We start from the raw sequence: 72,089 nt of genomic DNA on the forward strand, positions 1-72,089 counted from the left end.
ACTTACTCTGTGACTTCCTGGACTACATTTTACTCTATGACTTCCTGGATTGCATCTTACTCTGTGACTTCATGGACTGCATTTTACTCTATGACTTCCTGGACTGCATTTTACTCTATGACTTCCTGGACTGCATTTTACTCTATGACTTCCTGGACTGCATCTTCCTCTATGACTTCCTGGATTGCATCTTACTCTGTGACTTCCTGGACTGCATCTTCCTCTTTGACTTCCTGGATTGCATCTTACACTATGAATTCCTGGATTGCATCTTACTCTATGACTTCCTGGACTCCATCTTACTCTGTGACTTCCTGGACTGCATCTTACTCTATGACTTTCTGGACTACATTTTACTCTATGACTTCCTGGACTGCATTTTACTCTATGACTTCCTGGATTGCATCTTAGTCTATGACTTCCTGGACTGCATCTTACTCTATGACTTCCTGGACTACATTTTGCTCTATGACTTCCTGGACTGCATTTTACTCTATGACTTCCTGGATTGCATCTTACCCTGTGACTTCCTGGACTCAATCTTACTCTGTGACTTCCTGGACTGCATCTTACTCTATGACTTCCTGGATTGCATCTTACTCTATGACTTCCTGGACTGCATCTTACTCTGTGACTTCCTGGACTACATTTTACTCTGTGACTTCCTGGACTGAATCTTAATCTATGACTTCCTGGATTGCATCTTACTCTATGACTTTCTGGACTGCAACTTACTCTGTGACTTCCTGGATAAATTTTACTCTATGACTTCCTGAACTGCATCTTACTCTATGACTTCCTGGATTGCATCTTACTCTGTGACTTCCTGGACTACATTTTACTCTATGACTTCCTGGACTGCGTCTTACTCTATGACTTCCTGGACTGCATCTTACTCTGTGACTTCCTGGACTGCATCTTAGTCTGTGACTTCCTGGACTGCATCTTACTCTATGACTTTCTTGAATGCATCTTACTCTATGACTTTCTGGATTGCATCTTACTCTGTGACTTCCTGGACAGCATCTTACTTCATGACTTCCAGGACACTATCTCCATTTTGTAATGATTCGTAACATTAAAAACGTTTACTTGTCTCAAACCGCGGAGAAAACACTTCTGCTGAAATTGATAGGTTTATGCAACATAAGATTGTGACTTGGCTCAAGGTGCTAATTATAGCAGTGTCCGCATGGGCACAGTACATCTTCTGTTACTTCCCCTTAGCTACGATTTCCCACCTTTAGAGGACGCCAACCGGAAATAACGTACATTTATCCCCACAAGACGAAGTACATGCTTCTTGTTGTCGTAAAATAAAACACTATAAACTTTAGGTAGGGAACATTTAGATGAATCTATCGAAAACTAATTTACTGTTTAGTCATATATCGATATGAGCGCACGACGCACTCGAGTGTGTCGCTTTCAAAACTGTTCCATTGTTTCAATTTATTCTCAAAATTCCCGTTAATAATGGTAAAAAGGAATCAACGTCGGCCGACTTTGTAGAAAGGAAAATAAAAGTCAAATTAAAAGAATCCAAAGGAACAAAAGTTATTTTCCTTACATCGGCTGATTTTATTTAAAAATAATTCTGCACACTTAAATTAAACCAAAGTTAGTTTCCAGAGTTGGCATGCTCTGTAATAAAATAACCTTTATAGTTGATATCCTGTCGGTACATTTAAACAATGCGTTTATTGCTCGCTGACAGTTGTGTTTATTCATCTTCTTGGCTTCTATTTGTTTGGCATATGTAATCATAATTGATATAAACGATCATTGATGCACGTAGGGTAAATAGTATACACAGTAAATACTTGCTTTAATAATACTTTTGTAACCCATACTAGCGAAAAGATTATCATTTGCAATCACAGTGAATGATTTTTATTTGCGAGATACCGCTGTATAGTTAACCTTGATACAATAAAATCTTGTTCATTATGCACCTTATAACGTATCATGCATTAATGGTAGGTGTCTTCCAGCAATCGGGTGATATTCCCGTCTCATTTGCGATTGTGTTATCTGACATAAGCGATACACACTACAGTAAGGATGACTACGCCAGCCGGCATCTACTACAAATAAATTTCGCATGATGAAAAAAGAATGAATAAATCATAGCAATACAATATATATATATATATATATATATATATATATATATATATATATATATATATATATATATATATATATATATATATATATATATATATATATATATATATATATATATATATATATATATATATATATATATATATATATATATATATATATATATACATACATACACACACACACACACACACATATATATATATATATATATATATATATATATATATATATATATATATATATATATATATATATATATATATATATATATATATATATATATATATATATATATATATATATATATATATGACTGATTATATAGACCTGTACATAAATGATAAACGTCCTAGAGTGATACCTCTTTTTTTTCAAATCCTTTTTGAGTTCATATCGGTTTTAATAATGCTTAATAGTTTGATTAAAGTCTACACTCTGCACGTTCATAAAGTATTATGATTATTTTAAACATTAATAGTTTACATGTGCAGTAGCATTACTGTACTTTAATCCTTCATGTGATACGTTTAATTTATGCTCTTTCTATCTCTCTTCTCATATGAACCATATAGCTTTCTACTGGACTTAGGAGGATTTAGGACTTTCCCATCTCTCCCCCTATTCGAGCCCACAGCTTCAATCCACTTTTTTGTGGTAAAGAAGGTCTATCGGAAAAAGAAAAATAAAAACTTTTTTCCATCATCACTCTTTTGATTACATCCATATGCAACATATTTGCTGTACAAGAGCACGATCGTAAGATATATCACATATACATTTACCTGAGGAGATTAAACACTAGAATGGCTAGGTTGAATTAAAGGGATAAATGTACGTCTTATCCGTTTTTGCCACTCGGAAACTACCGATTATTTGAGGAGATTGCCGAATGCCATTTTTTAAAGTGGATTTTTAAGTCTAGTTTAACATTTTTATGGTGTGCATGCATAGCAAATGCGTTTTTTTTTAAATGACTATAATAATATCACACGTTCGTACAATATAGGTGGCCAATGACATTTAAGGACTAGACAGTTTGTTCTAAAATTACAATGCACTGGATAGTAAAAGAAACTTCTACGACCTAATGTTTTACACCAAAGAACACAAAATACCTGCACATTTAATCGACTTTGAAAATGCATTTGACTCAGTTGTATGCTCATTTGACTCAGTTGTATGCTCATTTGACTCAGTTGTATGCTGATACAGTTATGAACATTTACAATTTTGGAAGATTACAAAAGAAAATGGATCAAGCTTTTCTAAAGGAACACCAGAGCTTGTGTAGATATTAATGGTGTGTTATTAGCAGCCATACAAATAAAAGGATTTTAAGTGGTTGGTTAAATGTGTTCTAGTTGCATATAAGGGCATGTTTAATAACACACGCGACTATTCATTTATTCAAACGACTGTTATATATATATAAGTGTGTGTGTGTGTGTGTGTGTGTGTGTGTGTGATAGTGTTGAAGTCTGACAGCATATTACTGCGCAGTAAGAATAAATATAGCAGTACTAATCTGGAACATTCCAAAACAGACAAAAAGCTTTGTCTTTTCTACCTCATTAGTAGTACTAATCATTAAACAAAAGATATTGCGTGTACTTGCAATCATTGTAGCATTACCAGCGTCACATGTTTACAGAACGCAACTGACATCCGAAGATAAACGAGATCAGTTCTGATATCTCTATAGATATACTTATAAGGTCGCACTTAGTTTGATCTACCATTATGTAAATGCCTCGGATGGCGCTGCATATTTTTATAAAAAATCTAATTTTACTTTTTCTAGTGTTTCAAGATTATGTCTTATCCTGAATTTGACGAACTTAATGTAATCTTTTTTAAGGGCAAATGAAGACAGTCAGTCAGCCGTACCTAGTTTCATAGATATTTGTTTCTTCTATTCAAAGTAAGGTAGTAGCAGTTATACTTGTGTGACGATTATGGGAGAGGCAGATAGAAATGTACTACACGGAAGAATGACCTTCTTGGTCTTCTTCGACTGCCCTGTTGTTGCCAGAGTATGGGTCATGAATTGTTTACCCTGTTTACTTCGTTTGATATTTAGGACAATGTTCAGCGATAAAAAAAAATAGTTTAAGACGATTCATACGTCTATATACGAGTATGGTGTGTTAGCTTGGGACAAAACATCACTGTATAGAAAAGATAAAGGTTTCTGTCTTAACAGAGCTAGAGATGTCTGGATCGTATCATTACGTAAGTGGAATCAAAAGAACATTCCACGCAGCGGACTATGCCGTGACTGGAGTTACCTTGGGAATTTCGGCTCTGATTGGGGTTTACTATGCTATCAAGGATAGAAAAAAGAATACACCGGAAGGCTATTTGCTGGTGGGGGGGGGGAGGAAAATACATTTTATTCCCGTCTGCAGCATGTCCCTGCTTTCACGTTTCATATCTGCCATCACCATCATGGGGTTTCCCGGCAGAGGTTTACACATACAACACGGTGTACTGGTGGCTCTCTGTTGCTATGATAATAACGGCTGTCGGTGCTGCTCATATCTTCATACCGGTTTTCTATAAACTCGGAATCACTAGCAATTTTGAGGTAAGTCAAATTTGAATTTTGTTCTTTAATATGTGCAAACAAATTTTTAACATGTTCTGCAATTTGTAGCAACGTATGGTCTCAATATTTAGCAAGAAGTAAATAAAATTGATAACGGAGCTATTTTAATAAGACTTTACAAGACTTCAAAATTGGTGGACTTTAATTTGATTTCCATTTTGATGTGTGTCAGATGTGATTGTATGTTAAAACTCAATTTAAACTTTCTATTACAAAGTTCTAATTTTGCTGCATGCAAATTATTTTTGTTTTAAAATCAGACATATTTTATGTTAGGTTAGTCTTTTTTCTCGCCACTCTTGTTTAAGTCATCACACCTGAATAATATGCGTAAATGGGTGGAATACACGAAAAGTTATGATATTCTTATAATCAAATTGTTTTAAGCGATTTTAATCGTATAGTCCATAGTCCACGTTGTATAAAACGAGCACTACACGAACCTTGTAAAGTATACAACTTTAGATAAGCTACCAACTTTGTGAATCTGAGTGAAATTGCATGAATATGTACAAGAATTCATAGTTTGTCACACAAAGAATACTAAAGATTATCTAGATGATTATAACAGAGTCCTGACGTGACTGTAGTTATAATATATCCATGCAGTGGATTAATTAATTAATGTATGATTATGGTGCTTTTTCTCTCACTGGAATAAGAATGGCTTTGGTTTCATTCACGGATCTGTAAACCTCATATGACTTGTATAATATTAAAAAGATATACAAGAAACTAGCAAACACACACACACACACACACACACACACACACACACACACATATATATATATATATATATATATATATATATATATATATATATATATATATATATATATATATATATATATATATATATATATATATATATATATATATATATATATATATGAGAGAGAGAGACTCGCCTGAGAACCTCACGATGTTGAGACCACCCCGACATCACAATAAAAAAATTTTAAGACGAGCGGGGACGAGGAGGTTTCTTCAAAATGCCTGTCTTGCAACACAGGACTAAAGGTCACCACGTTAGTACTGTTTGTACGGTCACAATTCTAGATCCATTTGAATGGGGTTTCTACACATCAAAAACGGTTATCAAGATCACTTATCAAGGATGTAGAATTTCTACAGTGCTACGCAAAACGAGGAATATCCTACCGGCAGCCACGAGTGTCAATGGAGCGTAGCATATTGTCACCTGTGGTGTGAAGATACTGTAACATCGATGACCATTATGTTTTGAATACATAACCACTGTAGTGTGAAGATACTTGTGCATGTTCAATCCTGGGGAATATTTTCGACCATACTCTAACTTTTCTTCCACATACTTTGATACCTCAGAGACAAGTGTTAAAATGTTATACTCGTGATATTATTTACAGAATATTTATTTATAAATCAATACCTCAATAACTAAAATGAGATTCTTCCAAGATTACCGTATACACCGACGTCACAAGTATACTGTATAGACCGACGTCACAAGTAGATGGTTTTACGTTAGCACATATTTTAACAACTTTCGTTATACAAGTTCAACGGTGCCAACATTGTGAAACCACATAACGCCTGCATACTTAAAAACTGGGTTAACATTTATATCAGGATGTTTCTACTATTTAAGTAACCTTATTTGAAAGTACAAATTAGTATATCTATTGCATGCAGAGTTGTATCAACCAACATATGTTGAACTTTGAAGAATTTTCCATTACAAGAGAAAACAAGAACTAGATATAAAAATTTCAACCATAATAATATTTGTGCGGCTATATTTCATATTTCATTTTGTTTTAATGACCACCTTTTCTTAATGCGCGCCTAGACACAGTTCAACAAGGATAAAAGAAAAATTGTAATCTATCCGTTATTTGTGATCTCGGTTAGTTTATGATTCACAATATTCATTTCAAAAGCAATCGATGCGCACTCCTGACCGTAGTACGTACCTGTTTATTTTCTAAACTAATCTCTATTTAACCCGTATTGAACTTTGCTGTAAATCTTAGGTAGCAGTCTAATGTGTGGAGGACACTCGCGATCAGAGAATATGGGCGAAACATATTGTACAAAAAGTGAAGTTTACAAATTAAGATTCTTATGTACATTGTTCTAGGCCAGTAGCATCGGGCAGTGGCCGTTTCTTCTTGGCTCAATTAACAAGAGATAAGAAGAATTTTTATGGACAATCTCCTTTTAAGAAAGGTCATACTGCGATTACATTTTGATAAGAAAGAATGTTTATTAAAAATATATATCCTACAGGTGTGGTATTGCTCAATTGAGTGTAAATTTTCTCAAAAGGCTAAAACACTTTCAACTTTGAAAAAGATGATAGCTTAACATTTAGGGTGACTTCTTTGACAAAAGATGATAGCTTAACATTTAGGGTGACTTCATTGACAAAAGATGATAGCTTAACATTTTCGGTGACTTCTTTGACAAAAGAAGATAGCTTAACATTTAGGGTGACTTTTTTGACAAATGATGATAGCTTAACATTTAGGGTGACTTTTTTTGACAAATGATGATAGCTTAACATTTAGGGTGACTTCTTTGACAAAAGATGATTGCTTAACATTTAGGGTGACTTCATTGACAAAAAATGATAGCTTAACATTTTCGGTGACTTCTTTGACAAATGATGATAGCTTAACATTTAGGGTGACTTCTTTGACAAAAGATGATAGCTTAACATTTTCGGTGACTTCTTTGACAAATGATGATAGCTTAAAATTTAGGGTGACTTCTTTGACAAAAGATTAGGGTTGTTTAATTTAAAATTTAGGCGGACTTCTTTAATAGAAGATTAGTGTCTAGGAGCTTTAGATTAAGATGGACTGATGATTAGGGAATATGGCTTATGATTTAGGATTCGGGTTTAATATCTTAACCTTTTTGGCGGATTTCTTGACCCAAACATTTAGGATATACAGCCAAATATTTAAGGATGTTTTTTATTTACAGATTTTTAGGGTAGTTTAGCTTATCCTTTAGGCGGACTTCTTTAATATTCAGAGCGAATTCTTTGACAGCAGACAAGATTATGGAGTCTAAACATAAGGCGGTCTTGTCTGACAAAATATTAGATTATAAAGCTTAATATTTAGGAAGACTTCGTAGACACAAGGTCATGGTATATGGCTTAAAATTTAGAAGGACTCCTTAAATAAAAGTTATGGTATATGGCTTAACATTTAGAAAGACTCCTTAAATAAAACGTTGGGGTATGTAATTTAACATTTAGGTGGTCTTCTTTGACAGAAGAGTAGGATATATCACTTAACATTTAGGTGGGCGTCTTTGGTAAAAGATTTAAAATATAGTGGCATGACATCTGGGCAGACTTCTTTGACAGAAGATTAGGGTATATCACTTAACATTTAGGTGTGCTTCTTTGGTAAAGGATTTAGAATATAGTGGCATGACATTTGGGCAGACTTCTTTGACAGAAGATTCGGGTATATCACTTAAAATTTAGGTGGGCGTCTTTGATAAAGGATTTAGAATATAGTGGCATGACATTTGGACATACATCTTTGACAGAAGATTAGGATATACGGGTTTAATATTTAAGAATATTATCGTGTAGTGACTTTAACATTCAGGCACTTTTCTTTATCAAAGAATAGTATTCCATGATTCAAAATGTATACAGTCAGTGATGGATTTGGGTGTGGTGAAATTAGTTGTGCGAGAAAAAGGTCTTTGACATAGTATTTAAATTCAAAACTCAAACGCTACAAAACATTTTATTGTCCGACCGTTAAAAAATTTGTTTTTCAAGTGCTGATAAGTATTTATTTCAGTCTTCATCTAAGGGTAAGTTATAGACTGGTTTTAATGCCTTTATTCCTTTGATAACATATCTTTTGATTTTTATCTCCAGCAAGACGTTTATCTTTCCTAAAAATTTGGTCAGGAAATAATATCATATCAATAGAACGAAAAGATGTCTAGTATGGAAATTTCCTATGGATTAGGTGTTTTTTATGTGAAAAAAGAAATTTGCATGCGCATTTCGTTTAAACCAAATATGAATTTAGCAAATATTCGGATTCATGCGACTTAATAAAATCCAATAAATAAAGCCGGGAATTTTAAGAGTTTAGGCTCAATTGTGTTTTTACTGAATAGTTCATTCTCTTGTGATGCAATTAAGCCTGGCCTTTCGTTATTGATTGATTGGTTAATTGATTGATTTATTGATGGTTCCAAGCGTGAGTACATTGTTACGATCCCTTCAAGTTATTTAATAAGTTGCTTACCATGATATAAATCTTGAGAACAACTGATAATGATATTACTTCCTCTTTATTTCATTCAGTTTCAGTTACTAGGCATGTCACAAATTCACGAAACCTAGCAACACAATACAAATGTAATGCAAAGGCGCACAATAAATGGTAAGAAAATCTCCAACTCGGCCAGATTTCTGGTGAACATCGATTCACAAACTATCAATGTTGCATAAGGGAACGTTGTCTTTACAAAGTACTTGAATTTAGAAAACACGTTAAAACATACCCAGTTGACCTTTCGATAACAAACAGAATATTCGTGTTAATAAATTTAGCTTCATGCTTCCAAGATGCACCGTAAGATTAGTTTGCTAAGATTCATTGGTGTCCGGAATAAAATCACATTAATAAATGTAAAGAATGTTAAAGCATTGTCACTTGTAGTAATGACATACGCTACATTTGTCTTTTAAAACGTTAATAAAAAAATCATTTCATACATATAACAAAATAATATTGATTGAAACAGTATATGCATTTGCTTACGTACAAATGAAAAATATGACGAAGTTTACCTTTACATCATGACAGATGCAATATATTGACTGTATTTTATATATATATAACATGGCTGTATATTAGTAGCACGATCTTTATCAATCAAATGTCCTCAACAATTGCATAACATGGAATAATGATTTGATTGTTGCATTTTTAAATCCTAATCCACGACTAAATTAGCCTTTGTTTGTTTTAACTTCGTTTCTCCTACTTGATGTTATTTTTCCTATGTTACAGTACATAGAAATGCGGTTTGGGAGAGACAACAGAATGGTTGCATGCGGCATATATGTGTTGTGGATTGTAAGTAAAACTAAGTAAATATAATATAACAAAGTATAGGTCCAAAGTGTCATGATGTATATTGACAGAAGCCTAGAATGTTTACAAATTATGAACATAACCCTTTTCAAATCCCGTTTTCGGTATATCAGATACAAAGTCGTTGCTGATAGTATTTGTATTTCAGGATTATACATTTGTCGAGTTAGTTTGATTTGTTTCTTCATTTGGAAGTATAAACTCTCGCCACTCAGCTTTTTTTCACAATCGTCTTACGGTCAATAATATTAGTCTGTATAGATGTCACAGGATATGCTGTTCCAAAATGAAGGTTTCTGCATGTTTAGTATTCGACTAATAGTTCCCGATCCTAATTAAGATGGTAAAAGGTCAGACACAGTATTGTCTCCTTGTGGTATGGAATCAGTGGATGGGTAGCTTTGTTTTATTTATTCAGGTATAACTTTTCTACAGCAGACATATTTAACAAAAACAATACTTATAAATTCTGTCTAGATAAGCAGAAGTTTCTTGGTTCATTCTTAATGCAATATCATTGTATTTGCTTTGGAAATGAGCAATATTCATGATATTAGAGACAAGAGCCATGGCGGGAATGTCTCTACATATTTTACTCATAAGAAGCATTGTAGGAATGCTTGTGCATATTACCCCATAGGGGCAATGGTAGTTACAACAAAATCAAGTTGACACTGAGGTGTTGTAAATGTTGTGCAAACACTTATAGACAGGAAACAAACAATAATTTCATAATTTATTTTCTAAAGCGTTGACATGCTCGTACTTTACATACCATACATTGCGTGGTTATCAAATGAAATAAAACGAAAGATTGGTCTTTGAATATATATGCTCAATTATTTCTACGAAAATGATTTACATTTCAATTGTAAATCTGTATATATCTGATCATTCAACTACATATCAGCTCATGAATACCTATCAAAACATCTACAAGCAGTCGACGCAAGAGAACTTAACTGTATCATATTCCTTGACATATACATATCCCTTGATATAGCGTGGCATTTATAGACTTATTGGCATGTATATATGATAATTTAGCTAACAGGACTCCAAATAGTCATGGTTGCATATCAATTATCAAACCTTGGACAACTCACTGAATGAGCACTGCAAGAAGCAGTAGACTCCTTTCCTTTTCTTCTATATATTAATGGTGTAGTTGAAAGGTTAAAAGTACTGTTGAGATTATTTTCAGACGATTCCTCTTTACAATGCATATCATCCGAACCACCTTTCATTCAAGGCACATTAAGCGATGATTTTCAAACATTATTTATTCCATCCAATCTAGACTGCGTCCATTTCTTGATCAGGAAGCTGGAATACATGCCTTGGATTTTCTGGTGAAAAGATTTCAATTAGTTACATCACATCAATATCTTAGAATAATTTTATCACCCAATGGCTCTTGGGGCAACCATATTATATCTATAAATCGTTCTGCATATATGTGAATTGGACGACTGAGGAAGTTTGAGTATATGTATCAAAAGATAACCTGAGTAAAATTTATTTATTCCACATTCATCCACTCTCGGAGCAAAGCGAAACACACATTATGCAGTTTTTATTGATTAAAAATATTATCAAACTGACATTCTCTTACTTTGTAAGTGTGTTTGTGATTTGGATCTTTAACGTAGCTTTAAAAAAATTTCAGCCATATCGCTACGAGGTCTGCAGTGTGGCAGTTTATAGTGATGTCTAGCACTGGGCATGCCGCAGACACGATGTCCCACCCAGTCACATTATCCAAGCGAGGCAGCTGTTAGTACCATGTTTGGAAGTCTTTGGTATGACTCGGCCGGGAATCGAACCCACGGCCTCCCGCATCCGAGGCGGACGCTGTAACCACTAGGCCACCGGAGCGGTTCCCACTTTGTGAAACACGGTGCCCTGTAATTTGAGAAACTAGAACAATGTCATTCAGTATCAATGTAGAACCTATTTGTCCAAAACAATCGTGCATGCCCGAATCATGGAACGATCTGCCACAATGCACAATAACCGTTCGTCTACACTAACCTTCAAACAAGAAATACCAAGCGCAACACACTGCTTCAAGTTCTTTAACTTTAGTAATAGGGAAGCTTCTGTGCTATGAAGCCGTTAAAAGAAAAATGCAGTTATAGGAATTATGATATATTTAGATATAATCTTATCGGTAGTCCTTTCTACTCTTGTGGATTTCTAACAGAAAACAACGACCATCATTTTCGTTCTGAATGAAGAATGTTCAATAACGGAAGAACTGTGCCTTTTACAGATTATCATTAATGAGTGTTAATATTAACTGAGATGCACTTCAATATGGAAATGAACTTTACATGTGATAAACATCTTGCAACAAAATATAATTATTATTACAAAAATATGATTACGTCTTGTTCCATTATGACTACATTTAAACTCGTACATACTGGAGACATCACCAAACACTATCCCTCCAATCTTAACTTTCCTTCATCCCTTACATTTCATTCTTTGCAGGTATGTCACCCGTTTTGGTTTTGAACTCTTGCTCCCATGCTCGATAATTAATTGTTAAATTTTAAAACAGAGATGATTTTAAAAGTAGAAAAATTTATTTCGATATTTATTGCCCGGGATTTACTTATAATATTCTTAGCAATAACATATGTGGAAAAGAAGAAAAACGTTATAATGAACAAACCTCGGAAGGAGAGAATGGATAAATATAAATAATCTTTATAACAAATTATTGTCCTTCTCAAAGTCTTATTTCAAACATGTCATATACAAAATTAGCTATAATGTATATATATATATATATATATATATATATATATATATATATATATATATATATATATATATATATATATATATTTGTTTTACTAGAAGTTGGCAATCGAACGGAGTGATATCTTGATGACTGGATGCATAATTAAGCTTTCATGTGTATTAGTATTTAAGGGACACACTAATAGAACCTTAAGTACATCTTCAATATCGTTGCTGTCACGTGGCACGTACTATTCTATATTTTCATCATTTTTAACTCTAAATCAAATCTTAAATTCCTTAACTTTTCTTAAATGTTTTAATGAGATTCTTTAACAGATTTTGAATGATGTCTAGTTGGTCCTAAATGAAAATGTTGCCGTCTTCTCGTCCAAATTGGCCACCATATCAGTCATCTTGAAATCTTTTTATCCCTAAAGCTCGTGAATTCACATTCATATTACTGTGGGTTATTTCTTCGAACTTTTCTTTTTTGATGTCTAATTAATGAAAATGGTGCCTTTTAACGACAAATATAGTCACCATGGCAGCCATGCTGACAATCGTGTTAGACACATAAACAATAAGTCATAATTACAAGAGGTTTTTACACCAGGAGACATCCGATAATGTCTGGTAGGTCTAAATTAAAATAATGCCAACCTGGCTTCCAATATGACCTCCCAGATACCGATCTTGAAATATTGTTGTCGGTGCTCCGAAAGCCATATAGGCATGGCGTTTTCAACAGAAGACTTCTTAGTGTCTGGTTCAATGAGACACAATATCTTAAATCGTCATATTAATTGCAAATACAAACATAGGTTAAGTCAATGTCAAATTTAATATTTTTCAGACAATTGTTGCATTCATCAGTATGCAACAGGGACATATCGACTCATTTCGTATCAAAAGTCAGACTTGAAAGTTAGTTTATTAGGAATACAGAAAAGACCCCACCTGGTTCTAAGTAATTGTTAGGGGGATAGAAATGACTACTCCTGTCTCCAAAATAGTCATCCATTCCCGTGCGTTAGATTTCGATCACTGTTTATTTCATGGTCTAACTTTACAAATGTAGTTTGTAAAATATTTACTTTCAGATATTTTACATTTCATTAGTGATGTATGCTCCATCCCTGGCTATAAATGCAGGTACTCTCTCTCTCCCTCTCTCTCTCTCTCTCATGACGCACATACGTTCACGCAACATATACAACAGCAATATTTAGTAGTATTTAATATGCCAACTGAATATTTAAATGTTTCAGTGCCTTGCATCAAGAAATACAAATATTTGATGGCAGGCAAGTAGTCGACGATTACATTGCTATCATCTCTTGAAGCGATCTTAGAAAAGTTATTGTCATTATTGCATTTGAAACAGATAATTCTCTTTCATACAGTGTTGTAGAATATCTAAAACCATTATGTGACGTCGACCTCGAATTTACATATCAGACACTTATTCAACAGGTTTTTTATGTAACAAGGAATACTCTAGAGCAGAGACTTGCCGTTTATTTTTTGAAAATATTTCCCAAAGTGGTGAAGGATTTCCACACTTAAAATGATTTGATCTTTTGACATGAATATTTTTAGGGTGACCAAGTGAAATATTTTTATACAAGCTAAGTTTCCAATGCTTTTCGTATTTCTTCTTTATTATCAGAGTTCCATCTTGTTTACATTTCCAGTCACCGGATTATCGTTCTGGGGTTCGATGTTGGTTGTAAGCCTAGTATGCATATTTTTTACAGCCATAGTTAGTATCACATACAACAAAACAGTATCGTGATCGTTTCTTCTGTATAATGCTGAATATTTACAACCGTTTCCAACGTTAGGTAGCAACTCTATACCTTGCCTGATCTTAAACTTTGATCTTGACAGAATCAGTGAAGACATAAGGATCAAGACAGTGTTGCCTATTATCATGTCAAGAACATCACTTACTTTTGCCTGTTACCTTAATTAATCAGATAGCTGATGATATAGGTCAGTTTCGTTATTTTAAAATTTGACATTGTGGGTGTAATTTATCATACGTAGGAGTAAGCTTAATTTTGTTTGGATGTCGAACAATCGTCATTAACGTTTCAAGAAATCTGTCTCAGATTTCATAAACATACTTGTATGTGTACTTTTCGATTAAAGGTTTTCAGCACTTCCGGTACAATTTCACATTCCTCACACCTACTACTCTTTGAGAACATATCGCTGCTATAAGACTTTCTAAATGTAATGAATTGAAGGGCAGAATTTTGCGGAAATATTAGCATGTGGGTCAGACGTTTTGCTTAAAGAGTAACGTGATTCTGTATTTCCGAATTGCCTTCAGAGGTATAAATCCTTTGTATAGCAGGGCTATTGATGAAGGGCATAGTCAGGTCGGATACCCCGTGGCGCGCCAACAAGGTGTGAAGAAATCTGGAACCAGGCGGATAGAAAATCAAACGATAGGCGTGTCGACCAATTTGGGATAAGTTAAATCTTGCGGGGGGGGGGGGATCTCTTAGGCGGGAAAACGCTTAAACTAAGAATTACGCATTTACCCGCTTAAAGGATAAGCATGAAAAACATAAACAGGTTTCTATACAAGAACTGCGATATCTCAGCATTCGTATATTGATTATATTTATAGCGGTATTTGTACAAGAGACGCAGTGTCAATGTCGCAGCATCCGTATATTAATTATGTTTATAGCGGTGTGTTAAACTAAACTAAACGCTTAAACTAAGAATTACGCATTTACCCGCTTCAAGGATAAGCATGAAAAACATAAAGAGGTTTCTATACAAGAACTGCAATATCTCAGCATCCGTATATTGATTATATTTATTGCGGTATTTGTACAAGAGACGCAGTGTCAATGTCGCAGCATCCGTATATTAATTATGTTTATAGCGGTGTCTGTATAAGAGACGCAAAATCTCAACATCCGTATATTAATTATTTTTATAGCGTTATTTGTACAAGAGACGCAATATCTCAGCATTCTTATATTGATTATGGCGACGGTCGTACAACTAGCCTGATAACATTCCTCGTCTACATGTTCAGGGTGATGCCGATGTATTGTTTACTATATAAGTGTTATTACGCTGACCTACATTAAATTTCGCTATTAAGTCTGGACTATTATGCCATTAATGCAGGCTTTGATTTATATGAAAAAAGTAGAGTATGTCGAATTCTAAAATGCTGTGGTGAAATATTACTTATCGAAGACAATATGGGTGGACGAAATTGAGACAGCCAAAATGAAATGTCCTTATATTTGCATTTTATGTCTTCAGAGTGGTAAATATATTTCTTTAAATGATTTTCTTTCCTCGTATAAATTTTCTGGCAGATTGTACAGCTATAAATTTTGTTTTATCTTATAGGATCAAGCAGAATGTTATTTTATGACGTGTTGTGTTTAATTTGTATATATTTTATTATGTTATACAATTATTACTCTTGTTTGATGGTTCCTTGACTAATAAACCGAAGTATATGTCATTTGTCCGAGGCCTCCTATCCGAGTTTAATAAATAAACCATTGATGGGCAAGTTGTTTTTCAAACTCAAAACAACAACTTTTATATTGTGATGTGTCACGTTATGCTGTTATGTTTTATGCATTGTCATTAGATTATTTCTAGCGATATTATTTTGCGTTAGAGCGTCCATCTCGGATGTATGTGTGTGGTCATTCTACTAACATATGTAATGTAAATGACTTATATTTCCCGTAAGATCTATCGTCACAAACTTCAAACCTGTCAAACACAGATGCGTCCAGAGACATTAGATGGTGAAAATAATTAACTTCTTGAGAAATACGCGATTTGCGGAAGGTTAGAGGAGTTATCATTATTCTCAAATAAAATTGTTCTTATGTCTTTTTTGTGCCCAGGGAGGAATGAAAGCGGTGCTGTGAGCGGACACAGTACAGACGTGTATTGTCTTTACCGGCGTGATCTGCATCCTGGTACGGACATCTTTATTTGTCGGAGGATTTGACAAGGCCTGGGAAATAGCAAGAAAAAACAACAGGATTGTCTTCTTCGAGCAAGTCATTAGAGGGAGAGAGAGAAAAACACAGAGACACGTGGTATAACATTCCATTAGAAATTAGTATTGTATTTATTTGAAACTAATAATACTCTTTCAGCGTTACATCAAATGGGTCATTACATTTTACTCTGTGTGTGTGTGTGTGTGTGTGTGTGTGTGTGTGTGTGTTCCATTCCTGGTTCCCATTCCAAGTCGTTTACAGTGGAAAACCTATATTTATTGACTCTGTTCTGAGGCCTATAAGGAAATGTTCTCTCTCCTTTTAAAAACTAGATATGTAATAGAACAGAACGCTTTGTCCATCTTGCACAAAAACAAATATAAGCAACAGTTATATTTTGAACAACAGCAATATATTGGTTTTCAACAGACATTTTATCTGACTTCCAACTTCTGGACCGTGACATTTTAAAATAGTCTGATTTTGGGCTATGGATAATAAAATAAATGAACGAATACACTTAGAAACTCAGATTAAGTTTTAATCAATCTTTTCACTTCTCAAGCACATCCTATATTATCGTGATATTTACAATCTTGCTACTATATTCAAATGGAGGTGGTGGTTGTAAAAGTACGCAAACGAAGTGTAGAAATAAAATATAGTACGAAGGTTATATAGATTGCTTATTTAGGAAGTTGCTTCACTAAGAATATTGGCAGCGCATTCTTACGTGCTAGGAGAGGCTTCAGATTATTCATTTAAGTGTATTTGTGATGAACAAATATATACATATATCTTGAAGATTTTAAAACATCAGTACAAGCAACGTGCGAGCAGCAAAACGTAGAGTACATCCAAAATGTGATAGAAATAAAGTTAGAGAGAAATGCTATGCGGGTAAGACTAAATTTACATAAATAAAGGAGCTGAGGACATAGAGCAAATGTGGCATGGTCTACATTATTGATTGATTTGAACTAATGACCAATAGACCAGTTAAACTACAGGGTATTTTTTCACAAATTAAAACATATTCGTGAACCATTCATGTTAAGACTAAGGTGTATTATTTCACAAATTTACAAAAGAAGCACTAGATCATATAAGACGTGCACGGACAATATCTAGCGCCCCCATTGTCGGGAATCTTTTTAATACTATTTTTTATACAGTTTAAACGTGTGTTTTTATATGTGTGAATTTTCAGATTGGACTTTTTTAGGGGGTTATCAACCAAACAACTTTGACATGTGTGTTTTAGCACATAACGTTTTCATTGTTTGTTATTTCCCAAAATAAAGAATCGTGAAAACTTACAAATGCATATTCGAATTTACCGAATAAGGTAAGAATATGACACATGACTACTACTTAATATTAACAAAGGACTTGAAAATGAAGAGCAGAAACATGTTTAGATACAACGAGGGGTATAATATGTTAAGAAGGGGTGATTTTAAAATCTAATTTAACCTTGCTTCGGGAATCAGCAAATTTGAACATAAGCTTTAAATAAGAATAGAATTCCAATAACGTCGATGAGTATTTCAGACGAATCAGCAATGCAAACATACACTTTTAAAATTTAGAGAATACCCCATGCAAGCTAAATGATTGTTAAAGTATATTTAATTTTCATATGATGTTTGATACTATTTTAAGCTACAATACCACCGTGTTGTGTGCAGAATGTGAATATCTTACTAACGTTATCTTTAACAATGAATTATTCATTTATCATCCGTGAATAACATGTTGAGTATCAACACACACACACACACACACACACACACATATATATATATATATATATATATATATATATATATATATATACATATGTGTATGTGTGTGTGTGTGTGTGTGTGTATGTGTGTGTTACCTACATTTATAACCTTTTACAAATGTTCTCATTATTGTGTTCTGAGCATCATGATGGGAGGCGTCGTTTAACATTTTTCCTTTCTCAGGTTTGATACTGACCCGCGTCACCATCACACTGTCTGGAACATCATTGTCGACATAGGAATTCACAGCTGCTCAGTGTTCGGAACAAATCAGGCACAAATACAGAGAGTTCTTTCTGTGTCCTCTCTCAGTAAGGCCAAATTGTGAGTACTAGAAAGAGTTATGCCAGTGTCGCCTCTTAATAAGGGCAAACTGAGAGTATTACAGTCAGCGATGCCTGACTGCTTTCAATAAGATCAGAATGTGAATAGTTCAGAGATTTGCCACTGTCCCCATTAATAGGGCCATTTTCTGAGTAGTACACATATCTATATCAATGTGATCTATCAATAAGGCCAGCTTGTGAGTAGTACACAGAACTCTGTCAATAAGACCATATTGTTCGTAGTACAGATTTTTTATATTAGAGTCTGCTATCAGTAATGCCATGTTATAATTAGTAAAGCGTGTCATGCTAGTGTCAGTAGTGAAGGGGGTCGATATACGGGCAAAGAGAATTAGCTATACAAGACCACCGGGGCCTGTATACGGACAATAGGAATGGAACAGGTCGGGTTACGTAACGGTACTGAACATTGGCAACAATGTTGCAAGTGGCTGACCTCAGTCGGCCGGAATAGTGTGGCAAGGGGTTGACCTGATTACAGGTTATTCAAGGGACAAATAGAGACAGACATACATACATACATACATACATACATACATACATACATACATACACAATGAAACGTAGGAGTGCACACACACACACAAATATGGCAAAGAGAATATATATCATTTCGAAGCAATGCACTGATCTTCTCTTCCTCAAACTTCGTCTAACCTCTGGTCCGTAGATTAAAACTCGCTTCATGCAGACCTGTCTCTCCACGTAGATCCTTTGTTTCCAACGGTCTCCCTCAGTGATCTGGGTAATTACCCATGATGATTAGACATCCATGGGTCAGTCCGACGAAAGGAGGATAGATGATTTTCGTTAGGCCAAATCTTTTGACGAGAACAATTACGAAAAAGAACTGGATTTTGTAGAAGCTGACGAATTTGGACATGTCATCATTGCGACCTACGTGACAGCCCATGCTCGCTTAAAATTGTACGAAGCTTAGAACTGTTAGGAGATTGTGTGCTGTATTTTGACACGGGCAGTGACATCTACATCGATCGCCTGGGTCAAGGTCACCCTGACATAAAAGGAGACCGTTTAGGAGCCTGGACGAGTACCCAAAAGACAAGATTCTAAGTGTTGCTAGTGACGGTCCCAAAAGTTACGACCAAAGAAGAGAATTGCACAGTGAAAGAACTGACTCTTAATTATCGCACCAGTCAAATAGTGCATTTTGTGGTCTTGAAAGAAGCCTTGCAGTCTGAAAAGGAGCAAGATTTTAGAGTGACCACCTACCTGCCTCACAAGATTGTACGTTTAGTCACACAGCAAATCGTCAATCACCTTTGGAAAATGTACATCAAATCATGTACCAGAAATGAGTGCGACTTCCCAATCACTTCACTTTACCGTACGGGCACACCGATATATAAAAAGGTTCCAAGACCATAGTCACGAATAAAAAGGATGACTTAGACACAGCAAGAATCGATGGAGGGACCCACTGAGAACTCCAGGTTCAATCCGTATCATTTTCCTGTCTTCTCGTCTGACTATTGTGATTGCGCAAGTCGATTGGAAACGTTTCAGAAATGACCCACGGATAGGGAAGGATTACCTACTGCGAATGTTTTAGCTTGAACAGGATTTGTCTACATGGGGCCCGAGACTGGATTAGGATAAGAAGTACAGTGTTTCAGTTGTGGTCTGAAGTTGCGTATGGATCGATATATCTATAAAGATTCGGTTATTTTACAACATGATCTCTGCGCTGTCCTTACCTTTATATGGCCTTGCCACCCATCAAACTGCAGTACTTTGATGACGATACCTTAGAGAAGGTGGTGTCGTTGTCCAGGAAGAAAAAGGAAGACTTCCAAAACTAGACATAAAAAGGAAAGATGTGCAAGCTTGAGACTTCATTACGACTAGATTAAAAATGGGAAAAGTCCAATAACGATAGTTCATTCTGGATACAAAGATAAATCTTTCTAACAATCAAACACAATTCAAGTTCGGTGATTCTCAAGTGGAGTGAGATGCTGTGACTTGCGAATGCAGGGATGCCGTACTCAGTTACCTCATTGATTCAGTATTACATCATAGGAAGTTTGCTATGACTACTGCTAATATCATACCTACCGTGGAAAGTGATGTTGTGCGTGTAAAACCTGATGCATACGAAAGTGGTGCCACTCGCTATCGTACACCTTTTCACTTTACTGGTTTTCATTGTCAATGTCATCCTCTACGCGAAACCATGCGTCTACCATCCTACGGATGTCATCCAAAAATGAGCAAACTCCTGCGGACTTCACAGTACCCTTATTGGAATGAACCTGTGAAAGAAGAATATTCCTTCCCTGTGCGTTTGCCTGAATACTGCGACTATGAAAGTCGATTCCAAACCTTCCATTGAAAATTTCCTAAATACCTGGCAGGACCTACCCCCGAAGAATTAGCTAGAGCCGGATTTATCTACTTCGGCGAAGGGGATAATGTAATGTGCTTCAGTTGCAGTGTGTCACTTCACCAGTGGGAGCAGAAAGATTCCCCTTACAAAGAACATGCTTGATGATCTCCGCACTGTCACTACCTACCTTTAGTGGGACCCTAGTAACCTCTGGATGGAAATTTTACAAGAGAACATTTGTGGTTTGCCTGTGGAGTTGAGAGAACGCATTTACCGAGGGTTTGTCAAATATAAGTGAAACGCAAACTCAAATCATTTCTCCATTATTAAAACTATGCAATTTTCCAGCGTAAACGAAGACTGATTATGGGAGGACACTACTTCAGTCACAAATACAAACGAGGCTATTGACCACGACCCAGCGATTTCTGATTCTTGGATGACACTGGATGGATAGTTTACTAGAGAAGATTTACTGCGAGGTTGTCAAAATACAAGTGAAACGCAAATTACAATTGCATCCGTTACGTCACCGGGGTTTACACCACTGGTACCTGAAGGCCATAAAAGGACTGATTCTGGTGAAAGTATTCCAGTGGTCAGATATTGAACAGATACCCGTGTGTAAGAAGGATTGTTTTGTTACTTTATTTTACTACAAGGTACACCTCCTGCAACGAATTCCAGAAAAAGAGTAAGAGGGTTAGCAAAATCTTTTACACAACGTAAGCTTCGTTCAAGAGGATACTTCTGAATGTTGTGTGACGTGCAAGTTAGTGACTAAACGATTTAAATTCGCCACTGGAGTACGGTCATCTCTGTGCAGAAATTACACTTATTGCTCCGACGAAAAGAGGTATAAAAACTGGCTACCATGCCACAACCTTTATCATTAGTGAGACAATGATTGCCGTGGGAGGAAATCAATGACAGTATTCAGTCGGTGGTGAAATACCAACGATTTTTACGAGAACTGTATCCCATGAATTTGGGTCGTCGTGTGGTGTGTGTCTTAGTAACTTTCTTTCTGGGATTTCGTTTACCAGCCGATTCCTTATGGGCTCTTTACGATCTGTACTGTGAGTTACATCCAAAACCGTGAAGGTGGTACCTTTAAATGTACACGAGATACTCATTATGTTACAAGCCTTGCGCTTTCATCTCGATGCTTCTCGACCTGTAGGGGGAAACAAAAATTCCTCAACTTTTAGGCACTGAAGATGTTTATGACGATGTGTGTGTAGCTTGTGACTTACGCCATCACTTGAAAGATCTACATGACTGTAAATGTTTGGGTTTCAAAGCTTGGACAAAAGAAGTGGCATACTATGCACAAGATTGCTGATAAGAAAGTCAAACATCAAGTAAAAAAGTAACTTTTAAACCTCTGTTAGCCACAGTGCCTGAAGAAGCCGATACCAAGGAAAACTACTACCACTCCCTTCAGGACAGAACTGTCATCGACGCAGGACACTTGTGTGACTGTCAAAAGATGCAGAGACTGTAAGAATATTACACAGTGTCCCTTGGACACCACCATTTTGTCACTACAAATGTTGTACAGTGACTTGATTATATTCCACTTTGATCATTTTGATGAATATTGTATCCATGTATTAACCCTTTGGATTTTATGCATTTTTGTCTTTCGTGTTCAATTGTAAAATTTTGGAAATAAACGTGTCCTGAAAAAAGTATAAAAACTCTAGTCTTTTCTGCCTTCGTGTCAAAAGTGACATTCTCTACACTATGGATACCTCTGCTGTCTCTGTTCCCTCTTCCTCCACTTTCAAAGTCATCGACGAAAACTTAGATCGTACTAGTTGGGAGACCTTCTATCTTCGTCATCACTTTAACATGTTAATTGCTAAACTCAGCGGTTCAAGCAAAGCCGAATTTGTCAAACGTTTGATCGAACATAAACATCATTTAATCGATCGTCCACCTCAACGTCTAGTGTGGTGTTACAAAGAGTAGCAATCGGTGTACAGTCTCCTATGAGAACGTCAAGGCGATTCCATCGTGTTTATGGAAGGCATTCCTAGCGAAGACGACGGATCGTGTCTGACCCCAGTCAAACCCATCTGGTCATCTTCGACGACATGTTAGGAGGAGAAGAAGAAGAACTTAAACCGTGATTTAGGCGCAAAGGGCATCATCATAATGCCAGTGTCATTTACATTATCCAAACGTTGTTTCAACAAAGTGAAGTCCATCGCACCATCACTCTCAAGGATCATTACGTGGTCTTGTTTAAAGGTGCTAGAGATTAATTGCAAATGCAAATGTTAGCCAAACTGTTAGGAACGCCATGGCTGACTCTAGCGTACGACGATGACACTCAAACCCGACACGCCTATTTACTCGTTGATTTAAGACCCACCCCACCCCGATTATTTGCGATTTCGAACCCATTTGTTTCATCACCACATGTACCTAGAAGGAGGGCATGTAGTGTACATGTCACCGTCGACTTAACGAAATAAATCTATAGAACCCTCGGTCACTTTGTGTCTATCTCACACCTCATCAGCATGACGTCCCTTCAGTCTCATGTTCCCGTGAATTGATTCGTGCACGTGTCTAAGAAACCAGTCTCAGAGAAGTGTTACGATGGTTTATGGTGACTACACGTCAATTACTGCAAGGCATCATTCATATGCCACATCAAACCAAACGTTTTTTTTTTTTTTTACAGAAACAAGGTAACATTGCCGAAACTGGCTGATCCCCGCATCGATAGTAAGAAAAGAATCTTTTTTGAAACCTGGAGCAAGTGATTCTGTATGAGGTGTCATCATTCGCTCTCTCTTAAAATGGGATTCCAATGCCCAAAAAGTCATCCCTAAGAAAAAAGCCACACCCCGACCCAAAGGTACCCAGAAGAAAAAGAGCAGTAGTGTCAAGATCAGGTCACAGCCCCCGAAAAAGAAGTCCCAAGAAAAGGTTAAATAAAATCCCCCATAAAACATCATAGAAAGCAGCTTCTACCCGTTATAGAGGTACTTCGGCAACTTTACATCACCAAAATATGACCTGCAGCAACGGTGACCGCGTCTCCAGTAGACTCAGGTTTTTCCACTTCTCCGTTGCTGGTGATGCCAGCCAAACCCGATCTGACACGTGTATTTCCTAATTTGATGAATAAATGGAAACATGTGTCTCCAATAAATTCTCCTCGAGTGTGACACCCTCCTCTTTAGTTCCAGTGGCAGATGCGCACAAAATACCTGCGCCCAAAATCAAAGTCCAAGGGATATATGGAATGTTACAGAATTGTCTGGATTTATCCAAGCAAGATCTTCTTTTTATGGCGATAATGAGAGTTAGTCAAAAAAACTGGTTACATACCAAGCCAACTAATCCATAAATACTACTTTAAATAAGTACGCGTGCCAAGTCATCGACTTCAGTGTATTTTTGGTGTATGCTCCGTAACAAGCAAAGAACAAAGACGTCCCAGCCTGAAAGAAGTGCACATCATTACCATATCCGTTCTCTTGTCCAAAAAGGAAAAGGATAGTCTTGTCATTGGACCCGACATCCGATAAAACGCTTAGCCATGCGTCGACGTCTACCCCAGAAAAGACCCATTCGTCTAAAGGGGAAAAAAGAGCAACCAAAGGGTTAGATTGTTTGGCGATATCGAAAAAAGGTTGTCACATTTTTGACGAGGCGATAGCCAGAAAAGAAGTTAAGTCTGCCAAGTCATCGACCTCAATGTATTTTGTGTGTGCCGCAGAACAAACAATGATATCACCCCTAGAAGCCATCTCTTTTCACCCTCACAAAGGAAAGAAAATGAAAGGACTACCTCCTCGTTTAGCCAAACATTGGGTCGTGTTGTCCGGCCTGTCCAGAGCCCCTCCACCCATGCGAAAATAAATCATTCAAACCGTCTAAAACGACGTATTCGAGACCGTGTGCGAACTTTGTCTGAATGTCTTGAAAATAACGATACCTTTGTCTCCACATCAGTAAAAAAATCCTTAACTACTCATCGACATGTTCTTCGCCAAATGGTCCAGAAGAAAATACCCATCCGTGAAAAGAAAAAAGATGTTAATGCACCCATTCTAAAAGCTACATTGATATCTATGATTACAGGACTCATGACGGGAGCTGCTTTACAAGGGATGGGTTAAAATAAAATGTGGGATCCAGAAGATATATGTGTATCTGTGGTCAAAAGATCTCAGAGGTGACTTTTGGAATCTGATGGAAGGACGAACATTTACTTTAGTGCCTTACAAACGATGGATGGATTTCCATCGTTGGCAAGAACAACGGACACCGCATTTGCCTCCGAATCCTCATTTGACCGAGATGGCCTAGTTACAACACAAATTACAATTGCGGCGATTTATCAGAAACAGAAACAATGAAACGGTATGGTCAAGTGTTGCAACGACTGCAACTCTTTGTTGACCCCTTCCCCCTCAACTTAATTAGAAGAACGTAAAGCCGTTTCCAAGCCACCCACTCACCTCATTCAAAGTAGCATCCGTGAAGAGTAGGTAACCCATTAAAAATGGAGAATGTGTAAGCTAGCATTTACTACGATCCGTCCCATTCCGCGGTGTACGGAGTAGTTCATAAATTGTATCGTGCCGCCAAAACCAGACTGAAAAATGTCCGTTTATCTCAAGTGCAACGATGGTTACAAGAACAGGCCACTTTTACCTTACACAAACCCATTCGACGAAATTTTTCAGAAATCCCCAAGAGGTGACTCTCGACAACGAAGTAACCGTTTTTGAGCATATGTTTGGTACGACCCCAACTGAGGTTGTCCCCAGCATGAGATTGGGTGCGCACTGGCAAAACCAAACGCACTTTCGCCAAAGGTTATGTACCCAACTGGACCACATAATTATTTCGTGTATCTGGACGAGTGCATGGCCGTCATACAAATTGGTAGATATGAACGATGTGTTAAAAGTAACGTTTACTTGTCCCGAGTTACAACGCCTGACCAAATTAGACGACGAAGTGTACGTCATCGAAATCATTCTTGAACGAAGAACCCGGAAAGTGCGAAAACGTTGTGTCAATGAAATCAAAGTACGTTGGAAAGTATATCCTACCAGTTTTGATTCTTCATCGACTATACAAAGAAGTAACCATCATGCCCTTCAACACAGCCCCAACTACCACAGTGACCACTCCTTCACATAGTTCTTCTCTGCAAGATCTACAAAAACAACCCTTGTGTGTGTGGTGTGGAGAACTTGTGCCTTAATGGCAAATTGTCTTTTTCTGCTAAATCTTTGTGATATATTGTCTCTTCGGTTCTCCCATTGCCAATCTGAGTTTGGAACAAGGAGACAAACAATCATGGACCTTTGTTGCAGAACAGTTTCAACGGTTACCTTCTCCCATATCCTTTCCTACAATGCTCCTCTATCGGTAACAACGGGAACCTTGCGTTCAACGCCACTCACCCTGCCAACAGTCACAACTCAAACAACAACCACAGAAATCCTATTTTTGACCATCATCTGACTTCCAGTTACCCCTCGGACAGCAGAAATCTGGAATTATGAATAACCTACTTTACTTAGCATTGCCCAGTGACACTAGCAGCAGGGGGGGCGAATCCGACATTTTGTCCAATCGTTATTTGGCTTAATTAATACTTTCTGCACTCAGCGGATCCGGTGTCGTCAGCGCCTGGTAAAAAAAAAACGACGTCGTCGTCGAGGGGATCGTCCGGACGTCATTTGGTTTAATTAACACCTTCTGCGCGCCGATCCCTAGCGTCGTCAGCGTCCGGTAAGCACATCGACGACCGCGTCGATGTCATCGCCCCCTCTGCTGCTATGATCTTACAAACAGAGTGATCACTAACTCCTCCTCTTGTAGGTCAATTAGGTTATTTGACTGATCGGTAATTCTAAAATTAATTCTCGTTAAAAACCGATCATGGCATCGCATATAGACCGGATTAATCGGACTCTCAATGATCAAAAATCCCGGAGGGGCTGTTGGTGAAAATGAATAAAGGATATATCCCTGTTGAGCTTGATTTGATTGCTTGGTATCCACCTGGTAACTCCCTTCGATAACATCACACACTAGATTGATCGCTATCACCGATGCGATATTTACGTTGTACGGGGCAATATGCCTACCACCATCTCCGTTATCGTGTTTGAGGATATAAGTTGATGAATCGAGAAAATCATTAAGAGACTTTCTTAGTTCTGGCGCGTTGTATCCTGGAAACTTGAAATCGGGTAAATCGGCTTCTGTGATATTATACTCGGTTAGGAATTTTTGTTTACTACCATCGCTGTTATCGGATATCATTTTAACGACTCGTTCATTGATATATTCCATGTCTGATATAAGTTGATTTAACACCTCAACGTGTTTTCGTTCTTTTGTTTCCCGTAGCTGTTCTAGTTGTAATTGGTAATAATAATCAATCTCGGCAAACATATCAGTGATATCACTTAAAATAAATGTTAATATGGCGACCGATTCAGTAGTTTCCTTATGCTGAAAATACCACTGCATGATATTCCTGTCTTGAAATAAAAACCAACTGGGTGATAACGTGCTTTTTATAGTAGATAAATTACCTAGATACCGGGGGGTAATCTCATGATACGATTTCTCATTCGTGCGTAAGTCCTCGGGTGGATTCTTAGGCCATCCTAGTATGGTTCTTATTGAACTGTTATAGATATCAACCATATACCCCGGTGTGCTTATTTCAATCGTCGACGATAACGTCGGTTCATGAACCGTAATAGCGATTTTTGATTCCTTTCCTGTGATCGATTTTATCCTGCGTTGAAATTCTTTATTGATTTGTTCTATTTGGTATGACCCAGTTGGTATTGTAACCTCATTCCAGTCTGGGGTCCCATCGGGCTTATTTGTCCACGCAAAAACCAGCGAGTTATTAGGTTGTTGTCCGTTAAATGCGTCCGCTCGAATATTAGGCCAACTGTGATATACTCGCAATTTTGCCAGCGCTATTTCCTTCACTGGAACCGGCGACGGGAAGTTCACATTGAATTCTGGCTTCGTTGACGTTATCGATATCATATTTGTTTGTACCGGAGTGGTATTCTCCGCGATCCGCTGAAGTAATTGAGACCCTTCGGGGTTCAGCGACATTATTATTATTCGTTGTCTTTAGTGTCTAATTTCAACAACCAGGTGGTTCCGGCTTCCAGTTGAAAATCCTCGATTTTTGACATCGCGGAGCTATACAACTGAACCATCGTGGAGAATTCAACATCGGATATGAACAAATTATCAATCGATAACGAGATCAACCCGGATAATTTCGAGTACGCGTCGGATACTATTTGATGTTTTACTGTATACTCGTCGAGTTTTTTCTGAAAACACGATGATATCTTTTTAGTGATTGCGTTGGCGACTCCAGCAATTGTTGTCATCGCGGAGATAGCGATTGGAACAGCGATCCGGGCTATCGTGGTCACCGTGGATAAAATAACACCGGTACCGGCTACTATACCCGACACCGAGTACACGACCGCGTCGATGGTGGTTATTTTTCTGCGGTATTTTTTTATTTTTACGCGGTATTGTTCGGAAAGCGTTTTCAAGTTCGCGGAGAACTCTTTTGCGGTATCGAATCGATATTGATGTGACGTCGGTGATACCTCTGATTCAATTACCCTGGTGGTCATTTTTATTTTAAAAGAGCTAGTGTTTTTAATTACTTAGATCCGCTACAAATTCCACATACCATGTGATGTTTGTCCTAAATAGACTGCTATCAACGGCCTTAATTACAAACCGTTCAATTGTATCCTTGTCAATGATTGTTGACACTGTATTGTTAAACCCGGATGAACTCGACGATGATATACTAAACTGCATCGCTGAAATCAATGTCAATCGATAAATGCCCTTAACAGTTGCGGTGATATCTACTGTATTCTGTGTAGGAGTAAAATCGAATGATCCATGCCGAATTGTGTATACTGTGTTGATGATGTTCTCATGAGGGATTTTTATTTTTTCGAATTGCTCTGCTACTCTCGGTAGTCCGTCTTTAATCGCTTCAACATCAGTTCTGATTGTTCCTATTTCCTGTGTATGCCCGTCTATACTTTTTTTGTTCGCTGTAACCTTAGTAATGAGTGTATTTATTTCCTGTGTATGCGCGTCCACACCCTTTTTGTTCGCTTCAATATTAGTTTTGATTGTCATTATGTCTATTGTGTTCCTGTTCGTATTACCCGCGATCATTGCAATCTCATTTCTGATTGATTCTGTTTTCCGTCCATGTGAGTCTACATTATTTGTGATCGTTGCAATATTAGCGCTGTTTATTCCTATTTCCCGTTCATGCGCGCCTACATACCATTTGTTCGCTTCAACCTCGGTTTTGATTGTTTTTATTTCCTGTCCATACGCAGTGATATCATTTATAGTTGTTGTAATCTCATCCAGCTTGGTATTTTTTTTACCAAAGAATTTATCAAAGTTGTTATCGACCCTGTTAAAATTTTTTCGCAACGTGTAAAATTGACCCGACAGCGTTGTAAACTCCAAAATAGTAGTTTTTATCCCCGCAAGATTCGGTTCGGTTACCGTCGGGGTCCCGAAAAAACTAGCGGTAGTGAGCTGTATATCGGTAATAGATTTTTTCACCTGCGCGTCAAGTTCGGTCACCGATTTATCCAACCTTGTACAACCGTCTCGGATTAATGTTATCGTCGATAGATGTTCACCCGGTTTGAGTCGTCCGTCGCCGGTATACAACGCGATAGCGTCCTCGGCGGCATCACGCTGTCGTATTAAAACGTCATCCAGCGACACATTACTGGATTTCAATTTACCCTGGCGGTCTTGAAATACGACTATTTCACCTGGGTCAATACTGGTTAAATTCAACGTATCAGCGATTTCATCCTCGATTAGTTTTTTTATGTCATCGGTGGCGAGCGTTTCCGTGGATTTTTTTCAGCGCCGAAACCGGTCGTCCCCAGATATCAATCATCGTTATTGTAAAAAAAAACAGTGTTTCTAATTACCCCGCCGGGCCTCTACGACCCCACTAGTGTATTCGTTTACAACCACATGAGGTGGTTTTCGCGATGATGAAATCGCCGCGAGTACGTTCAATACCTCACGGCCGCATATCGGTGGGTCACTTAACTGCTGTGTTGGCAGCGTGGAATAAAAAACCCGGGCTGAACACGCCGGGGCTGAACACGCCCGGATATACCGCATAAACTCGTTCGGCGGAGCTAACCCGTATGAATCAAAATAGACGATCGCACGCGGATCAATCGCGTATGCAACCCAATGAGTTCCCGCTCCGGAGGACCCATCGAGGTTAATTATGCCGGTTTCAATATTCCTTGGTGCCGCCGGTAATTGATCCCTCATGAAAACACCTCTGAAGTTTTTTATCGCTAGCGCGTTTGCGGCGTCTATTAAATCAAAATTAGACATTGGAGTTATAGACTCTTGAGTTAATAAACGGTTCCCGGTAGTCTCAGACCCTTTCCCGAGTACCATGAATACGGGGTTCCCGGTAGTCTTAGACCCTTTCCGGCTACGGGTCGTTTTTTTTTATAGCCTTTCCCGGTTGCCTTTTTTAATGCCATCCCTGCCGCGGTTCCAACGGCCCCCAACGCCGCCGCCTTAGCCACTGCTGGTGCGGCAGCGGCAATCAACGCTGGAATCGCAGCTAACAGCGGAAATATCCCACCGGTCTTTTCCATGTTTTTAATTGCTGCGGCGGAAAAATCTATTTGAACACCCTTTTTATTCTCCATCGCATCATTGAAATGTTTTATTTGACGCGCCGTCAACGATATCTTATGATTACCACCCGCCATCTGCGACGGCTTCAGCGTTATTGTGGTCCCGCATTGTTTAGCCGACTTTGATCGTAATTTCTTGACTTGACCATCAGTCAACTCTACACTGACGACACTATACGACATTTATTGTAAACGCGTTTGTGCTTTCAATTACATGTTTTCCACTGGCGCATCAACGATTCTCATTCGTCCACCAACACCTTCCAACAGCATTGATTTATCGCTGAGAATGACAGCAACCGCTCTATAATTGGCACCAGCCGGGGCTATACGAGCTCGGAAGTGTATATCAACGACGGATTGTCTCGTTAAATCAAGATGTTCCAACGAAAAATAATAAATCGGATACAGCTTTTTAAAATCAAGTTGTGATATTTGCAAACCAGTGTCGACGTTTTGATCACGACCCATATATGACAGCAATCGATGGTACACACGTGCGATATGGTTGTCGCCGTAATTAAGCTGTATATCCTCGGATGGTTCCTGTTGTCCGTTTATTCTCAGCGAAACATCCCTGACTCCTAATTGATCAAATATCATATGGCTGTGTTCTTGACTGCCCAATCGTTCCCTATTCTGTAGCGCTATAAAAATATGACGCGGGGCTGAAACACCCTGTTTTGATGCCAAGTGCCATGTAAACGTATCGGCGACGTTATCCTCTTTAGCATCAGTTGTTACCGCTAGCCAACTCAACAACGATTTTCCTCCCTGTTCCATAAATGCTAACAATCGTGCTTCCGTGGTAACTGATGGAGTCAGCACCGGCATCCACAATGCCATTTTAGTTAAAACGACTTTACCGGCAGCGACGCCAGCAGCATGCCATATTGCATTGTTATCATCGCCCCTTCGCGTCAGCGCGATTGTGTGCTTGGCCCCATAGATAACCCTCCTGACATTTCTGCAGAATCCAAATATGTGATGGAGTGGAATCGCGCATGAAAACTGCCGGTGTGGTCTTTTTAGCATCGACATTCGTGCTGCGAATCCTATATTGTAATTATTGTTAAGACTTTTTATAACAGTGAAATTAATGTCTGGTTTTGCTCTGCGATCTGGATTGGTTGCTTCAACCTGGTCAACTGCGGTATCTTTTTCCACTAGCACGTTAACGTACTGAAAATGATCAGCGTTATCGGTGGTGTCCTTTGCAAACATCATAGATGGGCCCGCCGATCTCGTATAATCGTCCGAATATCTCGCTAACCCAATTATCGTTGTTGCAACATCAACCTCGCGTTCTATTGATTCAATTTCTCGCCCGTCAATAAGATATCTGGCGCTCTCAAATAACGCCATGATACCGTTGTTGACGAAACCAACTCGAACACGATCGTCATCTGCGTATGGTGCATTATCGGCAGCATTTGTCACGAGTTTTCCCTCAATTTCGATAAACGCTTCACATGGCAGAAAGTATCTACTGGTATCTTGGACTTGAAGTTCAATTCGCGATCGTAGGTCAGGTTGCGCTGCATAATAAGAATAATATTGATAATCGCGGACAGAATCATCCCTGCGCACTGGGGCATCCATATCAAACGCGGGATCAGCGGTTCGCGCAAACATTTTATTATTTATCATGTTGATGTTTTCAATTGCGATTTTCTTTGAATTCTGTTTAAGACCACTCTCCCGCTATTGTGTTCATGGGCGCGTTGGTGGATGACTGAGCCGCCAACGACTCTAGTTTTTCTTCCACGGCGTTATTTATTACTTTACTGACATTTGCAGGCATCACTGTCGTTGATGGCATCACCGGTGGTTGTTGCTTTTTTCTTCTCACCAACGACATTAGTTTGTCCCGCGCGGCTGAAAGCGCCTTTCCGGCAACATCTCCAATAGCACTAATACCCTTATCACGAATAACATCAATAGCCTTCATTCCTAATTGTTTGGCTAACGGCGCTACTTTTGGAGCCATTCTTGTAAATAACCCCGCAATGGTGCTACCGAGACCATCTCCATAGTACGCGCGGTAAACAGGCAATCGCGAGTTTACCACGTAGACGAGTACTGGTTTATCGTGGTTGTAGTGTATAATCATCTTTATTATAAAAACACCGGTTTTCCACACGGCGGTGGGAAGGGGGTGGTGATCACAATCACTAATTGAAAAACCGGTGTTTTTATAATAAAGATGATTATACACTACAACCACGATAAACCAGTACTCGTCTACGTGGTAAACTCGCGATTGCCTGTTTACCGCGCGTACTATGGAGATGGTCTCGGTAGCACCATTGCGGGGTTATTTACAAGAATGGCTCCAAAAGTAGCGCCGTTAGCCAAACAATTAGGAATGAAGGCTATTGATGTTATTCGTGATAAGGGTATTAGTGCTATTGGAGATGTTGCCGGAAAGGCGCTTTCAGCCGCGCGGGACAAACTAATGTCGTTGGTGAGAAGAAAAAAGCAAAAACCACCGGTGATGCCATCAACGACAGTGATGCCTGCAAATGTCAGTAAAGTAATAAATAACGCCGTGGAAGAAAAACTAGAGTCGTTGGCGGCTCAGTCATCCACCAACGCGCCCATGAACACAATAGCGGGAGAGTGGTCTTAAACAGAATTCAAAGAAAATCGCAATTGAAAACATCAACATGATAAATAATAAAATGTTTGCGCGAACCGCTGATCCCGCGTTTGATATGGATGCCCCAGTGCGCAGGGATGATTCTGTCCGCGATTATCAATATTATTCTTATTATGCAGCGCAACCTGTCCTACGATCGCGAATTGAACTTCAAGTCCAAGATACCAGTAGATACTTTCTGCCATGTGAAGCGTTTATCGAAATTGAGGGAAAACTCGTGACAAATGCTGCCGATAATGCACCATACGCAGATGACGATCGTGTTCGAGTTGGTTTCGTCAACAACGGTATCATGGCGTTATTTGAGAGCGCCAGATATCTTATTGACGGGCGAGAAATTGAATCAATAGAACGCGAGGTTGATGTTGCAACAACGATAATTGGGTTAGCGAGATATTCGGACGATTATACGAGATCGGCGGGCCCATCTATGATGTTTGCAAAGGACACCACCGATAACGCTGATCATTTTCAGTACGTTAACGTGCTAGTGGAAAAAGATACCGCAGTTGACCAGGTTGAAGCAACCAATCCAGATCGCAGAGCAAAACCAGACATTAATTTCACTGTTATAAAAAGTCTTAACAATAATTACAATATAGGATTCGCAGCACGAATGTCGATGCTAAAAAGACCACACCGGCAGTTTTCATGCGCGATTCCACTCCATCACATATTTGGATTCTGCAGAAATGTCAGGAGGGTTATCTATGGGGCCAAGCATACAATCGCGCTGACGCGAAGGGGCGATGATAACAATGCAATATGGCATGCTGCTGGCGTCGCTGCCGGTAAAGTCGTTTTAACTAAAATGGCATTGTGGATGCCGGTGCTGACTCCATCAGTTACCACGGAAGCACGATTGTTAGCATTTATGGAACAGGGAGGAAAATCGTTGTTGAGTTGGCTAGCGGTAACAACTGATGCTAAAGAGGATAACGTCGCCGATACGTTTACATGGCACTTGGCATCAAAACAGGGTGTTTCAGCCCCGCGTCATATTTTTATAGCGCTACAGAATAGGGAACGATTGGGCAGTCAAGAACACAGCCATATGATATTTGATCAATTAGGAGTCAGGGATGTTTCGCTGAGAATAAACGGACAACAGGAACCATCCGAGGATATACAGCTTAATTACGGCGACAACCATATCGCACGTGTGTACCATCGATTGCTGTCATATATGGGTCGTGATCAAAACGTCGACACTGGTTTGCAAATATCACAACTTGATTTTAAAAAGCTGTATCCGATTTATTATTTTTCGTTGGAACATCTTGATTTAACGAGACAATCCGTCGTTGATATACACTTCCGAGCTCGTATAGCCCCGGCTGGTGCCAATTATAGAGCGGTTGCTGTCATTCTCAGCGATAAATCAATGCTGTTGGAAGGTGTTGGTGGACGAATGAGAATCGTTGATGCGCCAGTGGAAAACATGTAATTGAAAGCACAAACGCGTTTACAATAAATGTCGTATAGTGTCGTCAGTGTAGAGTTGACTGATGGTCAAGTCAAGAAATTACGATCAAAGTCGGCTAAACAATGCGGGACCACAATAACGCTGAAGCCGTCGCAGATGGCGGGTGGTAATCATAAGATATCGTTGACGGCGCGTCAAATAAAACATTTCAATGATGCGATGGAGAATAAAAAGGGTGTTCAAATAGATTTTTCCGCCGCAGCAATTAAAAACATGGAAAAGACCGGTGGGATATTTCCGCTGTTAGCTGCGATTCCAGCGTTGATTGCCGCTGCCGCACCAGCAGTGGCTAAGGCGGCGGCGTTGGGGGCCGTTGGAACCGCGGCAGGGATGGCATTAAAAAAGGCAACCGGGAAAGGCTATAAAAAAAAACGACCCGTAGCCGGAAAGGGTCTAAGACTACCGGGAACCCCGTATTCATGGTACTCGGGAAAGGGTCTGAGACTACCGGGAACCGTTTATTAACTCAAGAGTCTATAACTCCGATGTCTAATTTTGATTTAATAGACGCCGCAAACGCGCTAGCGATAAAAAACTTCAGAGGTGTTTTCATGAGGGATCAATTACCGGCGGCACCAAGGAATATTGAAACCGGCATAATTAACCTCGATGGGTCCTCCGGAGCGGGAACTCATTGGGTTGCATACGCGATTGATCCGCGTGCGATCGTCTATTTTGATTCATACGGGTTAGCTCCGCCGAACGAGTTTATGCGGTATATCCGGGCGTGTTCAGCCCCGGCGTGTTCAGCCCGGGTTTTTTATTCCACGCTGCCAACACAGCAGTTAAGTGACCCACCGATATGCGGCCGTGAGGTATTGAACGTACTCGCGGCGATTTCATCATCGCGAAAACCACCTCATGTGGTTGTAAACGAATACACTAGTGGGGTCGTAGAGGCCCGGCGGGGTAATTAGAAACACTGTTTTTTTTTACAATAACGATGATTGATATCTGGGGACGACCGGTTTCGGCGCTGAAAAAAATCCACGGAAACGCTCGCCACCGATGACATAAAAAAACTAATCGAGGATGAAATCGCTGATACGTTGAATTTAACCAGTATTGACCCAGGTGAAATAGTCGTATTTCAAGACCGCCAGGGTAAATTGAAATCCAGTAATGTGTCGCTGGATGACGTTTTAATACGACAGCGTGATGCCGCCGAGGACGCTATCGCGTTGTATACCGGCGACGGACGACTCAAACCGGGTGAACATCTATCGACGATAACATTAATCCGAGACGGTTGTACAAGGTTGGATAAATCGGTGACCGAACTTGACGCGCAGGTGAAAAAATCTATTACCGATATACAGCTCACTACCGCTAGTTTTTTCGGGACCCCGACGGTAACCGAACCGAATCTTGCGGGGATAAAAACTACTATTTTGGAGTTTACAACGCTGTCGGGTCAATTTTACACGTTGCGAAAAAATTTTAACAGGGTCGATAACAACTTTGATAAATTCTTTGGTAAAAAAAATACCAAGCTGGATGAGATTACAACAACTATAAATGATATCACTGCGTATGGACAGGAAATAAAAACAATCAAAACCGAGGTTGAAGCGAACAAATGGTATGTAGGCGCGCATGAACGGGAAATAGGAATAAACAGCGCTAATATTGCAACGATCACAAATAATGTAGACTCACATGGACGGAAAACAGAATCAATCAGAAATGAGATTGCAATGATCGCGGGTAATACGAACAGGAACACAATAGACATAATGACAATCAAAACTAATATTGAAGCGAACAAAAAGGGTGTGGACGCGCATACACAGGAAATAAATACACTCATTACTAAGGTTACAGCGAACAAAAAATGTATAGACGGGCATACACAGGAAATAGGAACAATCAGAACTGATGTTGAAGCGATTAAAGACGGACTACCGAGAGTAGCAGAGCAATTCGAAAAAATAAAAATCCCTCATGAGAACATCATCAACACAGTATACACAATTCGGCATGGATCATTCGATTTTACTCCTACACAGAATACAGTAGATATCACCGCAACTGTTAAGGGCATTTATCGATTGACATTGATTTCAGCGATGCAGTTTAGTATATCATCGTCGAGTTCATCCGGGTTTAACAATACAGTGTCAACAATCATTGACAAGGATACAATTGAACGGTTTGTAATTAAGGCCGTTGATAGCAGTCTATTTAGGACAAACATCACATGGTATGTGGAATTTGTAGCGGATCTAAGTAATTAAAAACACTAGCTCTTTTAAAATAAAAATGACCACCAGGGTAATTGAATCAGAGGTATCACCGACGTCACATCAATATCGATTCGATACCGCAAAAGAGTTCTCCGCGAACTTGAAAACGCTTTCCGAACAATACCGCGTAAAAATAAAAAAATACCGCAGAAAAATAACCACCATCGACGCGGTCGTGTACTCGGTGTCGGGTATAGTAGCCGGTACCGGTGTTATTTTATCCACGGTGACCACGATAGCCCGGATCGCTGTTCCAATCGCTATCTCCGCGATGACAACAATTGCTGGAGTCGCCAACGCAATCACTAAAAAGATATCATCGTGTTTTCAGAAAAAACTCGACGAGTATACAGTAAAACATCAAATAGTATCCGACGCGTACTCGAAATTATCCGGGTTGATCTCGTTATCGATTGATAATTTGTTCATATCCGATGTTGAATTCTCCACGATGGTTCAGTTGTATAGCTCCGCGATGTCAAAAATCGAGGATTTTCAACTGGAAGCCGGAACCACCTGGTTGTTGAAATTAGACACTAAAGACAACGAATAATAATAATGTCGCTGAACCCCGAAGGGTCTCAATTACTTCAGCGGATCGCGGAGAATACCACTCCGGTACAAACAAATATGATATCGATAACGTCAACGAAGCCAGAATTCAATGTGAACTTCCCGTCGCCGGTTCCAGTGAAGGAAATAGCGCTGGCAAAATTGCGAGTATATCACAGTTGGCCTAATATTCGAGCGGACGCATTTAACGGACAACAACCTAATAACTCGCTGGTTTTTGCGTGGACAAATAAGCCCGATGGGACCCCAGACTGGAATGAGGTTACAATACCAACTGGGTCATACCAAATAGAACAAATCAATAAAGAATTTCAACGCAGGATAAAATCGATCACAGGAAAGGAATCAAAAATCGCTATTACGGTTCATGAACCGACGTTATCGTCGACGATTGAAATAAGCACACCGGGGTATATGGTTGATATCTATAACAGTTCAATAAGAACCATACTAGGATGGCCTAAGAATCCACCCGAGGACTTACGCACGAATGAGAAATCGTATCATGAGATTACCCCCCGGTATCTAGGTAATTTATCTACTATAAAAAGCACGTTATCACCCAGTTGGTTTTTATTTCAAGACAGGAATATCATGCAGTGGTATTTTCAGCATAAGGAAACTACTGAATCGGTCGCCATATTAACATTTATTTTAAGTGATATCACTGATATGTTTGCCGAGATTGATTATTATTACCAATTACAACTAGAACAGCTACGGGAAACAAAAGAACGAAAACACGTTGAGGTGTTAAATCAACTTATATCAGACATGGAATATATCAATGAACGAGTCGTTAAAATGATATCCGATAACAGCGATGGTAGTAAACAAAAATTCCTAACCGAGTATAATATCACAGAAGCCGATTTACCCGATTTCAAGTTTCCAGGATACAACGCGCCAGAACTAAGAAAGTCTCTTAATGATTTTCTCGATTCATCAACTTATATCCTCAAACACGATAACGGAGATGGTGGTAGGCATATTGCCCCGTACAACGTAAATATCGCATCGGTGATAGCGATCAATCTAGTGTGTGATGTTATCGAAGGGAGTTACCAGGTGGATACCAAGCAATCAAATCAAGCTCAACAGGGATATATCCTTTATTCATTTTCACCAACAGCCCCTCCGGGATTTTTGATCATTGAGAGTCCGATTAATCCGGTCTATATGCGATGCCATGATCGGTTTTTAACGAGAATTAATTTTAGAATTACCGATCAGTCAAATAACCTAATTGACCTACAAGAGGAGGAGTTAGTGATCACTCTGTTTGTAAGATCATAGCAGCAGAGGGGGCGATGACATCGACGCGGTCGTCGATGTGCTTACCGGACGCTGACGACGCTAGGGATCGGCGCGCAGAAGGTGTTAATTAAACCAAATGACGTCCGGACGATCCCCTCGACGACGACGTCGTTTTTTTTTTACCAGGCGCTGACGACACCGGATCCGCTGAGTGCAGAAAGTACTAATTAAGCCAAATGACGATTGGACAAAATGTCGGATTCGTCTCCCTGCTGCTACAGTTCACCTGAAGTGTCTTGTGCTGTTTCAAGGCCAAATTACTTCAGGACATCCAGTTGGATCACAAAGCCCATTGTGAAGTGGCTTGGTGGAAATTATCCTCCCTACACAAATCAAAAACATCGTTGAAAATTGAAACACTTGTACGGTCGAAGTTGTGGGCTACTAAATGCAACAAAACTTGGATGAACGCGCAACTGCGGGTGACTCTATGACAACTGAGGACCCCATCACTAAAAGTTTCACCTATCTGTTGACGATTCCCCCATGCTATTATTTTAGCGGTCAACATCTGGTGAACACGATTGCCGTCAGGTTCGATGCACTGTTTGGCAAAGCGTTGGACAAAGTGTCACGATCGAGTACCATAGAGTGGCTAGTCGCCTGCTGATTAAATTTTAGAAGACAAAGTGTTGCCATTACATTTTGTCCTGAATTGTATGACATTATGGGTGGACAGACCGAAAGATGATCAGGATTAAAAAACGAAATACCACCAACTTGGATTTTGCGAAATATTTTAGATTACCTGTAGAAATGGACCAAAGACTCAATTAGATCTTTGTATACTCCGATGTAGTGGAGTATAGCGTGGTGGGACATACGTCCGTACTGTTACTTGCGTGATCATTCTTCTCCTCCATTGTTGCTCCAAAGATCCATCAAATCGAACCTCTTTTGGCTCAGAGTGCGGATACGAAGCGAAGAAACGGTTACTTGTCAGAGATTTTCAAGCAAACAGTTAGGATTAAATTGATGACATCATTACCTGTGAAAGAAGAAAGAAATAAAAATAGATACCTGAGAACCTTATTACATTTTGAACAACAGTTCGTGCACTGCTTCTTGGAATCCTGTCGTGTGCTAAAGATAAACTACCTCATCGCCAACCACAAGACCATCATGTGTATGTCATCAACACGGACGACAATCATCTCCCAGGAATACACTGGGTAGCAGTTTACTTTCCTAGAAAGGGTTGTGTGGAGTATTTTGATTCGTATGCTCTACCACCTTTGGTACACGACATTATCGACTTTATGGGAAGAAATGCGCAGACCACACGATTCAATGATGGGAAATTACAAGGCACAATTTCATGATGTGTGGACAATATTGTGTGTATTTTCTTCATCAATGCAGTCTTGCATATCCTTAGAACATTTAGTGACTTATTTTCATCGTAACTGTTCTGGAAGCGATGACAAAGCAGATCGATTGTTTTGTGATCATTATTGATTTATCTTGGCTTTACCTAGGAAACTTAGTGTACATCAATGGCTCAATGACTTCCATCCTTAGAAGTCTAACTTAGAGTCACAACGTTGTCAACCTTGTCAAAAATAGTTTGTTTGTTTGTTTCAAATTATGTGAAGGTTAATTATTGTTTCAATATAGATGTTCTGTTTTGAAAAAAAATATTGGTGGTTTGGTTTCAACAAAACTGTGAAAATATGCTCTTTGACCTCTCTCTCTCTCTCTCTCTCTCTCTCTCTCTCTCTCTCGCCATAAAGATAACTTCTACAGCGTTTCGATTCGAAACATTGTATGGATATCTCCAGTCTGACCATCAGTTGTTGACTCGTCCTCCTACGAAGATGTCTTCAAGACTAACCAAGTTGAACGAAGCTTACGTGAATTTACATCGTGTCAGGCTAAGCCTGATAAACAAGCCTGCAGAGATAGAGAATGTCAGGATGTTAAAGTTGCTTGAAGACCTGATTTAAAGATGAAATCCAGAAGGAGCAAGAAAAGTGGACCGAGAAGTACGGACTTCAGAAGCGGCAGAGAGAACATCAGCAGCACAGCAGGAGCCATACAGACGTTTTGTGGAATGTCGTGTGGACACGAATAAGTTATCCTTCTCTTTCCGCAGACGGCTGCTGAGCTGTGTTAGGATGATGACAGCGGGAACATCGTCACTCCTGCTGTATAAAAGCCCTCCTTAGGGCTACTTCCAAATTGCCTCTTATCTAAGGGTACATTTTTGGGATTGGTATCCCGATTCAATAAAACCACATTACTGACTTGATCCTTTCGCTACCACCGCTTCAAAAATTCAACCTTTTTTACCTAATAGTGACCAAACTTTTTGTTATGTCGCTTAGACATATTATTTAATAGAAATTGGTTAGACATCTACAATGTACACTCTGTACTAGATTTTCTTTTAACGGATAGGACATAGGAAAATTTTAAGACTTGTATGATTTGACTCAATTGCACAAGTGGCTGACACAGTATTTATACTCTTTATTGTCCATTTAAATAACTGTATTAAATTTGTTTAAGTAAAGTACGGGCTGGAGTTTTGGGGAGTACACGACATATATGGCCGGCATGCCGAGTTCCTTGCCTCCTTGCCTGTCTCGGACAACGTACACAGACGGAAATGTGTAACCATTTCCACCCGTCTAAAGCTAGGTGGCCTGATGTGACGTCGTCGCTGAGACCAATTCCATCTTCTTGATAATGTGAGTGTGTGTTGGGGCCATTCCCACTCATGCAAGCCATTCATTCGGGTAGTTAGGGACACCTAGTTCCACGACCTGATGGATAAATTGGCAGTGCTCTGTGAGCACATAAACACCGGGGTGATGTGGCTTCAATTACTTCCCTCAGGAACAATTATCAGTCCGCCGTGCGGACATAAACCAGAGGCACATGCACTCCGTGCAAACGCCTCTTAAATCCAAATAATCAATCAATCAAAATTCGCGCCATTCATCATTGAATAATCAGCCATGGCAACCAATATAATGGACAAAATTAGGAAGGATTTCGTGGACAATTTGGGGATGATTGAAGAGATGCTGGTCAAACTCGATGGGGATTACTATAGTCCCCATCGAGTCAAAATGGAAATAAACAATTTGAGAAAGTCTAATGAAATATTAAGGGAGCTGATCAAAAAAGAAAAGAAGGAGAAGGAGTATGAAGAGAATAAACAGAGAATGGGAGCCTGGAAAGAAAAAGAGAAAATGAAGAAGAGAATGAGAAGAGGAAAAAAGAGGAGGAGAAGAAGAAGGAGAAAGAGGAGAAGAAAAAGAAGAAGAAGAATGTAGGAGAGAAAATAAAAGGAGGTGCAGGAAAAGAAGACATTAGAAAAGAAGGAAGAAAAAACAAATGGCCCTTTTCACGGCCATTTAATTGCCTCGAAAAGATTTACTCTTGCCTAAATTTGTTTAGTCGATTATATATTTTATTTGTGATAGATTTATGTTCATAAATCTATGTATGTGTCCTATATCTATGTCTATGTATGTGTCCCCGCTGTCACTGTTTCACACAATCGAGGTCAGCCAAATGCAACATTGCTGTCAATGTCCCGTACCGTGAAGTCACCCCACCTGTTATATTCCTATTGTCTGTATACAGATAAATCCATTCCTTTGTCTGTGTAGAGGCCCAACCTTTTGTCATTATAAATAGTGTCTATATACAAGCACAGTGTGTCTTGTAATGCTGATTTCCATCGTCCGTATATCGTCCCCCTTCACTTCTAATTTCCATGGTCAATAACGCCCTATTGTAAGTAGTACAGAGTGACATATTAGAGTCCGCTATCAATAGGGTCATATTCTACGTAGTACAGAGAGACATATTAGAGCCCGCTAGCAATAGGGCCATATTCTACGTAGTACAGACGGACATATTAGAGTCCTCCATCAATAAGGCCATATTGTAGGTAGTACAGAGAGCAATATCAGTGCCCTCTATCAATAAGACCATATTGTAAGTAGTACAGAGAACAATATTTTAGTGTCCTCGAGCAATAAGGATAAGGCGATATTGTAAGTAGTACCGAGAGTCAAATTAGAGTCCGCTATCACTAAGGCCATGTTGTAAATAGTGTATGTATGATGGTCTATACATTTTCTATTGGTTTCATTTGTTTATATTAATAATATTGTTGGTTATGGAAATTATATTTGAACTGGAGTTTAAAACTAGAGAAAATGGATCCGTTTTGTTTGTATCCTGCTAGAATTTATAGAGTTAATACCTTCTATCTTGCAGCAGTTCTTGGTTACATTATTTAAGTACTTACATGAACATGTCAACAGCGCTATTTAAGGAATGTGCGTTCATCATCTTATATGCACTGAAAGAGGATATTCAGTCCTTAATCAATGCATAAGATATCGCAAAACAGTTAAATAATATTTATTTTTACAATTTTCAAGCGACAACAATGAATTTATATTTAACCGTCAAAATACTGTATCGGGTCTTCTTGTTTTTCAGAGCGGTCTGGTTAAACGTTCCGGGCATTGCGGCCATCACAACACTATCTGTCATAGTGGGTGTGGCCATGCACACTTTTTACTCTACGTGTGACCCAGTGTCATTCGGTCTGGTCCAGAAGAATGACCAGGTAGTGTATGATCGACATTATATCTTTTTAGGTTACTTGTCTTGGAAGTCTTTTATTCTAAAACCTTACCTAGCTTTCGGAACGTATCTTCGTCAGCATGGCGTGCAGCGATTTACAGTAAATGGATAAAATATTTAGTAAATCCATTCTAATTATAAGTGCACAATGAGCTCACGTGTTATTTTGGAAGGCGCAATGACCAAATCCTAGTGACCAAAGTTTAAATTCTGGTTCAAAGATCAGAGTTCTTCATTCTACATAATGGCATGCTTCACTTTAAAGATGACAACCAAATGCTTCAAGGCTATTTAAATACAAACTGTAAAATATTGTTACAACGTAATGATGCATGTATCCCTAGATAAAACATACATAACAGAATAGAGGTTCATAAAATATTTCATTAAAAATGGTATTTGCAATTTTGAACGCATTCGACCGAAAGCATCACGAGAAAATAAATTACCCTTCACATTCCTGTTTTCAATATATCAACTTACATATCGAACATGCATGATCCTCGCATATTGTTTAATTTTCATTTAGTATGCTTCTTTTTAACTCCAACAGTTATTTCCCCTGCTGGTTATGGACACATTGGGAGATTTACCCGGTATTTTTAGTGGCAGCTTAAGGTCTTATTTTAGTATCAGATAAGTTTAAATAAATGTCGAATGGAAAGAACGAGAAGTGTACCAAAGCACTCAGTGCATCCAGACTCTCTCAGGCGACTAGAATTCTTATCCTCCAGTATCGTCCGTATCAAAGAGTAATTATTGTCAATTACGGCATTCAATAAGACATAATGTAATTTATAATACTGATTTTAACTGATACAAAGTGAATCTCTTTGTAATGTGATTATTACTTCAACTTTACGATGAATTCTACGAAATTAATACTTGAGCTTATCTATGCAGAAATCTTCTACACACAGTAATAATTACATACATAACATAATCTTATTTTAAAACACATTAATAATTACATACAGACCATAATATTCTTTTACACAGTAATAATTACATTCAGGCCACAGTAATAGTTACATACAAACCATAAGCTTCGTTTTCAACGTAATAATTATATACATACCATAATCATCTGTTCACACAGTAATAATTATATTCAGACCATAATCTTCTTTTACACACGGTAGTAATTATATAAACAACATAATCTTCTTTTACACACAGTAATAATTACATCCAGACCATAATCTTTTAGACACAGTAATGATAATTACATTCAGACCACAGTAATAATTACATACACACCATAATCTTCTTTAGCACAGTAATAATTATATACATACATAATCTTCCTTTACACACAGTACTAATTATATACAGACCATAATCTTCCTTTACACACAGTAATAATTATATACAGACCATAATCTACATACAGACCATAATCTTAATTTAGACACAGTACTAATTATATACATACATAATCTTCCTTTACACACAGTAATAATTATATACAGACCATAATCTACATACAGACCATAATCTTATTTTAGACACAGTAATAATTGTATACAGACCATCATCTTCTTTAACACACAGTAATAATTACATCCAGACCATAATCTTTTTACACACAGTAATAATTACATACAGACCATAATCTACATACAGACCATAATCTTTTTTTACACACAGTAATAATTATATACAGATTTTAATCTTCTTGTACACACATTACTAATTATATACAGAAAATAATCTTCTTGTACACACATTACTAATTACATACAGACCATACTCGTTCTTACACACAGGAATAATTATATACAGACCATAATCTTCTTGTACACACAGTAATAACACCATGTAACATCGACTATAACTAGACTGGGATCTAAAGTGCGTGCTGAAGCAATTTTTGATGTAGCAAAGTATCACTGGAAGCAGAATAAGCGCTTAGTGTTTCTTTGAATCACAAGGGTCGTGCGTGTTTCCAAAAAGAAATAACACCGTGTAACAAAGTATTTTTGTTCCTGCATAGTAATTGCTTATGCCTCATAAGTATAGAACATTGCTATTATTCCCCACAAACTTTGCTTTTGTGACCAGGACAGTGATCTTTTGAAATTTACCTATTTACCAGAATATTCCAGATAGATTCCAGATATATTCATTGTGGAGTAAACTTGGAGTAACTTCTAGCACTTTCTAGAACTTTCCAGTAAAATAAATAGTAGAATAAATACAGGGGCCTTAAGCCCACCAGGTCAGGTTAGTTCCAGCTGCCGAAGTGGATACATATCTGCATTTGTTTTCTGAGATGGCATCAAGAGGATGCAAACGTTCGACAGACGCATTTTGCTATGTCTGCGGCCAATTTATCAAGGCAAGAGCGAAAAAGTACTCCGTGGAAGCATCTGTTAAGGTGTGTGAGGCCTACAATGCATATTTTGGCATGCCTGTCGGGGATCAAGACAAACCCTGGGCGCCTCATTTCACCTGCGAATACTGCATAACAAACTATGCAAGGTAAGATGGACAATTGTGGCTCGGAATTTTATGTTATAAAATTTGTTAAAATTTTTAAAATTGAAAAGGTTTTAAGTTTAAAATGTTTTACAATTTTCAATGTTATTGAAAAAAGATATCATATTAAAAATGTTGCGAGAATTTATTACACATTAGTCATGGGTGGAATAAATGTATTTTTGTAGGATGGTACAAAGGCGAAAAGAGAGCCATGAAGTTCGCTATCCCAAGAATTTGGCGGGAACCCACTAACCACTCAAGCAACTGCTTCTTCTTTGCAGCATCACCGCAGCATGTTATGGTTTGAACGCCATTGCTACGGTGATGCTGCAAAGAAATGAGCGTTAGATTCCAGACCATACTATCAAAGGGATCTGGTAAGCTATCTTATCTGTAAATGTTGCAGTAGTTTGAAACTAGCACGTCTCGCAAAGTGTTATTGCTCATGTGATGTCATTAGGTATTGTCGAGTATTACCCCAATGGTTGTGTTAAGTTTAGGACAGAAATATGCATCAACTGGGAGATAGAAAAACTATTGAATGAGAAAATGCACATGTGATTAGGTTTTCAACACACCTTCCCTTTATCATCCTAGTCATCGGAAGTCTTTATCCGTTCATTTAATTCAGAAAAGGTTTTATTGACTTCATTTAACTGACGTATTAATTTATTCTACTGTGCTGCCTGTTGCATTTGGATTAATGTTTGTTTTAGAGAGCGAGTCAACATTTTCCCCTAGCTACATTTTCAGGATGCATAAATTCCAAAGCCTGAAGAAAAAAAACCCACTACAATAACTTTGAAGTATATGTACCATTAAATAACGCTCTACAATTAAATAAATCATGACCTCTTACTCATAGCTGCTGGGAGAAAACCGGTAAGTTATAACATTAAATAAACGAGATATGCATATAAAATGCTCTAACACACATATGACACTGTCATTTGCCTACTGGTTATGACAATGAAACATATGAGATATACATTTAATAATATCCTAATATGAGAATGACACAGTAATTTGCAGACTGGTAATACCGGCTTTATGGGAAGAAGAAAACAACGTCTAGATTATTTTCCTCTCAGTTATAGTCTATCAGTATCATATTTCCCTGTCGACAACAGTAATTTATTTTAGAAAACAAATCTTTGTGATCTATCAGTCAAAATAGGCAGATGACTTCCTTCCAAAAGTGAAGATTGTAAAAGGGTTTTTATATTTCCTGACAACACCAGGTCAAAGGGTCGAAATACATCGAGTGCCATTTGATGTTGGTACAGTTTTCTTAAATTGTTCATGATATATACTATACATGGAGCATACTGTTCATGGATGGCCCAGACGTATGAGGTCGATAACACAAAACCTTATATTTTATTGCTAAACTTGGTCGAGAAGCATTTGGTCTGAAACAGTTTTCATGTTCATTCTCTGGTTTAAATTTATATTTATCTGAAAAGCAAACTCAGCAGAAAGTATTTTCATTCCGAAAGCAATCATTTCCGACTGATTTTTTTAATAAATACAAGACAAAAAAATCATCAGTTGTCAGTATATTTCTGTAAGCTTCTAAATTTAGTTCAACAAATTAAAAAATAAAGGCTTGATGTATATTCCCGACAAGTTTTACTTTGAGGACAAATGATAACATATATCAACCAGACTTAACAATTAGTCTTACAGGCTTACACCAGACTTATTTCGAGATCGAACTAACCTGATCTCTTTAGCGGCTATTTGGTGTCTTTGACAATCAATGTGAGACATATTTGTAGGATTTTATGCCGATAAATCAGCCCCTCAACCGTGATGATATTGGCTATACACATTGGTGTACATTTTACACACTTACCAGTATTTATCGCGGCTGTGGAGCTGCCGTCGGCTGAAGGGTTTTTTAGTGGTATGTACATTATATTTCTGGAGCAAATCCTGTGTTTGGTGACTTGTAAATCTACGTGGAATAGCACAACCATTTGCCCTGGGGCCATTTTGAATTTCGCGCTCGATACGGCTATTACCAATTACCGGTATGTGTCTAAAGTATACGCAGGTTTGTTCCGAAAAGATTTGCATGCAACAAAATTTTACATTTTAATGAACAGATGACATCAAAACTGCATATCGTCCATGAGTATCAACACAGATTTGGTGGGTTGATTTTTAGGACTTATGTAACACATATCGAATTGAAGACCAGAACGAACCATCACTTTATTTGAAACGAAGGGAACTGGCATTTCAATTTCCTGTAAACCTGTTTTCTAATCGATATAGTATAATGTCGTCTATAGTTTTCAATGCCAAACTGAAACATTCAGAAACCATATTTTATTCGACCTTTGGAATACGAATTCATTCCGATTTAAAGACAGCAAAACTAAAATTTGGTAAAGTTATTTATTCCTAACATCTCATCCGTGGTTATGCAATCATACGAAACTAAAATTGTATCCTTACCAATTCAAAGTGTCCCTTAGATTCTCTCTGTTTTGAGTGAGTCAATAAAATTAGAGCCTCCTATGGTGGACATAGTCCTTGTATGCAGACGATTCTACCGATGGCGACAAGTCTGGAGCTGCTGGAACAACACCTTTCGGATTCCTTTCTGAATCGAAAGCCTTCCATAATCTGAAAGGTGCGAACCGGTTAGTTTCAAAACCTTTTATTTTCTCATGCAATAATCTAAAAGATATTCTATACTGTTGTATGTCTTGTCACATTTGGATTAAGAATAATGAAAGAGCAGATAAAGCAGCCAAAGCTGCAATGCAGTCATCGAATTTCAAATGGAAGTTCTACACACTGACTTGTACCATTACATACATCAGCATGGTCTTCACCCTTGGCGAAGTATGTGGAATGAAAGCATCTCAGACTAGCTATGTAACATCTAAGCCACCACTGGGTAGAGGTGACTCCCAAATAAAGCAAATCGCATAGATGAGGAAACACATACCTGACACGTGCATAATTACTGAATGTTGACCAGAGTGACACCCTGCTTACGTCCACAAACTGTGGAACATTTTCTTATCTAGTGTGTCGAGTTCCAACCCGTGAAACAAAAGTTCTTTGTTGTGAACTCCATACAGAAACAAACGCATGAGGTTGAAAATAAATGAGAGAATGATGTTGATATCATAACTTTTGACCAAGTGTTTTAAGGATTTTACATTTTTCTCCATTGTTATGGTATTTAAAAGTTGGAAAAATGTAATTCTTTTACAAAATCTTTTACTTTTAACCTTTATTGTTTAGTATTTTGATACTAGTTTAGAAAGATTTATCTTCCTACAGATTTTGTTTTTCTTAAAATAATTTCAAGAATTTGACATGGCTCAATATAGACCATTCCTGTAAACGGTGTTTACATAGTTTTCTCCTCTTAGCCGATATGTGTCAGCAATTGCGTCGGCCATTAAGGTGCTGACTAAGCCTGGTTATCGAGCATGCAAACTTTGTAATTTTGACTATTTCTGATAAGAGATCTGAAATTTATGCACATGATACGATCTGGTCCACTAAATTGGGAATAAATGGGAAGATGACTCGATCGGCATTGCCCAGGGATTATATTTGATTAACCTTCTGATCATGCTAATCGTTTGTAATTTGGAATTACTTTTATCCGTTTTACTATAAAACATCACTTTATCTGCACACGTACGCTTTCTGTTGACATGACCGCTTGAGATAATCGCTTGTATTCAGAGTTAACATGTAGGAAATAATCGTCTCTCTGGCAAAATAGAGAAGTTAATCAGTGTTTTAATGGCGTGACACGAATATGGCCGCGACTATGAAATTCTTTTTAGAAAAGGTCTATAGCTAATATTGCGCTGATGTGCCATTGAACCCTACATACATACATACATACATACATACATACATACATACTCAGGCTTGGGTTCAGGTACAGTGTAATTGGTGTAATTGAGTAATTAATTACAATTACACTGCATTTTTAATTGAACATCACCGATATGTTGTAATTGAACAATTATAACTTGGAGTACTTGAATTTGTAATTGTAATTCACATCTGCAAACATATTGTAATTATAACTGTAACTGACGAAAGTAATTGAACTCAAGTCTGAGCCATAGATACATACATGCAAGCATGCATCCATTCATCCATCCATCCATAATACATACATACATACATACATACATTTGCATTTATTTTGTTTTCATACACAATGTATGATAAATAATTTGAAAGAGAACCATTTGATGAGAAGAGGAGAAATCAAAATATGATTGGAAGATTCCTGAAAACACTTACAAATGCAGGATCTTCCGGGTTTTTGCCTAATCCACTGATCGGGGAAGGGGGCTCCATCCAAAGGCGCCTCGCCTACTTGCTTATTTCCGCCTCCCCCCCCCCCCATGGATGATCTTTATCGTCATTTTATATGTCTATTGCAATTTAATAATAATCTGGATTTTTGCTGATATAGAAATTTTAGTAATCAAATAAATGAAATTAAAAACTGTTTTTTCGACTGATGACTCTATGAACATTTCCAGTTATAGTATACTATCTTGATTATATAAGTTCCCAGAGGAGTCTACAGGATATATACTGTGCCCTACGTCTGGTATACGGGTCTTGCAGTATTAACAACTGTCGTCGTGGGAGTTATTGTCAGTTTCGCTACAGGTAAAATTATACAAAATGTAGGAAATTATAATTCATTTAACAATGTTGATGCTTTTAAAAATTTGCTTACTATCCCCTCATTACTAACATTACCTCATTGTCTAAGACTTTCTTTGTGTTTACCAGTTATTGGGAGACATTCAAAGCATTTGTTTTCTTCTCAGACTCCAGGAAACTATTGAAAAAAAAATTCTTGCTAGCATCACATTTATATGCATAAACTTTGCAATATTTGTTCCACATATGTGCCACTGATTTTTAAAAAATATTTTAATATCAAACAACATCAATATGAAATTTACCTAATATTTCGAGTCACAAATACGTTGTCCCATTATTTTTCATTTCATCTCTCAACGTTGGCATATTTTTTTATGATATATTTACATTGAGGAAAATAGATGTCATTAAACAAGCAAGAAAAGAGTAAGTACATGAAATAAATATGGATAATTGTACCTGCCTGTCTTAATGTGCCTTCATCAAAATAACTGTAGTATTTTATGTTTTGCATTTCTAGGTCCAACAAAGCCAAGTACTCTAAATCCAAAGCTGTTTTGCCCGTTTTTGATATTTTCTTCCCCTGGTTGCCAGAAAAATGCCTGCAGTTCCTAAGAGTTGGTGTCAGACACAAAGGGGTAAGGTTTTGCCATTAAACTGAAATGGAATGTGATATACCAAAATGTATATTTTACAAATTTCTTGACTTTAAAAAAAGAAGATACTGTTCCTATACTATCCGAGTATGAACGTAATATGTTTTTGCTTTGTTCATTTTAACGGCACTTTAAGACAATAAATGGTAACATCGTACCAAAGAAGTGGGAACTAAGTGCCTTTAGACCAGAACAAACCGAGTCATCGGACCCGGGCTGGTTTACGACTGTATCGAACCCGCAATCCTTGAATTACGAGCCTGACAACCTACAACTGAGCTAACGTGAAAGTAAATGTAACCGTATATTATAAATTAAAGTGTGTTAAAACGTTTAAATTCTCCTAGTCCCTAGTTGTATTACATGATGACGTCATTACGTGTTTCTTTTCTGTGATCCATGCATTTTAACCCCTAAAGATGTTATCAACATTACAAATACAAAGAAAAGAACATAATATTGAGTTGAGTTATTATTTAATATACAATTATTTGTCCTAAATATTATTAGAATGATTATGTTTTTATTTCCTCTAATTCAGCAACCTACATATATATATATATATATATATATATATATATATATATATATATATATATATATATATATATATATATATATATAGTGATATCGTCGAGCATAGATGCATCATTCTAAAACCTATAATTACGCATGATTTTTCAAGGTATTTAAAAGACAATAGTGACAGCTGCACTTGGCTTAGTTGGCGATCTTATAATCATTCTTGTACAAATGTGAAATACAATACTAAACTTAATAAAGTCTAATGTCGTGTTCTCTGTACTTAAATATTTCGTTCTAAACCGGTTCTACCCATCCAGGTATTTTACTTACAACTTTATCTTTAAAAAAATAAGAACAAAAAAGAGAACTTTCAAACTTTAAAGATTTACTAGCTTTCAATCTGCCTCAGGTGTTTGAGCAGGAAACGCTTCAGAGGATGAAAGACCGGAAATCCTTGTCTTTGGAGCCAAATGCTGAGATGGGATACGACAACAACGGAGCAGACATTAACTCACACCCAGTGAAGCCCAATTTATCGCAAGCCATAGTCAGTGACGACAATAAGCCGTCACTGATGCAACACAAATATGAAAAAAATTGGGGAATAGGTAATTTGGGTTATGACTACTCTGATACTCAGCTTGTAACAAGATTTTAAATCTTTTTAATGTGGAACTGCAAAAGCGTTAAAACGTGAGGACGAAAGAGAATAAATTGACCGAATTCCCTCAGTTTGATTACACATTCGATTGTAGAAGTTAGCAGAACCGTAAATTGACATTGTACAGTTTGAAAATGACTTTGACGATATCATTATTATACCAATTTTTGGGGGAGTATTTTCAGCATCTTGCTGAAAATACTTGCTGAAAGTATTTGCGATAAAATTTTGTTTTAAATGAAAATGTGAAAATTAATATTTGCATGCATACCACAATGTATCATTGAAATAAAATAAATTTATTAACATTCTATTATTTGGAATTTTCGTTGATGTCTTCAGAAGTGTCGGGGTGGAGAGAGATGATTTGAATTTCTAATGAGGTATCCAGTTGATATGGGGTGAAGAGAGAGATGATTTAAATTTCTAATGAGGTTTCCAGTTGGTATGGGGTGGAGAGTGAGAAGATTTGAATTTCTAATGAGGTTTCCAGTTGGTATGGGGTGGAGAGAGATGATTTGAATTTCTTTTTGAGATTTCCAGTTGGTATGGGGTGGAAAGAGATGGTGTGAATTTTTAATGAGGTTTCCAGTTGGTATGGGGTGGAGAGAGATATGATTTGAATTTCTAATGAGGTTTCCAGTTGGTATGGTTGGAGAGAATGATTTGAATTTCTAATGAGGTTTCCAGTTGGTATGGGGTGGAGAGAGAGATGATTTGAATTTCTAATGAGGTTTCCAGTTAGTATGGGGTGGAGAGAGATGATTTGAATTTCTAATGAGGTTTCCAGTTAGTATGGGGTGGAGTGAGATTATTTGAATTTCTAATGAGGTTTCCAATTGGTACGGGGTGGAGAGAAAGAGGGATCAGAGTGAGATCATGGATTTTGTTTCCTTAGAGACTTTAAGAGAGACTAAAGTGTCACAGATTCTGCGCATGGGCACATAACTGGCATGGAATCTATATTTTCACTTCTGATACAACAAGCTCATGTTAACAGGACCTGACCACACCACGATGGCCTTCATTATAGATCCGGCTACGATACCATTTAATGTTGACACTGCAAGTGACTGACGAATAAAGCTATAAAGACTCGGCAAACAAAAAAAACTCAAAAAGCGTTGAAATTGCAAAAGTTTAAAGAGTTATATCTAATGAAATTAAATGTTAAAAATGTTTGATGTTCCATCTAGTTGGCTTGAACTGAATTGATGATGCTATAAACTCGATGGTACTAACCTACAAAATTAGGAGCTATAGCGCCATCTGTGGTTTCTTGTAAAGTTGGGTAACTGCAAATTATTTTCCAGATATTTCATTGTATCTGCAATGCGAGTAAAGACCATAACAATAACTCTTTGAAGAGCACCAAAACAATGGTGATTAAAGTTGAGTAAGTGAGGATTTGTGTTTCTAAGATTAACAGTTTGATTTAAAGCGATGTTTTGACTAAATGATTTCTCTTGTAATCCATATTGCAAATTCACATAGATTTTTCACAATGTTGTTGATGGTAAACACTGGTAAATATGACTTAGTTCAAAATCCTGTCTCTTTGAAGATTACTAAAATAAGTAAAACAAAAACGTGTTATATAAATTACTAACTCTTTAAGAAATAAGGGCGAATTCACATGCAAACGCGTTGATGTGCATGTAAGCAGGTACATTTTTATAAAGGCGATGTATTTATTGCAACAATGAAATCGCTCTACAGATAAAGATTTGGATACAGTCACAAGTACTTTCGAGAGTTAGAATGATTGTTAAACTCAAAACAAGAACAGCGAAGAAAACAGAAGTATTTCAAGTAGATCTAAGGAATAAGTTCACCACTCTGCATCATCGTGGCTAAATAAGCCTCTAAACTAAAGGGCGATTTGAAATCCAGCTTTGAATATTATCCCTAGGTCATCCAACTTGACGGACACGTATGTAATTTAAAGGTCTGACAAAGTAGTTCTAAACACTTTGCCCCTTGACGTATTTTGTGGTGATGACTTTCTAAGGTTCTGCTCTACAGTTATTATGTACGTCTGAGAAGGGCTCGTGTAAGAAATATATGATACTTATTCAGAATAATAACATATTTGGTCTTTATGGTTCCTGCTTTACCGTTTGTATTGTTATGCATAAATATTTTGTGTTTCACTTTTGGCACAGAGTCTGTGCATAACGTATGATATATAAAAAAGGTGTTTACAAGTTTTAAACTTAATCTTGATAATTTCAAGGGGAATTCTGATTGGATGATTGAGTCAGGTGAGTTCTGTTTTGACGTGAGATAAAGTGTAAAATGTCATGAAGAAAATATTGCGATGTAGAGCCATATGGATGTATATAAGAACGTAAAGATGGACAAGTAATTCGTGTTCATTTTCATATGTTCTTGTTGGAATATCATTTTGCGGATGTTTTGAAGGTTTTGTTTCAATTTAATTTGAGAGGAATCCATTTGTTTTGATTATTCATTTAAATTAATAAGTAATCTGTGACTCTAGATTAAAATAGTATTAGGTAACTAGTGTGCATTTATTCAAAGGAGTTCTGGACAATGCCATTCTGATGCATTAAGACTGATGGCACATAACCACATTCGAGGACCTGGAGTTCATTCGAAGCAGTCGATTCTTTTGGACTTGTGTTGAACTTTGTAAAATTATTTTGGATTTAATTCGTAACACTGCAAGAGCCTCTTGAATTTTCATTTTTATAACTTGGAAAATTAAATTATTCAAGACTAACAAACCGCTCCGGTGGCCTGGTGGTTAGAGCGTCCACCTCGGATGCGGGAGGTCGTAGGTTCGATCCCCGGCCGAGTCATACCAAAGACTTACAAAAATGGTACTAACAGGTGCCTAGCTTGGTGCTCAGCATGAAGAGGTTAGTGTTAGGGCTGGTTGGCCTGGTGTCAGTATAATGTGACTGGGTGGGACCTCATGCTACATGTCTGCGGCATAATGCCCCACTGCTAGACATCACTACAAACTGTCACACTGCAGACAAATAGCGATGACTGAAAATGTGTTAAAGCTATGTTAAAAATCCAAATCACACACACAAGACTAACTAAACTTAGTAGTTTTGCTTCTTTCTGTAACTTAGATTAAGACTAAAGAGTCGTAGCAGAATGTACTTTTGATAGACGGACTGGTATAAGGTGAAGTTGTGTGCACCATGCACACTGGAGAAAATGCTGGCATAACTCTTTGCTACTTTCGTGTAATGTGACTTTTTCTTACATGTTGTAATGATGGAAACTATGCACTATTAACGCAAACGGGTAATAAAAAGGGCTGCCTCGTTGTGCTTGAAAAGTGAACCTGAATTACTTAGCAGTTATGATAAAGAAGAAAATTATTTTTTTCAGATTAGACAATACCATATTAAAACGGGGGGGGGGGGGCCGAGTGGCCGAGTGGTCTAAAGCGCTCTCCGTTACGGATCACTGCCATCTCACCTCTGTCTGCGGGGCTTCGAGTCTCCGATTCGGCTAATGTGGGTATGTGAGAAAGCTTGCCAGTAGCTTCTCGTGGGTCGGTGGTTCTTTCCGGGATTTTCCCGGGTTCTTCCTCCACCATTAATACTGGCCGCCATGTATAGCCTAACATGTGCTGAAAAATGGCGTTAAACCCTACAAATTAAAATGTGCAATGAGTAAAGTATAAAATATATCAAAAGTAAAATACTTATTAGCTCGTTTTCCAATTAACATTTGAAACCCATGAATAAACATGACTAAGATGGGCTAGTATATAGTATTAAGTTGTATCAATGATATACCACAATATGTATAACGTTTTTATTAAGAGGAAACGAGGCTTGCCGAAAAATTTATACAACGAGTTGTATATCATTGATACAGCGTACATACTATACATTTACAGCGTACCTAATATACATTTATTTTAGTTATATCACATAGAAATACACATATTTGCCCTTTCAGCTGTGTATTGACCGAGGGGTTCGGTCGTGGCCATTGGAAATTTTCATAATTAATTAATAATAATCGATTTTTAAAACATTATCATAGGTTTAAGAAACAGCAACAGCAAAGCATTAAATACGTTACGGTATGTGTGCCTCGTAAAAAAATATTTTTTACCGTACAGTTTCGGCAAGCTATTCTGGTAGGTTATTTGGTGTAAGGTCACTTTCCAGGTTTTCATCCAGTCCAAATTATTTTCTCTCTCACTCCAACGTTTTGCTTATTTTATCCCTTATGCATGGCATAAATTTTATACCATGAGAAATTCATTTAAAAAACGGGATTATTATACCTTTTGTCGATATTGACACACACACACACACACACACACACACACACACATATCACACACAGATATATCACACACACACACATATACATACATACATATATATATATATATATATATATATATATATATATATATATATATATATATATATATATATATATATATACAGAGAGAGACAGAGAGAGAGAGAGATTATTATAAATATACACCAGACAGAACGGAAAGTACTATCCCTGGATTATATAGAAGAATGCTCGATAATAGTAGGCAGAATTAATATTTAATACAAATAATACTCTCATACAGGTTAGATAATTTTTAATTCGTACTCTACGGAGCTTCGCAACCAGGTCCGCTGGTAAACGGCACCCATCGTCTTGCCTGCACACACGAGCCCATATTCCCTCACGACTAAGCACACATCACCAAAATATGATGCTACTTAATCTGTGTTATATGACTTAATTCAAAATCCTGTCTCTTTGGGGATTGCTAAAATAAGTAAAACAAATACTTGTAGCAGACACACTCGCATGACAACCTAGTAATTCATTCTCACCTATCTACACAGTAAGTTCGGATTCCTATGAAAGAAAACAAGGTATATATAATTTATTATAGAGAATTATAAATGTACACCAGACAAAACGGAAAGTGCTATCCATGGATTCTATAGACGAATTCATGATAATAGTAGGCAGAAATAATATTTAATACAAATATTAATATCGTACAGGTTAGAGAATTTTTAATTTCGTACTCTACGTAATATATATATATATATATATATATATATATATATATATATATATATATATATATATATATATATATATATATATATATATATATAATACGTTGCGTTAACAAATCATTTTATGTCATTATGTGATTATTATATTTTCACTCCAAACAAAATTCAGAAGAAGTACAGTTATCTTTCAAATAATCTTCCCTAAATTTACTTTTCATTTAACACATGTTGCTCCTTATCGACATATGAACATCTGTTGGTATCATTTGGTATTTGAGTGATGCTACTGTTCACTGGAGCTCAAACTATATTAAAGATGTTAGCGTTTTCACATCGTCTATGGTACATGTAGATAACTTAGTGGCATCTACTTGCCCAATCAGCCCATGTGATGTGAGTTACCGAACACTTGCAACCCGACCGATGGGTTAGATTTTTATGGGTCCTAATTAACGGAACACCGCCTCTCTTGCTTCATTTCCGGTTGGCATTAATTATCACATTTTGACGGGAATGCGGACTGTACGAAGAAATTTCACAGATTGAAGGAACGTGTGGTTTTACCATTAGCCCCGACTAGTCCTAAAATGCTATGAAATGTAGATTTAACCGATGTTATCAAGGTTTTTATATGATGCATATGTTCCGTCAATTAAATTTAAATAATGCTTCTTTTAGATACCACTGAATCGTAAAGACTAATGTTCAAAAGGTTCTAATTCCCCTGAATAAAGAGATAAACATGTGGAATTTTCATTATATCAAACGTAATCCCTTTTCAATATGTTTTTACGTGCACATATAAAGTTTCTTTTGACGTCATTTGGTTGAAATAGAGTTACTCGTCTCAACTAAAGAACATAAAAAAGCTTTTTGTGTTCAATCTTGTGCTAAAAGCAACTAGGCTATTAACTTTATTATTGTCATTATCTATATCAATAATCCTCTGTATTTGTAATCAAATGCACATTGAATTTGGCGGGCAAGAGACATGAGTTTATTTCTTTGCTACCTAGAACCATGGGTGCATTCTAGCAGAATATATCTTAAAACAAACATAACTGAATAGGATAACTGATAGCCTTTCTTCAATATTATGCTTGAAGAATAACAATTCTAATTGTCCTTGAACGCTGGATCCGCCGATTTCAAGCAAGTACAAAGGAAGGAAGGAAAGAATGCAAACCATAAAAATATGATCATTTAAAGAAATACAAGCGCTAATTTCAACTTAGTAAAAAATAAGCAAATCAGCGTCCCACTCTATCAAATGCCTAAGTCATAATAAACTATAGTCGATCAATTGTAAATACTTGAAGACATTTTTTAAAAAATCAGATGTCCATTTTATTTGTCCTTTACGGTCTTTTCATCTTGTTCGACCTTGATATAAGTAATAGAATGAACTGCTTAAATGGGCAATGAAAAATGCTGATTAAGTAGGCACTTCACTTTCATATTATTGGACACACCGAATTTCTCAATCTGTTTCTTTAGATAAAATATTTAATAGTAAATGTTTTACTTCTTCATGTGTTTAAATGATTACTTTTTCCACAAATTAACACCTTGTAGTCGCTGCAACACTGATTTGTTTATGATCCACTTGGCGTGAATTAATTGGTGTATGTAAATGAGATAGAGACAGTAGAGTACAGTGTGTGTGTGTGTGCGTGCGTGCGTGTGTGTGTGTGTGTGTGTGTGTGTGTGTGTGTTACGAGGATAGACTTGTTTCTGGACTGAACCAGAATAAAACCGCTTTGTTTCCGGATTGATCCAGAATAAATTTGTTTTACACATATTAGTGTAAGACAAATTTATTCAATATATACAATTTTGACAATCCAGCTTTTCTTGGCCGCTCTTTGCGCTTTCTTTGTGAGAGTATGACAACAACAAGATTACTTTCAACTTCAGTACGCTTCTTTGCCATTTATCTAGAACTGATTTTACAAACATTTGTTTGTGTAAAAAATATATGGCATGATAGAAAAGCGCTTAAGAGTACAAAACCAGAACCAAAACAACAACAACAACAACAACAACACACACATACAATGTTTCCTTGTATTTTATTTTTTATTCTTAAATAGTGTACGTACACTATTTTAATCATTCATGACAAACAAACAAACAAACAAAACGATAAGAGATCGGACTACTAATTCATTTCCCATAAAATATAACGATCATATATTTTACCATTAATTTTTTGCCGTCATTCATAAGAGTTAGACAAAAATTAATTTTAGTCTTGAAATGAAGATGTGACGCAGAATTGTTAAGCCTCTTGCTCCTAAACAGTGAGATGCCATGGTCTACGCCTATTAACATATCATAGCACTAATTTCACATGTAATTTTGTAAGCAGAAATTAAATAACGGATATGAAAATATTTTGTTGTCAACTACAGTAAATAGATTAAAGTTTATAAAATGTATAATGGAAACAAATAATTTTTTAGTCAATGGGTATAGCTAAAATTAGTTCCATATTTTTACCGCGCAAAGCTTCGACTCTATAAGAGCGTCTTGACATTCTCTCTTAAACATTACAGTTTAAACAATGCAAACTTCAACAAAATGATGCATGAAAATGTATTAGCAATCTAGTTGTTCTAGTAAACTTACAAACCTCAACAGACATGTAGCTTTAAAATGTGCTAACGTTCTAGTTGTTCTAGTAAACATATAAACCTCAACACAGGTGACGCTTTAAAATGTGGTAATGTTCTAGTTGTCCAAGTAAATATATAAACCTCAACACAAGTGACGTTTTGAAATGTGCTATCACTCTATTTGTTCTAGCAAACATATATAAACCTCAACAAAAGTGATGTTTTAAAATGTGTTAACATTCTATTTGTTCTAGAAAACATATAAACCTCAACAGAAGTGACGTTTTAAAATGTTCTAACACCCTAGTTGTTCTAGCAAACATATAAACCTCAACACAACTGACATTTTAAAATGTGCTAATGTTCTAGTTGTTCTAGTAAACATATAAACGTCAACACAGGTGACGTTTAAAAATGTGTTAACGTTCTAGTTGTTCTAGTAAACATATAAACCTCAACACAACTGACGTTTTAAAATTTGCTAATGTTCTAGTTGTTCTAGTAAACATATAAACCTCAACACAGGTGACGCTTTAAATGTGTTAACGTTCTAGTTGTTCTAGTAAACATATAAACCTCAAGACAAGTGACGTTTTAAAATTTGCTAATGTTCTAGTTGTTCTAGTAAACATATAAACCTCAACACAGGTGACGCTTTAAATGTGCTAACGTTCTAGTTGTTATAGTAAACATATAAACCTCAACACAACTGAGGTTTAAAATGTGTGCTAACCCTATAATTCTTTTGTAATCAGCTTTATGAACCTGTCTCTTATGAATTTAAAATATTCGTGCAGGACCTCTATACATAATGATTTATATATCAGTCGTATCGCACATGGCTTATGTCTTGTCCTTTAACAATCTTCCTTTTTCGTTCTTTTTCTTTCTTTCTTTCTTTGTGGCGTAATATCAGTTTGTGTGAATTCAATAAATATTTTTTTCTTATTCTTGTTCTAAATTCATCGATTCCTTGCTTCGAACATTTATGACTCCTGTTGTAGAAATTACTAAGTCTGAAATTAAAGCTATTAAAACAAAATAAATGCATAAAATTCCTCATTACAAGTTTTAAATATATATCGTAAGATTTTTTAATATCACACAATAATCACTTTTATTTCTTCCTCTAAACGTTTTTTCCCCTAGCGCTTTCAGGCTTATCCTGTTAAGACGGCTCTTAAATAATGTTATTTTTTCTGCGTTAGTGACACTAGCATTATTAGCAACGCTTTCAATAGGTACATAATGGCTATAGCCAATCTGAAGAACGTTATATGTAGTAGGTCTCGAAGGACGTTATATGTAGTAGGTACTGAAGGAAGTTATATGTAGTAGGTACTGAAGGAAGTTATATGTAGTAGGTACTGAAGGACGTTATATGCAGTAGGTACTGAAGAAAGTTATATGTAGTAGGTACTGAAGGACGTTATATGCAGTAGGTACTGAAGGACGTCCTATGCAGTAGGTACTGAAGGACGTCCTATGCAGTAGGTACTGAAGGAATATATACTTAGTAGGTACTGAAGGACGTTATATGTAGTAGGTACTGAAGGACGTTATATGTAGTAGGTCTCGAAGGACGTTATATGTAGTAGGTACTGAAGGAAGTTATATGTAGTAGGTCGCGAAGGACGTTATATGTAGTAGGTACTGAAGAAAGTTATATGTAGTAGGTACTGAAGGAAGTTATATGTAGAAGGTACTGAAGGACGTTATATGTAGTAGGTCGCGAAGGGCGTTATGTGTAGTAGGTACTGAAGGAATTTATATGTAGTAGGTCGCGAAGGACCTTATATGTAGTAGGTACTGAAGAAAGTTATATGTAGTAGGTACTGAAGGACGTTATATGTAGTAGGTACTGAATGACTTTATATGTAGTAGGTACTGAAGGACGCTATATGCAGTAGGTACTGAAGAAAGTTATATGTTGTAGGTACTGAAGGACGATATATGTAGTAGGTACTGAAGGACGTCATATGTAGTAGGTACTGAAGGAAGTTATATGCAGTAGGTACTGAAGGATGTCCTATGCAGTAGGTACTGAAGGACGATATAGGTAGTAGGTACTGAAGGACGTTATATGTAGTAGGTACTGAAGGACGTTATATGTAGTAGGTCGCGAAGGACGTTATGTGTAGTAGGTACTAAAGGTCATTACATGCAGTAAAAAGTGAAGGACATTACATATAGTAAGTAATCAAAGACAATACAGGTAATACTAAATGATGGGCATTGCATGCAAAAATAACTGAAGTACATTACATTTAGAAATAATGAAGTACATTACTTGTAATAAGTACTGAAGGACATTGCATATATAAGTAACTGAAAGACATTACATATATGTAATGAAGGACATTACATGAAATAAGTACAGTAGGATATTACGTATATAAGTAGCTGAAAGACATTACATGTAGAAATAATGAAGGAGATTACATGAAATAAGTACTGAAGGACCTTACATATGGCAAGTACTCAAGGTCATTTTATGTAGTAAGTACTAAAGGTCATTTTATGCAGTAAGTACTGAAGGTCATTTTATGTAGTAAGTACTGAAGGTCATTACATGTAGTAAGTACTTTAGGCTTATCTATTGATGTACAATATATAAGTTCAACTACTATTAGCTTCCTAAGACCATATTTTATATTCCGTATATACAGGATCTACAGATATATAAAAAAAAAATTAAGATAACTCATTGATTATTTATGCTTAAAATATTTCAGCATTGAAGTGATATAAATCGATATTGAAGATATGAGAGTGAGAGGGTGCCGTAGTCTGCATCATTCAATCGAATGACTTTGTGATTTCCAATATACGATCATACATGAGGTTTCCATTAATTGTAATATTATTTGCAAGTAATTATATTAAAATAAAAGGTTTCTAACATTATTTTTTTCTCTGCTGCCGTGTATAAATATATGTCAAAATGTAATATCACAACTTGAATTTGTTAGCTCTGAGCAAAGTCATTTTTGACTGTTATGGTGTGTGTGTGTGTGTGTGTGTGTGTGTGTGTGTGTAATTATGGAAAATGATTTATATCAATGAATTTATGATAAACAAAGGAAAACAAGTAAGAATGATTGTTATGGCTGCAATCAGACACAGAAAATGCAGAATTTTGTTTTATATAAAAAGCCTCAGGTGTGAAAGGAAATACTACTTCATTAGCTGGACTTTATTACGCTTAGTTTGGTACTCTGGAGTCATTAGATTAAATGGAATGTAACACGATGACCTAACAGCATTTCTGTCGAGACTCGAAGAATGTAATACATTTGATAGTCATTTGGCTGGATCGAAAGAGGACTTTAGAGGAACACAATTTTGAAAATATACACAATTTTAAAGTCTTCCATTTGCATCATTTTAGACATCAGTAATTCACCGTGGACCTAATTTCAGAAATAATAGAAAGCAGCAATAATCAATTTGTGACCATGCGATAGATAGGAGGAAGCTCAGAACGTCAGCTTAGTCACTAGTTGCAGTTTGATGAGTGGTGTCAATTTATTGATGGACAAGTGTTGAGTAAAGACTGATAAAGGCCTTTTCACCTTAAAAAATCCACAGTTTTATTGAACAAGCTTACATTTTCCAAATGGAATAGTAGGCTGTGAGAAAACGCCTCGGTTCTGAGACACTAAATGTACTCGTTAAAATTTCTGGCTGACCATCTGGTGGTCTAAGCGCTATTTTATCACTTTTGTTCAAAGTTGAGAAACCTGATTAGCAGGTTATGTATACTATTATATTCTAACATTAAAACAGGTACCCCCCATTGCACTCAAACCCCATCCCCTAGCATAACAATCAGCTAGGAATATCACAAAAATGAAACGTCTAACTCTTGATCTAGAACTGTCAGTTCTGAAAATCAGCCAATGGAAACAATGCATAATTCATTATGATAGAAATAATAGTGATACTAGTATAATGCCCTTTGGGGAAATTCTATATTTGGTAGTACTGAGGCAATCTAATACATGACGACGAAACTGTAAAACATAACGAAATACTGAAAGCAGTCCCAAAAACATTGATATTGTCAAGTATGATATTAAAAATGATACCTTCGGAGTTCTCATTAATCTCTAATATAGGGAACACAACGCTTTCTGAGAGAAACAGAGACAGAGAGAGATATACTGCAGCTTTAACAGATGCCAAACACTTGTAAGCTTAGTAAAATATCTTCAGAGTTTTCAGTCTTATTCCTAGATGGCATCAGAGATGAGTTTGTGGTACATATTAATGTCGCAGTGGTTGCTTCACACTACTTTTTAACAGTATTAGAGAAGCAGCGGATAACAACGTTCAAGATAAATTGGAGTCGAACAAATCATTGCAAAGAAAACATCAGCACAACAGATGTTGATGAGATAAAACTCGAAAGGCCGTAAAGATGATACATATGTAGGTGCAAATAACGTTGAAAAGGGGGATAATGCATTTTAGTAAGTTTGCAAGCATATGGAGGGAAATATATTGCACATGCAAACGTGAAATGATTGAAAGTATTTTGTGAGAAATGTATGTCTTTGTACAATTAAGTCCGATGTTTTCAGTCGAACTATAAGCTGATTATTTAAAGTACATACTGCTCAGGTGCTTTGGAAAATAACTAAGATTTTAGCATTCGAAACAAACTGTATATAAAGAAAATATTTCCACAGGGCTAGCACTAGAAAACAATATCATATTTTGTCGAAGAGATGAACATGTTATTGACAATTGCGAGTGTGACTCTGTGTAATATATTTACGGATTTTGTGCTGAAATAACCCAATTTAAAGTATAGCAAATTCTTATTTTTAAAACAGAGAAAAGCAATTGAAGTAACATATTTAATTTTAAAACGGCTACAAAATTTCAGGAGAGTCTGTCGTCTATATCATTAATTAATGTACCACTAATAGGCAACTTAACTGTTTTATAAATGCTGAAAAATCGGTCGCACGCAAATAAACTACACGTGCTTTATACTGCAAAAGAAAACTGCAAAGACTCCGGCTGCTCAGTCACAAGCCGTTTTACGAGAGATTGAAAACAATGTTCTGTATGATACTGGAACTAGACACAAAAGGCAACTGTAGAATGTGACGATATTCATTCGGCATTGAAAACAAGTTATTCAAAGCATTTCTTCCATTGCCCACCGTGTCAGGCTGCGACGCAATTAGCGCCTTTGTCTGTCAAGGGAAATTTAAAGCAAAGAAACCTTTGGACAAATAATCTACAGAGCGTATTCCCATTGGCAACTGGATTATAAAATAATGTACATGTTTGAGACACAAAATTATTATATTAGAGTTGGAATGATTTATTTGCTATTCATATAGGAACTTGTACGGCTTTAAATAAGCTAAAATGCTAACGTGAAGTTACAGATTTGGCAGGAATCGATCTAAGTTTCTTGTCATCTTGTCAGTCCACCTAAAAATGCATATTTGTTCCGAGTCAATTACCCAACATTATTTGACTTCATCCGCAAGGAAACAGATGGACATTAGACGATAATAAAGAGTTCATCTGCAACTGGAATGAAATGCATATCCTTCCGCCTGAGTATGTTTACAAATATGGTTATATTTAAAAGGATAATGTTCATTCTTACAAAGAGATTTACATTTCTTTAGTCTAGAGGTCTTTGGATTTCCTTTATAAAGACTTTTAAATGACCCGTTATTTCATGTGTCAAACCAAGCATCAGACAAAGTCTCTGGGATATAAATAATCGCGGTACCAATGTTGGAAAGTGTTCAATTTATGATCTTGATATCTCCACTCTTTTAAAAAAGAATTCAACGAGAACAAAAATTGCATATTAATCATTGATTGAGAGTGGGTGTAAGGTACTACGTTTTGATGCGTAGTGTATACTAACAACATGACCAGGTACTATTTTCGTTTGGTAAACAAGCTTTTCCAGTATATTATGATAAAATCACTTAATAATGATTATCATCATCATCATCATCATCATCATCATCATCATCATCATCACTGTGAATAAGCGAACAAAAATAGAAATAAGATATATTATCCTTTGGGCATTATCTACTGTAGAAGTTTCGTTGTGCAAACTTGCAGGACGATTGCATATTGTTGAGATTTCTGAAAAGCGTTCTTATATTTTACAAAGCTAAAATGTAAGACCAAGGAGTCCTTGCACCACGTAAACAATATAGGTAAGAAAGGCAGGTACAAACAACAATATAACATTCAGCTTGATAAGCAATCTTTAAGATTGCAAGAAACCAACGTAGCTTACAGCTAATTATAACAGGGTCGCAAATCCCTTTTTCAAATTTTGCATTAGTTTATCATGCGTAAGTATCAATTAACTTTCAGTAGTGCTGTGTGTAACTTATTCTGTATTATTGGGTATGACAAGGATTCAGTTTGAGGAAATGACGTTCGTTCGCTGATGTAACAATTAACGCCTTCTAATTTGACCATTCTATAAATGTGTATATAGTTTCACTAGCATTCACTGCTGAACGCGAAGAAAGTAAGACTAATAGTTGCACAAAATCTGGAGTTTACACGGAAGATCGTCTATTTTAGCGGGAATTTGGAAATCTGGAGTTTACACGGAAGATCGTCTATTTTAGTGGGAATTTGGACAATCTGAAATACAGTTATGGATAAGTGAGATTTTGATATAAGTATCTCAGAAAGCTATTGGTGCTTTGTAAATGAGTCTCCTGTTTGATCTTAAAATAAATCTGTAAACGTAAAATTGTCACCAGCACCGAGTTGATTAAAACAAAATGAAGTCAACGTAGCTTACGTTCATTAAGTTCGGTAATAAGTAACCACTCTCACGCAAGACATAATACGTCATATTTCAGAACCTGTTTAAATTTTTTTTTAAAAAACAAACATTGCATACATAATCATCTCAAATGCTAAATCGAATCTATGAATTACTGTGTAACTTCAATACACGGGATGCCAGTAAATCTGGGCTTTAATTGCATGAACCGTCTTCTGCATAATGGAATGAGGGATTTAAATGGGATATAGTACATTAAGGTAAATTAACAATTACAGTGTAAGTTGTACTTACTTGATGGAATGCATTTTAGACTTTTCTTAAAACGCTTTGAAATGTTTCATTAACTTCCAGTATGAAACATTTTTTGATTACTCTTTTTAGAGATAATTCTGAAGAATTTATACACTGGGATTGCTAGATGAAGTGGTTGCTGGACAAAATTACGGAATCCCATTAATCTTGTAATGGCAGCACTTATCAGTTTTCGGAGACAGGTATTGACTAGATTGGACCGTCATAAGTTTCGTCATGAACATTAAACTCTGTACGCATTGCAGACTTGTTATAGCTAAAGAAACCTAATAGGTAAAAGGACTGGCACTGTAGTATGACACTGTAGTATGGCATTGTAGTATGGCACTGTAGTGTGGCATTGGAGTATGGCACTGTAGTATGGTACTGTAGTATGGCATCGTAGTATGGCATTTTAGCATGACATTGGCATTGTAGTATGGCACTGTAATATGGCATTGTGGTATATCATTGTAGTAAGGCACTGTAGTACCGTTTTGTAGTATGGCATTGTAGTATGGCACTGAAATATGGCATTGTAGTAAAGGCATAGTACTATGGCACTGTAGTATGGCATTGTAGTATGGCATTGTATTATGGCGCTGTAGTATGGCACTGTAGTATGACATTGGAGCATGGCATTGTAGTATGGCACTGTAGTATGGCATTTTAGTATGACATTGTAGTATGGCATTGTAGTGTGGCAGTCTAATATGACATTGTAGTTTGCACTGTAGTATGGCATTGTAGCATGGCATTGTAGTAAGGCACTGTAGTATGGCACTGTAGCATGACATTGGAGTATGGCATTGTAGTATGCCACTGTAGTATGGCATTGTGGTATGACATTGTAGTATGGCATTGTAGTATGGCACTGTAGTGTGGCATTGTAGTTTGCACTGTAGTATGTCATTGTAGTATGGCACTGTAGCATGACATTGGAGTATGGCACTGTAGTATGACATTGCAGTATGACATTGTAGTATGGCACTGTAGTGTGGCATTGTAGTTTGCATTGTAGTATGGCACTGTAGTATGGCATTGTAGTATGGCACTGTAGTATGGCACTGTAGCATGACATTGGAATATGGCATTGTAGTGTGCCACTGTAGTATGGCATTGTGGTATGACATTGTAGTATGGCATTGTAGTATGGCACTGTAGTGTGGCATTGTAGTTTGCACTGTAGTATGTCATTGTAGTATGGCACTGTAGCATGATATTGGAGTATGGCACTGTAGTATGACATTGCAGTATGACATTGTAGTATGGCACTGTAGTGTGGCATTGTAATTTGCATTGTAGTATGGCACTGTAGTATGGCATTGTAGTATGGCACTGTAGTATGGTACTGTAGCATGGCATTGTAGTATGGCATTGTAGTATGGCACTGTAGTGTGGCACTGTAGTGTGGCACTGTAGTATGGCATTGTAGTATGGCACTGTAGTATAGCATTGTAGTATGGCACTGTAGTATGGCATTGTACTATGGCACTGTAGTATGGCATTGTAGTATGGCACTGTAGTATGGCATTGTAGTATGGCACTGTAGTATGACATTGGAGTATGGCATTGTAGTATGGCACTGTTGTGTGGCATTCTAGTTTGCATTGTAGTATGGCACTGTAGTGTGGCATTGTAGTTTGCATTGTAGTATGGCACTGTAGTATGGCATTGTAGTATGGCACTGTAGTATGGTACTGTAGTATGGCATTGTAGTATGGCATTGTAGTATGGCACTGTAGTGTGGCACTGTAGTATGGCATTGTAGTATGGCACTGTAGTATGGCACTGTAGCATGGCACTGTAGTATGGTATTGTAGTATGGCACTATAGTATGGCATTGTAGCATGGCACTGTAGTATGGCATTGTAGCATGGCACTGTAGTATGGCATTGTAGTATGGCACTGTAGTATGGCATTGTAGTATGGCACTGTAGTATGGCATTGTAGTATGGCACTGTAGTATGACATTGGAGTATGGCATTGTAGCATGGCACTGTTGTGTGGCATTCTAGTTTGCATTGTAGTATGGCACTGTAGTGTGGCATTGTAGTTTGCATTGTAGTATGGCACTGTAGTATGGCATTGTAGTATGGCACTGTAGTATGGCATTGTAGTATGGCACTGTAGTATGGTACTGTAGTATGGCATTGTAGTATGGCATTATAGTATGGCACTGTAGTGTGGCACTGTAGTATGGCATTGTAGTATGGCACTGTAGTATGGCACTGTAGCATGGCACTGTAGTATGGCATTGTAGTATGGCACTATAGTATGGCATTGTAGCATGGCACTGTAGTATGGCATTGTAGCATGGCACTGTAGTATGGCATTGTAGTATGGCACTGTAGCATGGCATTGTAGTATGGCACTGTAGTATGACATCGGAGTATGGCATTGTAGTATGGCACTGTAGTATGACACTGTAGCATGAAATTGTAGTATGGCACTGTAGTGTGGCTGTCTAGTATGACACTGTAGTATGGCATTGTAGTATGGCACTGTAGTTTGCTCTGTAGTATGGCATTATAGTATGGCACTGTAGCATGACATTGTAGTATGGCATTGTAGTATGGCATTGTAGTACGGCATTGTTGTATGACACTATAGAATGACATTGCAGTATGGCACTATAGTATGGAATTGTAGTTTGGCACTGTAGTATGGTTAATACCTTTCAAAGCGATTATACAGTCACGCCAATAATCAAATGTTTACCCAGGGCCAACTCTACGTGACCGTTTCGTGACACAGCATCATAGCACACATTTTGATTTTCAAAAATGTTATCATATGAAAGATTATCATAGAAAGTCTGTCTATGAAATTCTCAAAGAAAATCGTTAATGGAAATCATTTTGCCATTTTGTCCAAATGTATTCTTGAGACTTTTTCAAATACAGGTTATGGTGACACATACCTTTACGAATAACATATTTTTTCTAAGATTTGTTTTGTGACATTATAGTTGACTATTCTACCTATGGAACGTCACTATTTCTGGAAGAAAAATAGGGCAAACGCAAACGATTCGCATGCTGGGTGTTTACATTTTTAAAGGATGAGGTCGCAGTCAGATAAATTGAAATCAATGAAGCTAATAACATTCTCCTTTGGGTGTAGGATGCTTGCTCATTACAAAACGGTCATGAGTGTCACAGACCAATTTCCTGTTTAGATAAAGGTATATTAAGGAATAGATTATCTGTCAGCGACAATGCCGCTATCATGCAGTAATATAGCTAAAAAAAAATTATTTCTCTGAATTACTAAATATGCGGTCATGCTGTTCTGTCCTGAAGACCTACCCTTCTAGTATGTAAGGGCAACCGCGCTGTTAGTGCAATCGATTCTTAGACAGTACTTATGTTCCCACGATAGTTCAACGTTCAATTCATTGGTGTTTTGATTTGTATATTTATACCAGACCGGACATCATAAAAAAAAAAACAAATCGTCATAATACGCATACGTCTAGTTGTGAACAAATCCAAATCACGACAACCTCAGGTGCCGGTTTTTCCTTAAACGTTTGAATTTTCTTATGTTTTTTGTAGCTTTGCGGTAGTAGTAATTGCATGGAATTCTTAAAAAATATCCAGGTACTAAAAACAATATATGACAATACATTCTTTTCTCTTCTAACCACTTTGATTCATTTGATTTCTTCGTAATATATTTTTTCATCGTGCACGTTATATTACTTCAGAAATAAAATAATATAGGCATAATTCGTCAGATAAGCACCAAACAAATAGTTTTATCTCCATTATTACTGGCCATCATAATGTGAAATTTGCCTCGACATTGCCTATATAAGCTATTACACTGTGGAATTTGCCTTTGTTTTAAAGTTACCGACCATTACAATGTGGAATTTGAGGATTTTCTAAAATTGTATGTGGTCATGCATCTTGCTAGATTATCATTAAATCAGTTATGGCATGAAATGGATGTAATTTTTCATAGTGACTAAAATATACAAAACAAAAACGTAAGCACCGACGTTACGAAGAACAAAATAATAGTTTCTTTCCCAAACATAAGTTACTAGAGAATCAGTCGTTGGTGAAACCATTCAGATCATTCCATCCTGAGTATCAGTAAATAACCCCACACCACCCTCAATCTTTTCCAGATAATTGTGCTGTCGGAGCTATACCTACTTTGATAGTGGTATTGCTGCTTTAAAATTCACCTACGTAAAATTGCAATCAACTTTAGTTATATTTCGGGGGAGGTAAAATTAATGGCATTGCAGAAGAGAAAAGGCCTGGCTGAAATAAATCTTCAGATATACCTACCCTAGCAGACATGGGTGAAGAAAAAAAAATACATGCAACCGTTGGAATGACAAACGAACAGAAACAAAAAATCATTATGTGACACATCATAATGTTTTTATGTGCTATAAAATGTGAGTATATTTATTTGATATGAACAAACATAGCGGGGGGGGGGGGGAGAATAACGAGAAAAGTCTCTATTTCAGTAAACAGTCATTGTAAATAGTTAATAAATGTTATTTTAAGCAGCAAAAACGCAAAAATAGA

The 72,089-nt window shown here is 37.1% G+C and overlaps 1 pseudogene across 1 annotated transcript; it reads left to right on the forward strand.

Moving 5' to 3' along the window:
* The first annotated feature begins 4,344 nt into the window (after positions 1-4,344).
* LOC149803198 (sodium-coupled monocarboxylate transporter 2-like) lies at positions 4,345-52,551 on the forward strand (annotated as a pseudogene). Its single transcript, XR_016419951.1, has 10 exons — positions 4,345-4,720; positions 9,790-9,855; positions 13,731-13,782; positions 14,325-14,392; positions 16,533-16,687; positions 18,608-18,748; positions 43,637-43,766; positions 46,453-46,644; positions 51,462-51,579; positions 52,532-52,551. The product of XR_016419951.1 is annotated as a sodium-coupled monocarboxylate transporter 2-like (transcript).
* The last annotated feature ends 19,538 nt before the right edge of the window (positions 52,552-72,089 follow it).

This window comes from Sinohyriopsis cumingii, chromosome 3 (assembly GCF_028554795.1).
Source record: "Sinohyriopsis cumingii isolate HCF-2022 chromosome 3, ASM2855479v2, whole genome shotgun sequence".
Lineage (NCBI taxonomy): Eukaryota > Metazoa > Mollusca > Bivalvia > Unionida > Unionidae > Sinohyriopsis > Sinohyriopsis cumingii.